Source organism: Rattus norvegicus, chromosome 10, assembly GCF_036323735.1.
Source record: "Rattus norvegicus strain BN/NHsdMcwi chromosome 10, GRCr8, whole genome shotgun sequence".
NCBI lineage: Eukaryota > Metazoa > Chordata > Mammalia > Rodentia > Muridae > Rattus > Rattus norvegicus.
Window position 1 is genome coordinate 29,356,302 of NC_086028.1, and position 72,089 is coordinate 29,428,390.

At 45.0% G+C, this 72,089-nt stretch overlaps 1 protein-coding gene across 1 annotated transcript; it reads left to right on the top strand.

Annotated features, from left to right (window-relative positions):
- The first annotated feature begins 33,998 nt into the window (after positions 1 to 33,998).
- On the top strand, positions 33,999 to 48,893 carry Il12b (interleukin 12B). The gene is made up of 8 exons (NM_022611.2): positions 33,999 to 34,054; positions 38,102 to 38,189; positions 41,748 to 42,014; positions 42,401 to 42,518; positions 44,279 to 44,496; positions 45,087 to 45,265; positions 46,767 to 46,891; positions 47,466 to 48,893. Exons 2-8 carry the CDS (start codon positions 38,102 to 38,104, stop codon positions 47,476 to 47,478), a joined length of 1,008 nt encoding a protein of 335 aa, NP_072133.2. The 5' UTR covers positions 33,999 to 34,054; the 3' UTR covers positions 47,479 to 48,893.
- Positions 48,894 to 72,089: the final 23,196 nt, after the last annotated feature.

Sequence of the window (72,089 nt, forward strand, 5' to 3'; positions counted from 1 at the left end):
ACAGGTAGAGGTTTGCAGAGGCAAAAAAAAAAAAAAAAAAAAAAATCTTATCTGTGGAAATGATCTCACTTGCCTTGGAAAGCAACTCTGGGAGAGTGGAGCAGTAAATCCAGTTTCCCCAGAGCTATCAAGTCCTCATCGTGAGCTTCAAACAGTGCCTTCCTCTCTGCATCAGCTTGTTGCTTCCCTGCTCTGACCTTGGCTTCCACAGCTATCGTAGCCTCCACAGCTCAGAGCTCACCGTGCAGTCTCACAGACCCATGTTACCTCTCTACATCAGGCTGACCCCATCCCTGATGTCCAAACAACTCAGACACCACCAGCCCAGGAAGCTATCCATGCCCGCCCACATCTCACTAAGCCAATTAGACTCTTCTCAGTTTCCATAGCTACAATGAATAATAGTCTGTGTGTCCACAACACAACAAAATCACTTAACCCCTCTACATGGATCATCTCAGTCTGAAAACGACTCAACTGGGCGCCGTCTAAAATCCTTCCCAGTGAGAAAATAAACAGGATCGTAATGTTGCAAAACTTGGGGTCACAGTCTGTACCCCAGGAACCCAAATTTCACCACCAGTCCTCAAAAAGCCAACAAATTGCCCAAATTAATAGCGAAGAACAGAAAAGAAAGATTTGTTCAATGTAGCTTGTGGTGGTTTGAATGAGAATGCCCTCCCTCACCCCCCGTCAAGCTCAGATATATGAAAACTTGGTCTCCAGGTGATGGCCCTGTCTGGAGAGGTTGTGGACCCTTTAAGATGTAGAGCCTTGTTGAAGGAAGTGCGTCACTAAGATATGGGCCTTTGAGTGTTTAACCTCCTTCCATTTTCAATTCACACTCTGTACTTGCTTGCGTCTTGGAGATGTAAGCACTCAGCTTTCTGCCTCTGCCTCCCCTGCCTCTGCCTCCCCTGCCTCTGCCTCCCCTGCCTCTGCCTCCCCTGCCTCTGCCTCCCCTACCTCTGCCTCCAGGCCTTGTTACTATGCCTCTCTCCCACAAAGAACTCTTGTCCCTCTGAAATGATAAACCAAGGAGTTACAAGCTATCATTTCCTCCTTAAGTTGCCTCTGGTCACAGTGTTTTATCACAGCAGGAGAAATGCAACCAAGACATCAGGAAGAGAGACATCAGGAAGAATTCATGTGCCCCTCTCTAATACCTTAGGGCCTCCTTGGGGTCCTAAAGTGAGACTGAAGTTTAAATAAAGAACTAATAATACATACATCTAAGCAATACTGGTCAAAAACATGATGCTCCCTACTTTGACCCATCATTGTCTGGATCCCAGAGTCCAAAGATGCACATCTGACAAGCTGTCAACACTAGGTGGAAACTCTTCCCAAGACACAAGTGCCCACTCTGGCTGACTCTAGGCTCACAGTATTTTCCTTCTCCTAGCATGAGATTCCTGGGGAAATTCCCATTTTGTTGGGATCAGTTTTTCTCAGTAGTCAGATTGAGAGACACAAGTGTCTGTCTAAATATCTTCACGTCTACCAGGGCAGTTTCTAAAAGGGCATGCCAATGACTTAGCATCAAGCGCAGCGGGGTGAGATTCGAACCCAGGCAGCGTGACAAGCAGGAGGCGAACCATCGCAAATCCCCACCATCTGCTGACACTCATTAGGCACTTCCGGTGTACCTCCCCGAAGCTCTCAGTCCTCACCACACGTTCTCACGGAACTTTCATGAGAATGGGGTGCACTATAGAACTACACGGCATTTGCTGCTCCGATCTCCATTTGAGGGGAGGGGAGAGAAGTGTGATTATTCACAGATTGCATCAAGCTTCACAGACACCGCCCGGGTAAACTGAGACTTCTCTTCTCATCCTGACCTCTACCCCTTTTTCCTTTTTTCACTTTTTTAAAGATGCATTTTCTTTTAAGTGATGCATATGGAGAACAGGGGTGTGCATGGGAGTACAGGTGCCTACAGAGACCAGAAGAGGTCATCGGAGCTTCTGGAGCTGGAGTTACAAGCAGCTGTGAGTTCTTCCGTAGGAGCGCCGGCAGTGGAATCCGAGAGCAGTGTGTGCTCCCGAGTGTCGTGCCTTCTCTCCAACCATCCCCAAGCTCCACTTACTCTTCTTCATACGAACAAAAACTGTCGCTGGAGATAATATGCCCACCGTAAAAAATAAAAAGAGGACAAAGTTTAGACAACATGGACATTTCCCTCCCTCGTAGGTAGCTTAGAGGATAAATGTCTGTCAATATGGGTGGGGTGGGGCTTTCCAGGGAAGTGGTCTGAAGAAGGTGTGCTCAACTAACACCACTCTGTTCTTGCTCCTCTTTTTCTTCTGACTCTGGATGCGAAATCTGGATCAGCAGCCACCTTTTAGCCAGGAAGGGAAATTACCGAGCAGAGCAGAAGCAGCAAGATTCCTGGGAACCTATCTCACCAGTCTACCGGCCCAGCTCTGAATTCCAAGGAATGAAGAGCAAAAGAGGTTTCTATCTCTTGGACTCCACTACTTAAAGCCCAACACCATTCTTCACACATTTGCTTTGCTGTAACTGGTGATCATCTCTCCTGTGTAGCTGTGAGTTCTTCATTCGCTCTGTGTCTGCACGGATGTCCCTAATATAGCATCTGGTCACCACACTCAAGAGGTAAACTCTGACTTCTGGCTCTGAGTCATTCACTCTCTAACTCCCCCATGGGTAAAGGAGGTTAACTTAAGAAAGTAAACATCTGCCCTTTAGAGGCTTTAGATGCAAACCCACAAAAGTAATGGGAGGGATGAAGGATATGTGTAGGGGCGTGGATCCAATCTGTGCAGCACTGGGAAGATCCAATGTGCCAAGAGATGCTCTTGGTTCTCTCTTCTCTCTGTCTCTCTGTCTCTCTGTCTCTCTGTCTCTCTCTCTCTCTCTCTCTCTCTCTCTCTCTCTCTCTCTCTCTCTCCCACCCTCACCCCCAGCCCCCAAGACAGGGAGCCTCTGTCTCCAGAAATAGTGGTTTCATCCCAGTGTCTGAGAAACCCAAAGTCAGGAGTCAATTAAGCATGAGGGGTGAAATCAGCAGACTGCTTGAGCCAGAGCTGGCTTAAAACTTCTATGAAGCAACCCGTTTCCTAAGCATTGCCATCTGAGACACTCTGGGAATTGCCTCACACATCATCTCCTGTTCTTTCTCCAAATCTGGATTCGCTCCACAAGGTCACTGAGGCCCCGGAGGTGTGAGGCTTCCCCAGGCCTAGGCTGTTGGATGAATGCATTGGCTACTGAGGAAAGGCGCCTCCTGGAGCCTAAGCTCCCTCATCTGCACAGTAGAATTAACACTGTGGCGTTCTGCCTCCCTCCAGGGGCTGGCAAGAACATCAAGGGTAAAGAGGAATCGGAGAGTCATCTTGTAAACCATCACCCACACCCAAGTCATGTGTGTGTGTTTGTTTTTCTCAGACCTCTGCTTCCACAAATGATAGAAAGCTCCTTCCTAATCCAAATGTGTGTGTTCACAGATATCCTTTCAATGCTTGAGCATCAGTCACTGATAAAAGGCTGGGTTTTTTTGTTTTGTTTTGTTTTGTTTTTTAAAAAAGGCATTTTCTGGCATGAGGTTCTACAGAATCCCAGGGACTATACCCAGAACTTTGGTGGGAAAAACCAGAAGAAGGGGAGCAACATGAGAAAACACTATTGGTGGAAAAGCAGAGAGGAAGTAGCTTTGTCTTTTTTGGTTGCTTGATTGCTTGCTTCAGTTTGATACTTCTGAGGACAAAACTACTCCAGCTGCAGGGGCCTTTGTCTAAGACGGTTACTTAACAATAAACTAACTTAACAATATGTTAGTACGATTTGGGCAGCATTAGGTGGGATTGAGGGTGGACAAGAATCTTTTGCTCTTTATTCTTTTCTAGGATTTTTTTTTGGGGGGGTGGTTCTGTTTTTGTTTTCTGTTATTGTTGCTGTCGTAGTTTTTTTCCGAATGTGTGTCTATATGTTTGTTGAGAGCTCAAAAATTACCTGTGATGAAAGGTCTTGAAGACTGTTCTAGTTTTCACTGCCCTGTTGGTTGATTTTTCATTATCTCAGTGAAATGCCTGAGGCTGGATAGCTTTTAAAGAAAAGAAGTTTGTTCCGGTCTTAGTTTTAGAAGCTGAAGGGTCAAGTGGCGTGGCACAGGCTCTGATGAGGGCCTCATGGCTGGCAGCATCATGACATGGGAGAATAAGAGAGATCGCACGATACAGAAGGAAGGCAGACAGGAGAGGCCAATCTGGCTGCTTTTAACCACGGCAGCAAGAACTTAGCACCTTGAATTTATCAGAACTACCAATAACCTAACTACCTCCTACTAGGCCTCAACTCTTCAAAGTGCCCCTCACCTTCCACACCATCACATTGGAGAGCGAGCTCCCAACAGGTAAATTTGTGATGGACACTCTAAAGTCCTCATCGAACTAATAGCACCCACCAAGCCCCTTGTGAGGCCATCATGAAATTAAGGGATTTGAAGATTTCTGTCCAATAACCAGGCTCTGGCCTTACTATGGATGTCATTCTTAGGAAGGTCAGTTGACAGCTGTCATCCTGCTTTCCCTCGGGCCTTTGGAAGATCAGGAAGCCAGAGCTTGGGTGTGGCTGCAGGAATGCTTAACACAGTGTGAATTCCCACCATTTGTCAATCAGAAGGGAAGCAGTGCTAACCTAATAGCACCATGTGGCAGGAGGAGTTGACCATTAGCCAATTTACCGATTAGCAATTAGCTTAGCTGCTTAGCTCATATCCCCACCCACTCCCACCAACAGAAAGAAGAACCCAAAGAGAAGGGCAAAGAAGCTTTTGTAGTAGTAAAAAGGACGAAGAAAAAAATTTATTTCTTGAACATTAGGCTCAAAGAAGCTAAAGGGCGAGCCAGTCAGGAGGCTGGGCATTAAAATATTCTGACAGTGTTTATTTTTGTTTTCCCTTTGCACTGGCTAGTTTTGATACAAGCTAAAGTCATCTGAGAGAAGGGAACCTCAATTAAGAAAATGTCTCCAGAGGCTGGAGAGATGGCTCAATGGTTGGGAGCACTAACTGCTCTTCCAGAGGTCCCGAGTTCAATTCCCAGCAACCACATGGTGGCTCACAACCTACTGAAGTCAGATCTGATGCCCTCTTCTGGTGTGTCTGAAGACAGCTACAGTGAACTAGTGTACTCATATACATTGAATGACTAAATCGTTTTTTAAAACGCCTCCATAAGACTGGGTTGCAGGCAAACCTGTAAGGCATTTTCTTAATTAGTGATTGATGTGGGAGAGCCCAATCCATTGTGGGTGAGACCACCCCTGAGCTGGTGGTCCTAGGTTCTATCAGAGAGCAGGTTGAGCAAGCTATGAGGAGCATCCCTCCATGGCCTCTGCATCAGCTCCTGCCTCCAGGATCCTGCCTTGTTTGAGTTCCTTTCCTAACCTCCTTCAGTGATGAACCATGATTAGCCAAATAAGTCCTTTCCTTCTCAACCTGATCTTGGTTGGAGTTTTATCACAATAATAGTAACCCTAACTAGGTCATCAGTGTTGTGATGCTTTCAAAGCACAGAATATTTCCACGCAAACATCAATCCTTCCCTTCTCTTTGCTATTATAGATAGCAGTCCACCCGGATTCAATTTCATCTTGTACATCTCTAGATGTCCATAGTTAACAACAGTCCAAAATCAAGCAATTCATAAATTTCAAAGAACTTATAGCATATTTTTTGCAACTGTTCTACTATTTATTCTCATAAATTACATTCTGCCATGGGTGTGTATGCATAGGGAAAGCAAGGTGTGTATAGAGTTTGCTGATACCTGTGTTTTTATTCATCCACTGAGGGTCTTGGAATTTATTCCCTTTGGACTCGAGGGGATCATTTATACCTAACTCCCTCTCATAATCAGGTTAACTCCTGGGCCCTGGAATGGACCATGCCAGAGATCCAGAACTTTGGTCCCTATTCTGATGTCCTTGGGTGAGGGGTAAGCATCTAAATCAATTACCACAAAATGTCCTCAAGAAGGAGGGAACATCTAAAAGAGAGGGTATACAAAATAAATAGATAGATAGATAGATAGATAGATAGATAGATAGATAGATAGAAAGAATAGATAGAGCAAGTAGTCAAAAGGATTATGACAGATACAACTTCTCTTAATCCTGGAAATCTCTGAACATCTGTTATAAAATAAAGTTGATAGTATCCGGCTCAGAGTTGGAGGAACATCTGATAAGAGTGTGTATGTGGTCCAGGATACCTGAGGCCTTTAATGAGTTTCTGCTTTTCCCTTCTCGGAAGACTTGCAGTACAACACACACACACACACACACACATACACACACACACACACACATATACACACACATACACACACACACATACACACACACATACACACACACATACACACACACATACACATACACACATACACACACACACAGACACACACACACACAGACACACACACACACACAGACACACACACACAGACACACACACACAGACACACACATACACACACACATACACACACATACACACACACATACACACACACATACACACACACATACACACACACATACACACACACATACACACACATACACACACACATACACACACACATACACACACACACACATACACACACACACATACACACACACACACACACACACACACACACACATTGTCTTAAACGTCCACATCCCAGTCCTGGCTTGGGAAGTCACAGGCTCCGTGTGTGAAACTACTACTGTTGTCTTGCTAAATGAACTCATCCATCATCTAGCTGCCTCCTATGTGTTTCTATTTGTAGCCTCAGGTTAGCTCTGCTCTCAAAGTTGGCCACAGAGTCTTCTCTCTGAAGTGGCCATCAGTTAATGAAGAAACCGTAGCTGATCAAAATGCTGAAGAGAAATGTCTAGTGAGTGCTTGGCCCTAAGTGGGAACATGGAGTAGGAGGGTGTAGAGAGATCTAGAAGACCTAGGCTTGACACACACATCTATGGTGACTCACAACCTTAACTCCAGCCCTAGGGAACTTGATGAACTCTCCTGGCCTTTGAAGGCACCAGGTATGCATGTTGTACACAGACATTCATGCAGATAAAAATAGAATTATAAAGATAAAAAATGATTAGAACTCATCGGTGGGACTGGGAAGATAGCTCATTGGGTAAAAGCTTGCCGCCCAAGTCTGCTTTTAATCCCCAGAATCCACATAAAAAGCAGGATGTGGCACATGTATATGACTTCAGCATCCCTATGGAGAGACTGGAGGTTAAAAACGATGGAAAGTGCCTAGAAGATCATTGCCCAGCTAGTTTGGAGGAGAAAGTGCAGTAGCAGAAACAAGAGAGACCTTGCTATAAAAAAGCAAGGTAGGAGACAAGAACCAATGTCCAAAAGTTCTCCATGCACACACACATAACACACACATACACACACAACACACACAATGCACACACACAACACACACAATGCACACACACAATACACACACACAACACACACCATGCACACACAACACACACATAACACACACACTGCACACACAGCACACACACACACACACACACACACACACACACACACACACACCAATGTTTCTCTTTCTCTGAAGACATAGAGGACTTAAGCTTCCCTGTCAGACCTTCTCATAAATTAGCTTATTTTCATGGGCCTGACTATCAGATAGTGAAAGACACTCTTTGGGCTCCTGGTTTCATTTCAAGAAAGCTGGTTGCCCATTTTCTTCACCATCTGAGAAATGTGGTTACACTCAGGATTTCACACACTTACTTATAGTGGTGAATTGGACCTGTCAGTGTAGTTTCTGTGTTGAGCCAGGCTATTTCACAATCTGAACACTTGATGTTTGAAAAAAAAAGAAATACTGACCTTATTAGAAACATAACAGAAATAAAGGAAGTTTGTATGACTGGTGGCTCCCCAAGGAGACTTCCAAAAGGGTAGGGATCCTGTAGCTCACAACCGTGTCCGCCCAATTCAGTGGGATTCTACACTCCTGACAGACTAGTTCAGGTGCATCCTGTCACTAGCTGTTTGCTGCACATGCTCCCTGCCGTGCTTTTTGCTGAAGGTGGTTCTTAGGAAGGAAAATACACTGTGACAATCTTTAACTGGGATGGCTTCTTACCCAGTGTACGATAACCTGGAGAAAAGGGCCAAGAAACTTCAGATTCCCAAGACTATAGCTTATTTCAGACTTATATAAAGAATAACTTCCCAGACAACACACAGGGGGTTCGCAGTACTCCAAGGCAAGAAGAAAGGTTTTACACGCTAAGCCATACAAACGGGCCCTTTTAGTCGTTACTTCTCGTAGCTGTGACAAAGCACCTAAGAAAGTCAACCTAAGGGAGAGAGGGTTCATTCCGGCTCACATTTGAGAGCACATTCTGTCATGTGAGGGAGGATGTGGCAACAAGAGTATGATGCAGCTGGTCACGCTGCATCTGCTGCCAAGAAGTAGATAGAGATGAGCTCTGGTCCTCGGCTCCCTTTCAAATTCTTTCTATTCTGTCCTGGATCTCAGCCGTGAGATGGCCCTTCTTCAGTTAATGTTTTCAAGTAACACTGTCATTGAAACACCTAGAGATGTGCTTCAATAATGATTCTAAATACAGTCAAGGTGTCATTTGAGGCTAACCATCACACAAGCTGTGGTTAATGGAATGTGCCTAGGAGATATATATATATATATATATATATATATATATATATATATATATATATATATATATATATATATATTACTATTATTATTATGTCAAAGGTTCATCATTTACAGCCTGGAAGCCAGTGGCTAGCATGAAACACTGAGTTGACTAATTTAACAATTTCATTGTACAGGGTTTAGAAAAAGGACCATTTCCCAATGTGTTCCATAGTTTGGGGCATATTCACATTTAAATTTATTACCTTTTTAATTCTAACAGCTACACTTAGAGGTTCGTCAACTTATGACTGCTACTTTCTAGCTAATTAGTGGAAGAAGTGGGTTATCTTAGTACACTTTCTAATACTACAACAATCGGTGGGGCCTATAACATATAAAGAACAGAATTTAATTATTCTCAGAAGTGAGCCTAACACCTGCATCTCCCCATATTTATTCACGAGAGCCATGTACATTGGGCGTACATCCAGAAAACAACCACCGCCACCCCTCATACTGCTAAGATGTCTCCAACTGGCCTCTTGACCTCAAGTACCACACCCCTTCTGTACCACCCTTTCACATCACCAGAACCTGCCCTGTAGACTTAAGGAAAGAGTCAACCACCTCTTCAATACTCAGGCCTCTATGCCTGAAACTGCCTCTTGCTGTGACATAGCCTCTCAGCTCACAATTTCCCTGGCCATAAAGTAAGGAGAATCATTACATCTGCTGTGTCCATCTTCTACGGTTACTATAAGAAAATGCCATTGACTGGGTGGTCTGTAAGCAATAGAAGTCTATTCTTACAGTTGGCAGTTACCCGGGGCAGGTAAGAAAGATGGCAAGCCTAAGACTGAGGTTCCAAAAATCCTGAGTCTGTTGGCAGCCTGCTTCCTCATACCAAATGTGTTCCTAATGTGCTGTCAACACGGTAGATGAGACAGGACATTTCCTGGACTCTCTTTCACAAAATTCCCAATCATAATCATGAGGTTAGGCTCTCAAGATTTTATCACCCCATAAAGACCTCACTTCCTAATACCATCAGGTTTGGAGCCAAGAATTAAACATATGGATTGTGACAGCACACATTTGGATTATAACATAACATTCAGAGCATTTTAAAGACTTATTCTTGACTTTAATGAGGCTTCAGGGCTAAGGTAAAAGTTATGTTTTCCACCAACATCCAGAGAAACAAGACAGCTTCAAATACCATAATCACAAGCTTCTACCCTGCTCTACTGTGAATAGTAATGTCCAATGGGTAAGTAACCTTAACAGTACCGCATTTCTTTTTTTTTTTTTTTTTTTTGGAGCTAGGGACCGAACCCAGGGCCTTGCGCTTCCTAGGTAAGCGCTCTACCACTGAGCTAAATCCCCAGCCCCAACAGTACCGCATTTCTGATGGTTGGTCATGGCTGTCAACTCAATTGAATTGACAGATACCTAGGGGACTAGCAAAACACACATCTGGATTTGTGTGTGTGTGTGTGTGTGTGTGTGTGTGTGTGTGTGTGTGCAAGTGTGTTTCCAGAAACAATGAGACATGAGAGTCTGACCTAATCAATGGTTTAATCTATTAACAGATACATAATACAATGGTATTTTTGAGAGGCAGAGTTGAGGAACATAGATCATGGGGGTATGCTATAGAAAAACATATCTCATTTCCTGGCTTCTTACTGTCTCTTCTCTGCTTTGTAATTGTCAAACAATGATCAGACTCTGCTACAGGCTCCAAACACAGTGTAATTACTCTGCTTCATCTCAAGCATAAATTAATAAGTCCAGCTTGACTTGGACTGATCCCTCTGAAAATGTGGGCCAAAATAAACCTTTTCCTCACTTACGCTGTTTCTCTCTGGTGTTTGTCACAGGCACGAAACGTCTGGCTCATATATTACCCCCTAATACAATGTTTCTCAACCTGTGAGTCACAACCCCACAGGGGTCACATATCAGATATCCTGCATATCATATATTTACATTACTATTTATAAAAGTAGCAAAATTACAGTTATGAGGTAGCAACAAAATAATTTTATGTATGGCTTGGGGTCAACACAACAAGAGGAACTGTATTAAAGGGTCACAGCATGGGGGAAGGTTGAGAAACACTGTCCTAATATAAAAGGATGAGATTGAGTCTAGCATTAGTCAAAGCCTGGCTTGTTCCCATGAAATGTCTCATTCTGGCTTTGGGAATGTTTCACTTGGTATCCATTTCATAGAAAGGCATTTCCACAACCCCATCCTCATTCTTGGGACACTGAATCGATCCCATCACACAGGTTAGTCCTCCATGGATGCGACAGATAGAAGTTCCTCAAGATAGCAGATGTGGGGTTGGGGATTTAGCTCAGTGGTAGAGCGCTTGCCTAGGAAGCACAAGGCCCTGGGTTCGGTCCCCAGCTCCGAAAAAAAGAAAAAAAAAGATAGCAGATGTATCTTTGGGGGCACATAGCAAGTTGCAGGCCAGCCAGGGCCATGTAGTAAGAAATTGATTGAATGTGAATTATAAATAAATATGAATATTTTTTAATTTGTAGGAAGATAAAAGAATCTTCTTAAGAGATGAATAAAGCAAAAAACATTACTTCTTTTAAAAAGTAGGGGGAGACTTCCATCAAGAACTGGGTCTCATTGGATATGCAGATCAAGACCATGGGTTCATTCACCCAAAGTCACATTTCTGTAAGAGTCAGAAATTTCTTCTCCACACTGAAGTGGCTCAAGGGTTCACTAGAAAGCTGTTGCCAAGGACTCAGGAAGACTCACCCAAGATTAGGAGGATCCTACAACCCTCAAACTCTCTATATCTTTCCAAAAGTGTTCTTGATTAACGATTTTTATTTTTTTGACCAAGAACTACGGTCGAAAATGAAGCCGTTCCAAATCTCATAACTGTAGTGTCCAGGAGTGTAGAAGCCCACCGGAGGACAGTCGTCTTGCCTAGCGAGATACTGGTGAGCCCCAAAAACAATTTCCCTGGGATTTATGGGACACTAGGCAGCAGAGTTGGCCATAGCAGTTGATGAAGCCTCCCTTTTGGGTCCCTCATGTGCCTGACTGTCCTGCCGCCTCTGGTTCTATGGCAGGAGAGCACTGACACAGTCGGACCAGGGCCGGTCAAGGAGTCAGCTGGCCTGACTGAGCAAAACAACCGTCTGTAAACTAATCCAGACGTCAGAACTTGATTTTCAACATAAGACCAGTTTCAATCCTGCTTTGAAAATCCTCTAACTTCAGTTGCCTCATCTCTGGGGGAAAATATCGGCTGTCAAGAGACACTAGCATGCAGTGACATCACGGATAATCAAATGTCAGGGGTTTTTTTTCCCCTTCTTCTCCATACCAGTGTTTTCCAGTGCGGCACACAAAAGTGATACATCAGACCCTTTTCTGTCATAGCGGGCAGGCTTCTTCACTTTAATACTTATAAAAATTTAAAAGGCGACAGAAAATTATAAAGAGGGTGTCTCCCTTTTGAGCTAAAGTAAAAAATAAAGCCAAAATGCTTGTTTAATAATTCTTATAAAGTAGTGAGTGGAGAAATAGTGGGGTACCTTAATAGGATATAAACGTATAAAACAGCAATGGCTTAAGAGAACACTTTAAAATATTAAAAATGAAACATTATTCCAATTTTAATATGTTTTTGCATTTATTTATTTTGTGTCTAGGCTGATTACAGTGTTCATGGCAATGTCAGACTGATTTTTTAATACTTTTTTTCATTTATTTATTTATTTTGTGGATGGGGGGGTGAATCGCATGCCATAGTGTTCGTGTGGAGGTCAGAAGACAGCTTGTGCAATGCCAACCAACCAGAGCTTCCAGGGACTAAGCCACTACCCAAAGACTATACATGGACTGACCCTGGACTCCAACCTCATAGGTAGCAATGAATATCCTAGTAAGAGCACCAATGGAAGGGGAAGCCCTTGGTCCTGCCAAGACTGAACCCCCAGTGAACGTGATTGTTGGGGGGAGGGTGGTAATGGGGGAAGGATGGGGAGGGGAAGCCCATATAGAAGGGGAGGGGGAGGGGTTAGGGGGATGTTGGCCCGGAAACCGGGAAGGGGAATAATAATCAAAATGTAAATAAGAAATACTCAAGTTAATAAAGATTAAAAAAAAAAAAAGATAGCTTGTGGCCGTCAGTTCTCACCTCCTCCAGAATGTGGATCCTAGGGTGGAATGCTTTGCAATTAGTAGCAAGCCCCTTCACTCATAGGGCCATCTCGCCAGCCCCATGATTACCATGTGAGGACTAATGGCCCTGGGGTCTCTAGAAAGGAGGACCTGAGGTCTTACAGTGCTTTCTTTCTAAAAGCCCTGGGGACACATCACTTCTAGCCATAGCACCAAATACAGTTATCCTTCTCCTAAAGGTTGGCTGCTTTGCCTTGCAATCTTGGTAAGTCGTGTAATAGGTCGGGTTTTCCTATTTCTGTTCAGAGGAGAAGCTTGAACACAACATGGCACCCATTGTGCAATGTGTATGAATCTGAGTCATGTTCTTCGTTTACTGGGCTTATCCCGGACTCTATTGCTACTGTTTCCAACTTAATTTCTCTTTTCTTTGAATTTTACCACCTTCCTATATGTTCATAATCTCTCATACTGTCCTAAATTGAGAATACGGGAAAACGTGAATTTTTGTGGTCCTAAGTTTCAGTTCTTTTTTATTATTATTCCCTTTTTATTTTCTTAGTGATGTAATTCTCCTAGGTTAAAAAAATATTCTTAAATTGGAGGGATTTTTTTATTTGCAATCTTCCTATGCCCCTACTCTAGTATTATTTGAGTGTGCTTTAGTAAGAGTGAAACAGCCAGTCCCTTCGTGTCATTTTGAAATAGGTCCTTGTCAAATGCATGCCTTTCAATGTTACATAATTATTTAGGAGATCATTATCACCATTTATCTGGGCAACCCCGTGGATTTTAAAGAACAAGAGGAAGTGAGTACCGTGGTAATATTGAACTTCCTCTTTTTTTTCCTCAAAAGCCTAGGTTTTGCTGACAACAACAATGGAAAAAAAAAAATCCCAACCTAAAATGATACCAAAATGTGGAATCAAAACGTTCAAAATGCACTAATGTCAGGGAAGCGCTTTTGTCCCACAATACACTGAGATGGCTAAGATAGTGGATTTCTCATGACGTAGCTCCTGTACTGTCCAACTTTTTGCCCCAGGAACAAGGCTGTGTGCTTGTTTTGGCTCAACTCCTAATCTTCTTGGTATCTTGGCTTCACTTTTTTCCATAGCGATAATTCTTACTCTATTTATTGTAGCATAAAGTCCCAGATGATTTGAGGATATAGTTACATGTGACAAAAGTCAAACTCAAGGGTCCAGAGAGACAGCCCAGTGGGCAAAGTGCTTTTGTTGCAAGCCCGAAGGCCGAAGGCCGAAGGCCGGATATCAGATCCCTAGCACCCCCCTGTGAGGGCTGCATAAAGAAGGAAGAAAAGGCATCACCAGAGAGAGCTGGCTAGCTAGATTAGCTAAATTAGCAAGCTCTTGGTTGAAGTGAGAGACCCTGACTTAACAATAAAGTGGAGAAAAGCCAAAGAAGACCACCGACACCGACCACTAACCTCCACAGGCCTGCCCACATTCATATGCGCAAGCACGAAAACGCGTGCTCTCACATCGAATCCAGTTCCAACAAGCAAAAGATACAAAGATGGTCCTGGCAGTGGGAGTTATTGGAAACCACTCAGATGGGTCTGGGGGCATAGCCTGAGAAAAGGTCACTAAACCACATCTCATAAACTGAGCATGGTGGTTCACACTTGTAATCCCAGCACATGGGAAGTGGAGAAAGAAAGATCAGAATTTCAGGATCATCTTCAGCTACAAAATAAATTCAAGGCTAGCCTGGGCTACATGAAACCCTGTCTCAAAAGAAAAAACAAACAACAATCAAAAAAAAGCCCAAGTATTCTTCAGATGAAGAGTGAAAAGTGAGAATAGCCTGTGAGTAGACCTGAATGATCCAGAAAAGCGGAAACAGGAGTATGGTCAGTCAGCTTTGTCTCTCTACCTCTTGTATATTCTGCCCCTATCTAGAGTATACAGAAAACTCAAGAAATTACACATCAAATAAATAAATAAATAAATAAATAAATAAATAAATAGCCTAATTAAAAACTGAGGGGTATAGGTGGTTAACATGGCTACCACAAAAGCACAAGGACCTGAGGTGCGTCACCCAGCATTCAACATAGAAAGTCACATGTGGATGCACACATCTACAATCCCGGTGCTGGGAGGTCGAGACAGGAAGGTCTCTAGGGTACATGGACCAGATAATCTGGCCAATCAACAAGTTGAAGATTCGATGGAGACCCTGTCACCAAAACTAAAATGGAGAATGATAGAAAAAGACACCCAAGGTCAACTTCTGATCTTGACTCTGGCTTCCACAACTCCACATGTGCATGTGTGGGGCAGGTACATAAACACACACACACACACACACACACACACGTACACACATGCACACATGCACACATGCGCGCACACACACTTTTTAAGAAGAAAGAAATTGCCCAGTGGCACGGAACTGGACAAACCTTGAAAGAAGAAATGCAAACAACTGATAAATAGTTAAGTGTTCATCCCTTAAAGATTCCATCTCGCTTCAGTCAGAATGTTCATGTTCAAAAGAATAAATGACAGCAAATGCTAGTGAGTGTGTGGGAGAAGGGAAGCCTTTATTCAGTATTAGTGGGATTCTAAACCAGAGTGGAAATAGAATTTCTCTAAAAGCTAATGGTTGAACTACCTAATGGCTATACCATTCCTAGACACCTAAGGAGATCATCTCCCATGACAGGGCTACCTGCACATCTACACTCACTGCTCTTCTTTCCATAATAGCTAGGAAGTAGAACCACCCTAGGTATCAATCAACTGATGGACGTATAGTTAAAATATACTACATACACCTAAATAAAAAAAAAAAAAAACAGACTTACAAAATTTTCAGGAGAATGGTTGAAACTGGGAAATAGACTCGGTGGGGTATACCCAGGTCAGGAAATACAAGCACTGCAAATTCTCAATATGTGAGTGTTGTAAAAATATAAAAATAAAAAAGTATGGTTGTCCTTTATCCACTAGGTCCGCACCACGGTGCCCCAAGATATCTGCTAGATATCTAGGCGGAAACACATCCCAGCCGCACACTTTCCTACACTCAAACCCTTACATAAAAGAACATACAACACAATAATATTAGATCCAATTGGTAAGATATAATTGCCCACTTAAATATACAAAGCCCGGTACCATCCATCCCTTGAGAACATTAATAAGCAGAATCTTAACATCACCTGCCATCTTGTCCTGCCACGGCTTCTCTTCTAGTCTCCCCCTCTTCCTTCAAACTTCTCTCCAGCCCATCCTTCCTTCTCCTCCAATGACAGGCCTCCTTCTATCCTGTATCTGCCCCTCACCTCTACTTTACAAATTCAATGGAGAGGTGGTTCTGGTGAAGTCACCTGAGTCCTGAGTACAGGACTAGGCAACTGTCCTTGGGGCAGTGGAATTAGCATCAAAATACAGTAACTTCCGGGCAAACCACAACTTGTGAGTCCTCACTTAGAATGCTTATGTTTCCGTATGTTTACGTTGGGTGAGTGTCTGTAGAGGCTAGGAAGCCAGAAATGAACTGGGGGGCGTCTTAAAGAGTAAAACACTCAAGACCTGAAAATCCAGTGGTAGATGGGCCAAACCAGCTGGCGATGGGCCGGTTTAAACAGGAATGGGGTGAGTGTACCGGAAATGGGAAAGAGTTAACTAAAACTAAGAGATATGAAAAGGCCATACAGAGACCCTGGCCATATAAGCTAACTGAAAGTATAATTTACAAGAGAAGGAAGAATGTTTTCACGGATGTATCCTGACTGTGTGCCCGATGTTGCTCCCAGAAGCAAGTTGTGAAGTTGAAACCCCAGAGTCAGATGTGGAATATTCCTTGTGAGTGTTTGGCCATTTAAAACCCCTGATGTCCCCAAAATAATACAGGTTATTGTTATTGTTCTTTTTTGTTCTCCACCAGAACCAGACAGTAAAACCATATTACTGAAGACGTCAACCTAGTTTGGTTGCAGGACATTAAGGAATCAAACTGGAGCCAGGCTGGAAGCGGCTTCCCCTACTAGCTGGTTTTCATAGTGTTAGAACGTGCTAGAAAGCTGTGGGGGCAGAAATGACATCAAATGTCTGCAACCCCTAAATGTTAGAGGATGTGTGTCAGCTGGATGCTAGCATAGTTGTAGCTGTTTGTGGAGCAACTGATCACTGGGCTTGAGGCCCAATCCACTGGAGGAACTCATGCGTGGGGTTGCCAAACCTGGCCAAAAGGTCATAGCTGGAGAGGTCATAGGCCCTGATAGTCAAGCTAGTGCCATTGTTATGCTAAATTGACACGCTGTGCCTGGGCAGTTGTCTTAAAAGCATGCCCAGAGATTAGTGCTGCCCCGGGCTTTGCTCAGAGAGGCTTCCTCTTGGTTACTACATAGACTCAGAGCTGGTCAGAGAGCTGAGAATAAGTGACTGTTGAGTGCTCGCTCCTAAACAGGACACCTGTATCACCCTTTCCAAGAAGTTTTTGCGTGGGGATCCCCGCAAATCTACAAATGCCTCAGCCAGCAGAGGAGTGACCCTAGAGAGGCAAGAAGGAAATCCGGTTCATCACTACCTGGTTAGCTAGTGTTGGGTCAAACTCCAGAGTTTATTTCAGACACATCTCAGGGGCGCGGGGGGGGGGGGGGTGGGGTGGGGGGTGGGGAGGAGTTTCCTCTTAAGAATGATTTCAATCCACTCCACAATAAAACTCAAGGAGTGACTGCACTAAAACTCTTTTGCAAAGTGCACATGACCTCTACCATGAAGGTGGATTCTGTAACTTAAGGGCTTAAGATCTGGTGTAGCCTTGCTCATGAAGATAGCGTAGAGGTCTCCAGGCCATAGAGTACCATTTGTGACATCTCCTCTCAGGTTGGGTTCTATTGACTGAGAAACAAAGCTATGGATAAAAGTCTAGGGAGAGAGCAAGAGGGTCTGGGATAAATGTAATGGTCTCGAGGATTAAGGTGAGACTTGGTCCTACAGATAGCACAGATCACCCGACTATTAAAAACGCCCACCCCAGGCTTCGAGTGGAAAACGGGTGTATACATCCCTTCCATTGAAGAGACAAGCCCACGTGCTTAACATTCCTGTTTTCCCTAGCGTGTATCTGTGAGCACAAAGGCCTCATGCCCCTCTACATGTATCTACACACATGTACAGAAATGAGTGCATCATAAGGCTCATGTGATTATGGAAAGTGCCAAGTCCCAAGATGTGCAGCTAGCAGGCTGGGGATCCGGGAGACTAGTCTGACATCTGGTCTGTAAGTCAGTGGATGCACCACCCAGACAAAGCCCATGTTTGGGTTTGAGTCAACAGACAGGACAAAGTTGGTGTTACGACTCTAATGATTGTAACAGCGCTGACATCCTGAGGCTGTGCAAAGATTAAATGAGATAATAGTTTCAAGGCTACAACTTATGAGCATTGGCTCTTTATAAATGTGAGTCTTTATTATCAGAGAGCCTCGGGGTAATATTCCATTCAGTGGGTAGTCAACCTCGGAAAATAATTTCTTTCACTACCATGAAGTTACTCTTAAATTAGTTACAGGGGCTTACACCTCTAGTCCTAGCACATGGGAAGTTTGAAGCAGGAGGATCACCACGTGTCAAGGCCATCCTGAACTTCATAGAGTTCCAGACCAGCATAGGATCCAGAGGTGTTAAGGAGATTCCCGAACTGATCTGTCCCCATGAGCTCTAACATCATGTGGCGCTTGCCCTTTGGAAAACACTACACTAGAAGCCGCAGGAGACCTGCTTCCTTTTTCTGGTGCCTTTCACTCAGGATGCCAGCTTCCCAGCCGAGGATTCCAGCAGGGTAGGTGGAGAGCCCCTATTCACCTCCCTCCTCTCTTGCAGAGGGATTCCAAATGCTTGTATTGACATCACACAAACAAGCCCTTCTTTCTATTTCAAAATGAGTCTCCCCCACAGCTCACAGTTGAAAGTCTTAAGAGAAAACCACATCCGTCTTCTTTCACTTCCTCTCCAGAAGCCCCTCTATTTTTGCCTACCCAAGAGTGTCTGGCCTCGGAGAGAGGTTAGGTCAGCCTTGCCCTTTTAGCTCATAAGTGAAGTATCAGCAGTGGATTCAAAAGAAAGAAGAGAAGGGACAGAAAGGCACATGACTTGCAGGGGGCTTTCTGCCACTCCCTTTCTATCTTTTCTTTCCCTTGGCTGCGTGAGCTCCAAGCCGCAGGCTGTCAATAGGGGGAATCAGGGAGTGAAGACTGAAAGCTGGGGACTCCTGGTCACCCAGATATTGGGTTTCTTTCCCCTCTGTCCTAGCTGCCACCAGCTAAGCTGGGTGCCTGCCCACATGGACTTGGATATGAAGATGTCCCGGAAGAACGTGGCAGCAAGAGCAGACAGACCAACTCCCCAAACAGAGAGCCGAGAAAGGCTCCCAACCCTCACTTTCTGTAGTTAAACCTCAAATGCTGACAGTAGCCATAGGCAGACAGCAGGAATTTTTACCATCTCACCAGCAAGTCTTGTGTCTCCTGCTTCCCAAAAAAGCTTTTCATCCATGTCCAGGTTACCTCACTGCTCCCAAAGAGCATTAGATCTCACTGCACCCCATAGTCTAAAGTGTCCTTCTGCCCTATTCCTTATCTCCAAGTCTACACCCCGAAAGCCAATTGCAAACATAGCCTATGTCCCAGTCAAGTAATGATAATATGATTGATTAAAATGTTCTCAATGCTAGCTGTGATCGAGTGCTTCTCTAAGCAGGCACTGAACTCAAGGCTCACATACATGAGCTCCAACCATGTCACAGACTAGGTGATATCTCACCATCTCTGCCTAGCAACTCTCATCACCGTGATCTCAGTCAACTCACCCGTTCTCTCTACATCTCACCAGTCATCAGTGGGGAATCAAAAAACCACTGTAGTCTGGCTGTCACATGGTATGACAACCCTGAGACACATAGTACCTCAGCACACAGGTTGCGAAAGCATGGAGGTCTATGCTGAGGACATCCCAATTTACACGTGAAGAAATGAAGGCAACAGAGAGATAGAGTAAACAGAGCATTCAGAGCAAAGCAGCCCTTTTACTTCCCTCTTATTTGGACTTTGTTTACACTGCCCAACCACCCTTGTCAATAAATTATACATATGTCTACCTATAGTTTCTCCTTCACCATTCCTTAGGTAGATATCACGCCCCAGGGCACATTATTATCTCCCAGACACTCAACCCTGAATTTTCTTGCCCCATTGTTTCCTGCCCAACCATACCCTCGTCTTAGGATTTTGATGTAGTCCAGCCTTCCAACCCACAATGACTATCTCAACCATGGTATCTGCCTACCCACCCAACCGGGTGTGGTCTCCTTGTCTCTTAAATGCCCCCAGCACATATCTGAAGTCCGAGCCCATCTTGACCTTGCCTGTTTCATGGTCTTAGGAGTATTTGATTTCTTTATCCCGATAAACACTAAAGTTCGGATAGAATTAGTTTTCCTTTCAAGCAAATAGCACAATGGACTGTTTATAAAAATGTTTTGGGTAAACGGATGAATCGATTCATTTGTTTCAATTTTTTTAGATTCCTGGCCTCCCAGTAATTACAGTTCCAGGTGCACAGACATCATTGTCTTCTACATCCCCTCAAGATTATTGTATTTGGACTGAATGTTCTTTTATTCAAATTCTTTTGTTTTTCCAATCAGAACTTTCTGGAACGAATAATTGGAGGAAAGACCCTTTGTCATGATAAATTTACAGGGATGGCAAATCTCCCACCCTTCAGAAGACGGGACCTGTAAGAAGTGTGATGTATCTGACACAGAGTGGCCCTGGAGGAATAGCAGGAAGTCACATCCCACATGAATGTACTCTAATTCAAAAAATTGTTTAAAAAGACAGTGTTCTCACTAAATAAACAAACATGTTTGTGAGTTGACTTAGATGGTGCTGACTGGTGTATCCAAGTTATATTTATATTACACACACACACACACACACACACACACACATACAAATAAACTTTTATAATCACCAAGGACACTGAGAGGTCACAGCTTTCAGAAATGCCTGAGTATCCAAGTGAAATATTCTCTCATGTGTTTTAATCAACAGAGTGTTTCCTTGGTACCAACTATGTGTTCGACATTGCTCCAGACACTGAGGACAAGATAGCAATAAAAAAAAATAAGAAGAAGAAGGTTCAGGCTCAAAGAAATTTACAACCTGTTCATTCTGGGGAACAGGAATACTTATGGCAATAGTGTGTCTGTGGGAGGCAGACTCGCTGCTGAAGTTCTCCCTCTCTTAACCTTAGAAACAGCTCTTTGTTGTGGGGCCACCCCTTTAACACAAAGAAAGAGCAGCATCAAATGATTGGTTAGCCTTACCCAACCTCCTATAACAATACGTGACAGAGTTGATATTTAAGCATCTGGGCTACTGGAAACCTTTCTATTTAAATGTGCTCTACATGTACCCAAAAAGCTGGCACTCATACATAGTCAGGATATGAAATCCAAATGTTATTTGTTTACCCATTTACCACAACACTCTTGATGACAATCTAGTGTACAATTGTATGTGGTTGTGAGCAAACTTCCTCAGACAGGAGTTTTCAGCTCAGCAGAAAAACACTCAGAAGGCATTAAGCCAGACAGGGAAAGAGAGCTGACTCAGGGTTAAAGTAGATAGCTCGATTATATACCACCATTTCACACACACACACACACACACACACACACACACACACACACACTGACACACACTGACACACACACACAATCAAGTGTTCTTTTTCTGCATGGCTTAACCATCACAGCCAATTTCTTCATGGCACAGTGTGGCAAAATTAAGTGGTACCAGATGGCCACACCTTTCAAAGAGAACTCAGATCATCCACTGTGCTAAGTTTCTAACTTGAAGATTTGTTTTTCTCCCTAAAAGAAATGTTTCTCTCTTTGGTCATCCACAAGACAGGAAGGAGGGGTCTTAAGCCAACCTGGTAACTCACCCTCACTCACAGCATCGTCCTTATGCCTGAAATATTGACCAATGAGCACATACCTTACATTTGAGTGACAGACTTCTCCAACCCCATCAGCCAGAGCAAGCAAACGATGGTGTAAGGAAGAATCGCCCTCTGGTTTCACCAGTGACTCCACCAGCCAGGAGGATTTGCATACATTATGTCACACAGAAAGAAAAAGTCGAGTGGACTTAGAGTCAACTAGTTCTACCAGCCATTGTCCTTTGAGAGTGCGGTTGTCACATTGCATCATGACAGTGGGGTATTCCATCAGGCAGAGGTCTGATTGCTAACCCACACTTTCTCTCACCAAGAATGGGAACCAACCGAGGAAGCAGATGAGAAGAGCCAAAGGAATGTGCTGAAGAAGATGGGTGTTAGATTTCTTCTGTGCATTTCTACTCTCCTACTCTTCGATTTCCTCCCGACAGGATGTTCCTAATCACAAGGGCAACGCCTGTACCTTGCCAGCTTAACTGCAGGTCTGACCCAAAGGCTACCCTTAGAATCGCAGTGTGTTTCATATTCATTTCCTCTTGGTTCCACCTCATGTGCTTACATGCTGCTGCTAGAGAGTTGTCAGGGTTCACACCCCTCTTCTTCGTCTCCATCCACGTGAACCACACTCAATCCAGCACTTGCTGTTGATTTTGTGGTAACAGTTTCAAAGGGGGTGATGACTAGGGCTGCTCCAGCCCCTGGCTGACCTGGAAACTTCTCTATATAGACTAGGCTGGCCTTGAACTCAAAGATCCACCTCAAAGATCTACCTCCCGAATGCTGGAATAAAAGGTGTGAGCCACTACCACCTGGCTACCAGATGTGTGTGTGTGTGTGTGTGTGTGTGTGTGTGTGTGTGTGTGTGTGTGTGTGCCTGTGTGTGCCAGCGTCTGTCTATTTGTATATGTGTGTGTCTGTGTGTCTGTGTGTCTGTGTGTGTGTCTGAATATGTGTATGTATCTGAGTGTGTGTGTGTGTCAGTATCTATTTGTGTATGTGTGCCTATGTGTGTGTATCTGTTCCTCTCTGTGTCTGTGTGTATCTGTGTGTGGCTGTATGTGTGTCTGTCTGTCTGTCTGTCTGTCTGTGTTGCCATGGATGTTTGAGTTCTTTGTGTTTCCTATCTTCCCATGCTGTGTGCCTGCTTCATGGGGCCTTGTAGTCTCACATCTCTGCATTGCCCATCTCAGCCTCTCTGAGCATCATTCTCTCTGGTCTGCTCGCACACGCTGGTCTGCTCGCACACGCTGGTCTGCTCGCACACGCTGGTCTGCTGGCACACGCTGGTCTGCTGGCACACGCTGGTCTGCTCGCACACGCTGGCCTTCTCGCACACGCTGGTCTGCTGGCACACGCTGGTCTGCTCGCACACACTGGTCTGCTCGCACACGCTGGTCTGCTGGCACACGCTGGTCTGCTCACAGACACTGGTCTGCTCGCACACGCTGGTCTGTTGGCACACGCTGGTCTGCTCGCACACGCTGGCCTTCTCGCACACACTGGTCTGCTCGCACACGCTGGTCTGCTGGCACACGCTGGTCTGCTGGCACACGCTGGTCTGCTATTACACGCTGTTCTGCTCGCACACGCTGGTCTGCTCGCACAAGCTGGTCTGCTCGCACACGCTGGTCTGCTCACAGACACTGGTCTGCTCGCACAAGCTGGTCTGCTGGCACATGCTGGTCTGCTCACAGACACTGGTCTGCTCGCACACACTGGTCTGCTCGCACACGCTGGTCTGCTGGCACACGCTGGTCTGCTGGCACACGCTGGTCTGCTCACAGACACTGGTCTGCTCGCACACACTGGTCTGCTCGCACACGCTGGTCTGCTGGCACACGCTGGTCTGCTTGCACACGCTGGTCTGCTCGCACACGCTGGTCTGCTGGCACACGCTGGTCTGCTTGCACACGCTGGTCTGCTCGCACACGCTGGTCTGCTGGCACACGCTGGTCTGCTTGCACACGCTGGTCTGCTGGCACACGCTGGTCTGCTGGCACACGCTGGTCTGCTGGCACACGCTGGTCTGCTCGCACACACTGGTCTGCTGGCACACGCTGGCCTGCTCACACACACTGGCCTCATTTCAGATCCTCAAACGCCCCAAGCTCTTTCCCATCCTCAGAGCTTCTTGCTGGTTCTTCTCCTAGTCTACCCTTAGGGCTAACCTTAGATGTCACTTCATCAGAGAGTGACATTCCCTGCCTCTCAAAGGCCGACTGCTCCTGTAGTTCTAACATTCTCTGCATGGTGGAAACTCATTCGTTTCCTTCCTAGGACTGCCTTCTGAGCATGCACCTGACCCTCAGTACGGAGTGAGGCAGATGATTCTAGGTCTCTTCTCCCCAAGGATGCACAGATGTTCCAGTCCTTAATAAATGTTTACATCATGTTTGCATATAATTTACACCCATCTCTTGAACATTAAATCATCATGGGGTGGCATACTATACCGAGTACAATCTAAGTGGTACCCAAATAGCTATAATTTTAGAAATAAATGACCACTCAAAAATGTCCGCACATGGCTAGCCAATATTTGCTTTTTCCCCCTCGGATATAACTCATACCATTCTAATGTAATATAGTTCAACAATCCGATATTGGTTGAATTCGTGAGTGGAGATCTACAGATACAGAGATCTTTTTAAGGGGGGAGGAGAAGAGATCGGGCCGCTCTTCCCAAGGCTGTATTCTCTGTACCTTACTTTGGTGCCTGGTGCACAACCAATGCTTAGTGTCAGGTCCAGAACGAAACTCAGGACAAACGGCTACCTGTGGTTATACCTATTAGCACAGCCAAGCACATGCTGGCCTCCAGCTCTCTCAGGTCACATGTACCTATTACATGCAGGCATCCTGGCCCCTCTCAGCTCTTATCACACCTCTACCTTAAATTTCTTCTCATGGCCTTCCCTTCCCCCCCAGCTTCTCATTCCTGTAAACCCTGCTATTTCTGCCATTCATTCTTTGAGACCTTAGTTCTTTCTCCTCTTTGCTCTCTTCCCTTGCTCTCTTGCTCTCTCCCTATAGCCTGGTTCAATCTACTCGTCATATTCCACAGTACTTTCTCCCCCAGCTCTGACTCTTCAAGATGCCTCTGGCTGTGCTCTCCCTCATCTCTACAATAAAAACCTTCCCCTCAACCATACCTCAGAGAAGTCACGTCCTCACTTTAAACAGTAAGTAACTCTTAGGACCAGAGAACAGAGCAGTGGTAGAGCATTTGCCTAGCATCTGTGAACACTGGATCGGATCGGATCACTAGCGTCAGGGGCAAAGAAAAAAAACCTAAATGGTGGTGCGGGGTGGGGCTTAAAAGGAAGAGTTTCAGTTCTACACTTCTCTCTGTGGGCATGCCACAAGTTACTGCTTCATCTCTAACTTCTCTGTGTGTGTCCTTGCCTGTAAAGGGTAGCTATGGGACCCTCTCAGGCACTGTCTGACAAGATACAAGTATTCCGAATATGTTAGCTGCTGTGATTAGGACAGCCTTCGACGTCTGACCCCTTTGTGCCCACGTGCCACTCTTAGGGGAAGTCTCTGCCTCAGAAACTGACAGAGGCATGTGCCTTTTGCTAACCTCAGAATGCAGGGCTTACTACAAAGAGTAACTGGGTGAGTCCCAGGCCCATCTGTGTAACAGGCTTAAGACTGAGAAGCCTAAAGGCCTCTGCTTTGCCCAGGTAGGACTTTGATTGCCCAGGTGAACTAAAGAAATGTTGGACAGTGTTAGATGGCCACCAATACGTTTAAATCACTTGCCTATGGCCACAGAGGTAGGAGTCCTTTATGGAACCTCTCCCCTTTCAACATTTTGCTCCCTTTCAGTCAGACCTCTCTTGGATTTGGCCTATAAGCAGCCCAGTTCACCCTGGTATCTTTCCACTAGTATCTGGGCAGCCCAGGGACCCCAGTGTCACTCGGAGTTGAAAAAAAGAGAAGAAATGTGGCTCCCCTCTGCTACGGGAGGAAACTCGTCTGTTCACACCAGACTATGTCACACCCTTCCCTGCACCTCATTCTCACAAAGGTCTGAAAGGACATTCTCTCCAACATCTCTTACCACCTCCTGTTGTTTCTAGTTTCCACATCTCAGAAAGCCACTTAGTCCTGAGGTCTTCTGTGTGTGCTTTAGTTGTCTGCACTCCTCTTTCATTAACATGACAAAGGGGGGCCTCTTGTGATAAATGGTGTGGAGGGGCTTAGCCCAGGCTGTGGCACAGTCCAGGCTTCTCTATTGGCTAACTGCATTTTCTGGGGCAAGCTGGCTGATTGATTTTATACTCCCAAGCCTCTGATTCCTCAATGCCTGAAGGGAGCAGGATTGCCCCTAGCTCATGGCTGGATTGTGAGGCTTGGTGAGAAAGTCCACCCAAAGCGCACACACATGCTGTGGGAAGCACACTTTATAAAGCTAGCTGCCGTGTTCTCTCATAAAGGCACCTCATCTCTCATTTCAGCTTAGACATCTCTCCAGCGCTTCCCTGACCACATTCCCCAAAGAAACCTGTGTTTCTTTACAATCCCCAAAGGTCACAGTGCAGGGTCACTGTGTGGTCTCTGTGTGGGGTCCTGGTGCTCTGAGCTCACTACTGACAGAGACTGTATTCCTTCTCTGTCACAGAGCAAGTAATTCCTAAAAATCTTGTCCACTGAGAAAAATTAGTTAGTTAAACAGACAAGTGAATAAAGTCAAACTAATTATCAAAATGTTGCTGTGAGGCCAAGAATGGTGGTCCATGCTGACAAGGCTGAGACAGGAGGATGAGAAGTTTGAGGCTAACCTGAGCTACATAGAAATACCGTGTATCAAAGAAACCAAGCAAAACATGTCACTGTATTGACACCACAGACCCATTGAGTGCAACCAACTGCACACAATTTTATGTTATTTAATCTTAGTAAGCATTAATACATAATTAACCCTTTAAATGGAATAAGTGATTATTCTGTCTATTCCCTGAAGTAGAGATGCTTAGAGTCTCATTATAGGAAACAGATGACAAGAGAACTGAGGTCATTTACCTATGGTAGGTGTTGGATCAGGCAGGGAACCAAGCCGAAGGCAGGTCCAGCCCCAGTGTCTGAACCCACTGCTGACTCCAGATAGAACTTCAGATTCAAACCTTCCTGTTTGCTAAAATTTCTCCAGCCTCCCCGTATTCCCACATATCATTTAACGGTCATCATTGTTGTCCATATACGAACCACAGCGAGCTTCACAGAAAAACCTCATATCCCTGCATCAGAGAAACCGAGCACAAAAAACTATTATCACATTAACACTGTAGACAAACACTGAACTTGTGGGTGATCGATCACACTCTACCTTACCTTGGGCTTCCATAGATCACCCCAGCTCACTGTAACCTCCTGGTGGCTGTATCTAAGCTTCCCGATTTTCCTATCACCCAAGATCGAAGAGGGATACCTTTTTCTTACTGAGCAGTGCAAATAAGGCCGTGCGCTAACTGGCGGTAACATATCCAAGTCAAGGCACGAGCTCCCGATAGAGTACCATCAAGGGTAAATGAGGAGACTGTAGGGACGGCGATCGCCTGTAATCCCATCTATTGCACAGGTGGAGGCAGGAGAAGCTAGAGTTCAAAACCAGCCTGGACTACATGGAGAGCTCATGCCAGCCTAACATACACAGTGAGTCTGTCTCAAAATAAAACTTAAGAGAGCCAGGGATGTAGTAGCAAGGTCGGTGCCTAGCACGCAGGAGATCCAGAACTGGGGACCACAGTGATGATGTTGGGGATGGTGGTGATGCTGATGCTGATGCTGAAGATAATGATGATGCTGATAAACATTTTAAAAAGAGCGAATAATAGTATTACATAGAGATAAATGGGATCTTCAGAACAATATGCCATAAAGTCAAATGGGGAGGGGGGGCTTACTGAATTTCAGAGGAACCGACTCAACTGTGCATACCACGCCATCCGCCAGGGGAGAAGATCCTTAGGTCGCAGGCCCCAATGTGGGGTGAAGCTGCTTCTCCCGCGGAGAATCCTCTGGGCTCCAGGACAGTGAAATACTCTGTCGGATGATGGTTTAATATCCCATTAACACAGGCACACAGCTGTTTATTTAACCAGAGTGTGGTATGTAGATGAGAAGTAAAAGGAGAACTTCAGACAACCCAGGAGAGGTCACCCCCTGGTACCAGCCCCATCCACCTGCTGAGTTAGCATGGTCCTACCCAGACCGGTTGTTCCCACACACCTCCCTTTAGTAACAGCATTTCTACACCTCGGCAGGTAGAGCGCCTAGGACACACCCACTTCCTTCCTGTTCCCACTACACCCATCCCTTTCACTAGGATTAACCTAGAGAGGGAAACACTAAGGTTTCCACATGGTCACAGCGACAGCCGTGTCCATTTGGAGTATCAACTTCACCCTGCAGTCAGTCCAGTTGAGCAGGCCCAGGTGCCCACTGGGATGATGAAAGAGCCCTGGCCCTAATGCCACACCCTCTGCCTTCCTATCATGGGCCAAGGGAGGAAGTAGGACAAGACAGAAATATCCTCAGAATCACTGTCGGGAGGAGGTTGGTTTGAAGACACCTTGGTCCCTTTAAGAATGAATCTAATTCTACATATTAGTCAAAGCATTAAAGGAGCAGGCCTATGTCGGAAGGACACATAAAAACCTAAGTGAGCTCACGTCAGACAGTACGGGCTTCTCCATCCTCACTGTATGTCTGAGTAACAATTTGATGACGTGTGTGGCCAGAAATGTTCTCCCCAGGAGTGTGCTCAATTACATGTGAAGTGGAATCGTGATCTGATTCTGTCTGCTTCTCAAGTCTACGTGACTTGAGAACATTTCTACGTGACTCAGACAATTTTTTTTAAATGAGAAGCAAAATACAAGGGACTGGGGAGACGCCTCCGTGGGTGAAAGGGGTAAGAGGTTGGCACAACAAAATGTGCCAGTAATTGTGGTACAGGGGAGGTGCGGATAGGAGTGTCCCGAGGTTCAGTGGCCAGGTTACAAACACACCCTAACAAAATATGATTTAAATTTTTTTTAAAGCACCAAGGTGAAGAGCAATTAAGGAAGCTACTCCACACCAAACCTGGCCCCCATACACATCCGCACTTGCACACATGTACATACACATGGATGTACATGTGAACATATATAAAACATATAAATATATAAAACATATGAACATATATAAAAAGAAACCCAAAAAAATTTTTAAAGAGTGATAATACATGTTAGTTGTAGGCATTTGAGGGGACATAGAAAGCCAAGCCATTAAAAAAATAATTAAATAAGCAAACAAACAAAGCACAAAAAAATCATCTAGTCACACACCAACACATACACTCCGGGTGTTTTCCCTGTCAAGCATCTACATCTGTAAGGAGGCAGGCAGGAACAACAACCATAGCCCGGGGCAGGCACATCTCTTGTAAATGATGGACTAAGAAGGAAGGTTTACCTCTAATTGTCTGATTACCCAATTTCTTCATTTTATGTCAGCACTAACTACCAGGCTTACCTGACCAATACCCATGATTCCCTTTTGCTCGCCTAACGCCCTCAGTTGGTTTACCCATTCCTCTGTGATCAGGACTCTAGACCTAGCTCAGCTTTAAGTCACTGTAAGCACATTCTCCTCCAGAAGACTGGATTATAGTTGGCCAGATTATGGGAGCTTCTAAGACAACTTCGCTCTTAAGAGAGATGCACAGACCAAAGCTCTCTCCTCTCTCCTCTCTTTTCTTTCTTCTTCCTTCACTCCCTCCCTCCCTTCTCTCCTCTCTCTCTTTCTCTCTCTCTCTCTCTCTCTCTCTCTCTCTCTCTCTCTCTGACACACAGACACACAGACACACACACACACACACACACACACACACACACACACACACACACCCTGAATGTCATCCTGGATTGCCTTTTACCTGGAAATGCAGAGCCATCTGGAGAGAGAAGCTAGTTGGAATACTAGGCCAAGTCTCTAACTGATCCAGATGTGGAATCTATTCAGTTGGAACCAGCAAGAGACTACAAGCCGTGGATGCACTCACCAAGGGCTGCTGAAGGGCTGCAGATCTGAGTGGTAGAGCTATTGACTAACATGTGGGAAACGAGAGCTCAAGAAAACTCTCGTGATGATTTTTGAAACTTGGATTGTGATATAATTCAGGCCTGTCCAGTTCCCAATCACTACATAAAAGGAATTTTCAGAATCATGCATACAAGAAGATCCTACTCAGACAACCAAATACATAAATATTTATGGGGCACGGGAGGCTCTAGAGGAACACGCATCAGAACACTGGCAATGTCTACTGCTAGGGGTCTCTCTAGCAAAGCTTCTGCTTCTTCATCAAGGTGTATTTTGACAACAGCACGGATGCATGTTTTGCTTTGTCATTGTCTAGACACTAATGTTTTAAAGCACACATGATTTATACTGTATTTGAAAAGTATACAAAGCCTCATAGTCACCTTCTGATAAGGGAAGGGGCATTTTGGTGTGTGTGCATGTGCTTGTGCGTGTGCTTGTGTGTGTGTATGTGTATGCGTGCATGTATGTGTGTGTGTGTGAGAGAGAGAGAGAGGCGGGGGAGGGAGGGAGAGGGGGAGAGAGAGCTCAACCACAGCCAAGTGGCTTCATGAGGAAGCCTGGTTTTGAGCCCCACTGGTTTGTTTGTTTGTTTGTTTTTGTATCACTCTCATCTTATTGCTTTACCTATATTTAAGGCACTACTTGGAGTAAGATTGGAGAGAGCAGATGCCTTTTTCACATACAAGGTCCTGGAGGTAAGGCTCTCAGTTTTTTTCCTGTTGATAATGTTGGACATAGATTGGTTGTGTATAGCCTTGATTATCTTGAGGTATATCTTTTCCATTACTAATTTCTTTTTTTAATTGGATATTTTTTATTTACATCTTAAATATTAGCCCCTTTCCGGGTTTCCCCTCCTGAAACCTGCTATCCCATCCCCTCTCCCTCTGTTTATACGAGGGTACTCCGTCACCCTCCCCCCACTCCCTCCCACCTCCCTTCCATGACATTCCCCTACACTGGGGCATCCAGCCTTGACAGGACCAAGGGCCTCTCCTCCCATTGATGCCCAACAAGGCCATCCTCTGCTACATATGGGGATGGAGCCATAGGTCCATCCGTGTGTTCTCTTGGAATGGTAGTTTAGTCCGTGGGAGCTTTGGGGGAGGGAGGGGCAGGTCTGGATGGTTGATATTGTGATCTTCTTCTTTTTTTTAAAGATTAATTTATTTATTTCATGTATGTGGGTACACTGTCGCTGACTTCAGACTCACCAGAAGAGGGCATTGGATCTCATTACAGATGGTTGTGAGCCACCATGTGGTTGCTGGGAATTGAACTCAGAACCTCAGGAAGAACAGTCAGTGCTCTTAACCACTGAGTCATTTCTCCAGCCTGATATTGTGTTCTTCTTATGGGTTCCAAACACCTTCACCTCCTTCAGTCCTTTCTCTTACTCCTCCATTGGAGAACCCATTCACAGTACAATGGTTGTCTGTGAGCATCTGCCTCTGTATTTGTCAGGCTCTGACAGAGTATGTATGCAATCACTGATAAGTGGATATTAGCCCAAAAGCTCGGAATACCCAAGATACAATTCACAAACCACATGAAGCTCAGGAAAAAGGAAGACCAAAGTGTGGATGCTTTAGAACTTCTGAGAAGGGGGAACAAAATACTCACAGGAGGAAATATGGAGACAACATGTGGAGCAGACACTGAAGGAAAGGCCATCCAGAGATGGCCCCACCTGGGGATCCATCCCATATACAGTCACCAAACCCAGACACTATTGCGGATGCCAAGAAGTGCATGCTGACTGGAGCCTGATATCGCTGTCTCCTGAGAGGCTCTGCCAGAGCCTGACAAATACAGAGGTGGAGCCCCACTGTTATTCTGCATATCATCCCCTTGTGTCTTGTATTCCTCTAACTGTCTTTGACCTAGACCCATGATCTACCTCAAGTCCCCCCTCTCCCCCAAATAAGCCCATGGAGCTATTCTTTGGTCCCATATTACTTTGTTTGGTTCTCATCATGAAATCCCTTTCATCGTCACAGCTAGTCTAAGCTCAAGGGACATTTATTGACCCTACACTACAGCCGTGAGGCTAAGAGGAGTTAAATAGCATACCAAGAAGGTGATAGATCCAGGTCTGGGAGAGTCCAGAGATGGTGCTCTCCCTCTGTCCTTGGGAGAGAAGGGCAGAGGTGACCCTGAGCTTTGAATGTAGCATTGGTCTGACCAGAAATCTTAATCATAGATGTTATGGCCTCAGAGTTTCGCCATAACCAGCAAATTATGTTTTACTGAGATTTCATGCTGTCAATCATGTATCTCCAAAAGTCTGAAGATGCTCTTATGAACACATAAATAAAACATCGGTCGTTTACAGAGGGATTGTCTTAGCTCATGGTTGTGTGTATTTTTTTGTAAGGGAGGGATGTGAGGGCTCAGTTATAGTGTTGCAGTCACTCTAAATTGTACCATGTCAATTTCATACCACCTTAGCTGTTCAGTACCCTCTAGTGATTGGATGAGGGGCATTTCAAACTTTATTGCAGAGAGATTCACATACACCCAAATTGCTACATATCTAAATATTTATTGTAACAATCGAATATTGAAAACCGCAGAAAATCCCTCCCATGTCACTGGTGAAACACGGGCGCCCGCGCACGTATACACACACACGCACACACACACACCACACACACACACACACACACACACACACACACACACACACACACACTATACAGCACTACCAGTATGCAACGAAACCTACTTTGTTCACTTAAGAATAATCTTTGTTCACTTAAGACTAATCTTGTATATAAAACCAGTTTTACTCGAAGCCTAGGAGTACAGGGATGCCACTAGCTACCTTACTGTGACTGATGTCTCCACCCTCCATTCGAGGCCGGATCAGGACCAGAGGAATTGCAGCTGGGTTGCAGGAGTGCGGAAGTGTGTGGCTGGGAAGCTCCGCAGTTCTCGCCCGAATTTCCTGCCCCCTCCACCTCCCCGAGCCCCAGGCAGGCTGACACTTTGAAGAAAGTTAGGCCGGAAACTACACCGCCCGAAACCTGACAGGGTCCAGCCTCAGCCCTAGGAACTTCCCAGGCGGCGGGAACCCAGGCCAGGGACAGGAATGGAGAAGCTGCCGGTGCGTCCCAGCCGCGAGGATGTCTTCGCTCAGCGCCCTCTATCGGCGGTTCTGAGAATGACCCTCATCTGTATTTGAACAGGATGTGCAAGAGCTAATGTTTCTGAGCATGGATGAGGCAGGGAGGTAACATCAACTTACAAGATTGCACACCTCTCTGCAATTTTAAATTCCTGAAGAGGAGTAATTACACAGGGTTTCTAGGACCACAGATACGTGATTACTGAAGTGAGAATACAGTACGGGTACCCAAAAGAGTGATCTTTGAGTATGGCGTAGGTCATCTGTTCCCTCGCCTATGGCGAGCTATCCATCCATGAGTAAGGACCTATAAGCATAGGAGATGCCCTCAAAACAGAATGAATTTTATTAGTTGTTCGCCTCCCTAGTGCTGCCTCTGGATACAAACAACATAGTATGGGGCGGGGCAGGTGGTGGGGGAGGAGAGGCACGGAGCCAAACAGGAGGTACTAGCTTCTGAAACTCAGGTGCTAGCAAGAAACATGGGGGAAAGGTGGTCCAGATGCACTAGGCTCTTTATTCTTCGGGCCCCATAGTAGCACCTCCTTGTTTGATTGTGGCATGAACCATCAACTCGGTTTGGGGCAAGACCTTCCTTTTTCCCCAGTCTGTGGAATCCGGGGAGGTTGGCCATTGCGGCCTCTCTTCACCTTAGGCATGATGTAAACAGAAATTAGCATCTCTGCCTCCTTCCTTTTTCCACACCCCGCAGTCATTTCCTCTTAACCTGGGATTTCAATGTCTATATTGCCTCTGTATAATAGATGCACCCAGAGAGGCAAGAAAAGGGGGAGGAACTTCTTAAAATTCCCCCAGAATGTTTTGACACTAGTTTTCAGTGTTGCAATTGAGACTAGTCAGTTTCTAGTTTGGGTTTCCATCAGAAAGTTCTGTAGGAGTAGAGTATATAAACTCCAGAAGCACCCACAGCAGCAGAAGGAACAGTGGGTGTCCAGACACATCAGACCAAGCAGGCAGCAGCAAAGCAAGGTAAGTTCTCTCCTGTTCCCTGTCACTAATCCCCGGAGTCTAGAGGCTGTCTAGACACAGCTTCCGGGGTACAGGCTACCCCTGACCTGGGCAGGACGTGGGGATAAGCGGGTTCGAGAAGCATCCCAAATGGCTTTACCTGCTGGTGGAAACCAGGTGCTTTGAGGACGGGGACTTCAAATACTCATTTAAAAAGTCAGCTAATTACAGATGTGATGGTGCACACCTGTAATACCCACATTTGGGAGGTGGGAAACAGAATGAATAGGAACTTAAGGCAAGCTTCAGCTGTGTAATGAGTTTGAGACCCTGTCTCAAAAAAAAGTGAGCTATTAATACAAACGTTGTGGACAGATATGTATCTGATTGAAAGGTTTGCTTTGCCTGTACAGACACATACACACATGTGCATGTTCTTAAGTATTAATGCATGTGTGTTAAAGAGTGTAGTTAAAGTCTGTTCTTGCCTTAATAGTGAGACTTTTAAAAAGCCTTTCATGCAACCCCTTAAAGTTAAACTCATAACTGAATGTCCTACCTGTGACGGCCTTGAGAATCAGCTATGAAAATCAAAGTGGAGAGCTGAGTTCTGGGCCTCCTTTGGCTTTTTAACTGACTTTGTCACCTCTTCCAAACTGAAAAGCCCTAGGCATGTTCAAAACTACTCCCTAAAGGGTACTAAAATATGTGAGAGAGGGGAAGAAAGATTGTCTTCACAGTTTGGCTCCTGCTGCTTGCCCAGGTGAAATCTTAGGCACTGGAAGGGGCAGGTTTATATCAGCTTCAGCTGATGGCTCCATTTGTTCAAACAAGGCATTTCAAGATGAGATAAGGCCACCCCCAGGAATTCATTTTGCTGAGATCTGAAATACAATGATTATTGCACCAACAGTCCATGGAATCTCTCTAGGCTAGAGTCTGGATATAAGACCAGACAGACATGATGCCTTGCACGCACCTCGGTATAGGGGAAATAGACATTAAAGATGTAATCAAGGGGTTGGGGATTTAGCTCAGTGGTAGAGCGCTTGCCTAGGAAGCGCAAGGCCCTGGGTTCGGTCCCCAGCTCCGAAAAAAAAAAAGAACCAAAAAAAAAAAAAAAAAAAGATGTAATCAAACCGTTGGCATTTGTATTTCAGTAATGCGGAAGGAGAATAGTAGGTATTCGGGGTTCTGTTTTCATTTGGGGATCAAGCTGGCACTTTCTAGGGATCATTTCATCAACTCCTATCCTGACAGGGTTCCTATTTTTAGTCCAGGAGTACAGGTTTGAAGACGTCAACACAACTTGTCAAGGTCACGTAACTAACAAGTGACAGATCGGGGTCTGTTTGGCCGTAGCACCAGGGTCCTTTGCCCATGACATTTTTGCCATCCTTGACAGTCGTGCCATCTGTACTGTGTATTATTGTTTCTGAGCATTTTTATTTTCACCTATCATTTCTCATTTTAATTAAAAAAAAAAAAACAACCTGAATGAAACCTGCAAAAGGGATGTCCACTTAGGCACCTGCTGGCAGCAATGTTAGGAGCATATGCATGCTCTAAGGAGCTAGAGTGTCTAACCCGAGGTTCCTGTGTTCTTTGCCCAAGACTTTCGGGAGTTAAGAAAACTAATGAAATCCCATGAGAACAAAACAAAACAAAAAAAAACAAAAAAAAAAAACCCGAATTGTTAAAAAGTATCTTGTGGAAGTATTGTGGAGTGAGAGGGATACATCTCCCAGCTTCTGCCGATCAGACAGAAAGCCAAAACCTGGCTACATACTGCACACTTTTTGCTTGTGCAGATTTGATTAAGAGGCAACCCCCAACCCCCCTTCTCCATGCCTCGGCTGGTCTTCTATGATCTAAGATGTAGGTGATGAGGAAATGAAGATCGTTCCTTGGACCATTGCCAGGGCTCCCTTCAGCCTGAAATACGGTTCGTGTGCGATGCTCACATGCATCTGAGGCTGACAGAGGAAATGTTTGGCATGTAGCCAAAGGGGAAATCCCTGCGCTGAGAGCATATGAAGAGATCACCAAGAGATGCCAGGAATCTCTGCCTTTTTCCCTTCCCAGAGTCCTCCTACTATCTGGGTGTCACGGCCGTGTATCATTGCACCACCTTCTCTGGGCATTTCTCTCTACGGCCTGGCAGATTTTATTTTCCAATGTACTGTATACAAAACAGAAAGAATTTCAGTGTTTTTTTTTTCCTTAGCTTTTCTACTAGTTCCCAGCAGTTCTTTAAGACCACATTATGTCTTTTTCATAAGACAGTAGGGCTCAGAGGCACTAGACCAATACCACAAAGCTACTGAGTAGGAGGGCCAGAATCCAAGCTCATGTCTGCTTGACTCCAAGCCTATGAATGTAGCAACCAGCACCCTTTCTGCTAAGTACTTGGCTTGGCTATATGATAATTTGGACCTAGACAAGGCCTGGCTCCTAATCCTGTCTCTGTCATTGATAACATATGTAAAGAAAGAGAAATCATAGCAAGATCCTCAGAGGTTAGTAGTAATTCTATTCTCTAAAATGTCATGATCTCTAACCAAGGCCTGTTTATTTTAAGGTATTTGCCCATAACATTTAAGTCTTAATTCATATGGGTTAGACCTGTGGTCTCTCAAACCTTGTTCCTGCCAGACAGTGGCATCCTCCAAGATAGATGGAAGTGTTTCTGAAGAGAATTACTTAGACACTAATGATCGCAACCACGCTTATGAGTGAGGTATAATCTTTACAGGCGAAAGGTTTCTATTGCCCTGGATTAGTTTACAGTATAAGATGTTGGCCAATTAATCTATTTCATGGAGGGTCAATCAATACGTTATGGTCTTCTGCCAAAAAACATCTTGAATTTTAGGAGTTCTGGACCCTGAAACCTGGCCAACACATTTGCCCTCACAATGTGTCAGAGAGTCAGCTTCTAGCACCTTCGAGAGATGTTAAATCAGACACTCTGGGCTGAGACCCAACAGTCTTAGCCCAGTCTTATGCATACACCCAAGCTTGAGAAATGCTGCATTTTGTTGTGAGGCAGAGAATTATCTTAGAATTTGGAGTAATTTCTGCCTAGGTTTAAAAAAAAAAAAAAACCTAATCCACTACAGGACCTTGTCGGAACTTGAAAGTTTGCCCTGTATTACCTTCCGCACACTTAAGCTGTCCCTTTAGCCTGGGGCATCCCAATGTCTGCTGCACAGCAGGGTGGTACAGATGCCCAGTGACACTGTTCTAGTAAGTGTTGGTAGCATGGCAGTATTTTCCCATTCTGTTCAATGCTCTTTAATTATTAATATTGCAGTAGGAACGAAGTATATGACTGATAAAGGTGGACCCAGGAGGTCACGTTCATCTCTAAGCTTATGTTTGTGAGCCTTAAAAAAAAGATATTGAGCCAGGTGTGGTGGCTCTCGCCTTTAATCCCAGCACTCGAGAAGCAGAGGCAGGTGGACCTCTCTGAGTTTGAGGTCCACCTGATCTACATAGTGAGTTCCAGGACAGCCAAGGCCGAGACTCTCAAAGGTCAACAAAAAGAGGGAGAAGGGGGATGACTGTGGGTATCAGTAAGACAGTTCAGCAGATAGCATTACTCGCTGCACAAGCCTGGTGACCTGAGTTTGAACCCCGAACCCATAGTAGAAGGAGAAAGTCAACTCCCAAAAGTTGTCCTCTGACCTCCACGCATGCTAATACACATAAGCACACATAAAATAGTAAATAGGAATCAATATAATAATAGCAATAGTAGTAATAATAGTAATAATAGTAAATTAATATATTTTTACAAACAAAATAGTGCCAGATGGCTGGCCCCTGTGATTATTTCAGCTCCAGGGAGCCTGTAGTTATTTATTTGGAGATGTTTTTACCCAAAGCTAGAACAGAACTCCTATAATCCTAGCCCAACAGTGTGCAGAAAAACAGAAAAAAATCAACAGGCAGGTAAAATGTGGGCGTGGTTAATTGGATAATGATTGACATTCTCCCTCCCGTCTTCCTGCCCCTTTCCTTCTCCTCTGCTCCCTTTCTTCCTCCCGCCCCTCCTCCATACAGATGTGTCATCAGAAGTTAACCTTCTCCTGGTTTGCCATGGTTTTGCTGGTGTCTCCACTCATGGCCATGTGGGAGCTGGAGAAAGATGGTAAGCAACGTTTGGCCTATTTTCTTTGGAGCTCCAGCAGCTGGGCTTGACCTCCAGGCAGCTGCTGGGAAGGGGGATTGAAGCCTGAAGGAGGCAGCCACGCCTGGGTTTTCCTCAGGGAAAAGTCCTCAGGGAAGATGAAGGGCTAGCCTCTCTTCTTCTTCCTCCACCTATCTCTGCCTTGTTTGGTTTTCATGTTGGGTGACAGGAAAAGAGCTTCGGGAGGACTACGATGGCAAGCAGGATATGACCTTTGCCTTAGATCACTGAAAATGACTTTTCTAAACAACTGGAATTCCCTGAGTAGAGAATTTTGGAAGAGAAGTAGCAAGACGGCCTTCTGTTCTCTCCTGTCCTCCACATTAGCACATCTTCTCAGTGGGCACCATGATGGTTGTCCTCTGGTTATTTTAGGATTGACATTCGCACTGGCTTAGTTTCGGGTCATGTTCCTGCCAGGTACTGATTCTGAACCTTTGAGGTTGGGTAGCCTCCGGATGTCACTTTTCTTAGTTGGGTATTCAATATTGCACAGCCCGCATGGGCTATTGAATATGTTAATGAATACAGAGGACAGCATAGGGTAGAGTGAGCATCCATATTAGCAAGTACTATGGTTTAAAACAAAGTCTCTGAGCTTTTCATTACCCCAATGGCAATAAGATTATTAGTAGATAAATAATGAAGACATAGCAAGGGGCACTCTCTGTCCTTGTACCATCTCACAGCTAGTAAATGTCCATCAACTCAGTCCTCAGATGTTCCTGACAGAACCTCAAATGTTTCACAAAATACAAGGTAATCGTGTCAGGAACTTCTGCTCTTACAGCTACACTACAGTAATAATTAGTATTTACTGAGCACAGAACCTCACTTAATGTCACAGCAGCCATGTAAAGGAGGAGCTTTCTGTATTCCATTTTACAGATGGTGAAAACTGAGGCTCGAGAGATTAAGTATCTTTCCCACAAGGCCCACAACAGAACTCGATCCCAGTTTAGTCTCACTTCAGAGCCTGCGTGCTTCTGTGCTAGATTTTTACAAGTAAGGCATGAAGCAACTGTTTCCTGTGGCCACAAAGAGGAAACGGGTATAAATTAAAAATGGAAAGATTTCTCAGCGGCTGATTAGAAATAATCTTCTGAGAACTTCAGAATCTTTCATTCTGAAGAGTTAGAAAGATATTTAGCAGGTAACGGTGCTTGCCACCAAGTCCTGATGACCTAGACTTAAGCACTGGGATCAACTTGACAAATGGAGAAAATCAATTCCTCGAAACTGTCCTCTGCTCTCCAGACATGAGCTGTGACACATGTTCACACACACGCGCGGAAGAATTAAATGCAACTTTAAAAAGAGTAATCCCAAGTCTGGACACCCACCCCAATAGAATTTTGGGCACTTTCCTAATTAAAGCTTCTAACACAGCCAGATCTACAACTTAAGGATTTTTTTTAAAAGACAGACTGCTTATGCAGGAACTAAGGCCCTGGCAGGGTTAACCGCTTAGATACTTCTGACCTGGTAAACCACAGAAATTTCAGAAAAATCAACATGAAAAACACAGAGAGAGCTTATGTTGGAGCCACAATGGTGGCCTGAAGCCCAGCGGATATCTAAGCTCTGATTCCAACATCCCCAAGAAGTCCTTTCCCTGCCATGGGACCAAGGTGTTCTGAGGTTTCTGAATTCAGGTTCTAAAAGGAAAATAAAGGGCAGGTCTGTTTTGTGGCCTAGAAGACAAAAAGAAATTGGAAGCCAAAGGGTCCTATGGGTTAGTGTCAGCTCAAGCTAATGATTTCCAAAGACTTTGGGCCTCAAGTGATTTGCACCTCTTATCTTTCCTCCCCACTCAGCAGCTACAAATCCCACCATGGATGTAAAAGTAAGAACTTAGCATTTCACAAGGCCTTAAACTCCAATGCAAGTCACAAAGCCACCATTCACAGGGCACTTCAGGGAATGGTCTTAAGCTTGCATTCAAATTAGTTTAGCTGTTACCTTCGAAAGAAAGCACTAATATTTCACTTTCATTTTTAAAAAAAGAATGACATCAGACTCAGGCATGGTAGCATTGCCTGCAGTCCCTGAACTTGGTAGGTCAAAACAAGAAGATAGCCCTGATTTTGTGGCCAGCCTGAGCTATAAAGTAAAATTCTAAAGTAGCTCGATGTCCCTTCCCACGCCTGAGCCCATAGCTCTCTTGAGGCCTTCTGCTGGCTTCGATCCATGGCTGTGCCATTCTGAGCCCCAAGCTGTGCCCTCCAGATCCAACCAGGCATCAGATCACTGTGGGCGTCCCAAGATTTCTGACTCAGCGACCAAGAGCAAACAGTATCACTGATGACTTTTCGGGTGATGTTGATAATGGAGGTTGGGAGACAGCCAGGCTTCAAGGGCCACTGAGTTAAGCTCGTCTTTCAATTAATAATTCGTATGTAGGTGACCTTTGAAGCTTTGTCACATGAAGGTTTGATGTGACACGCTCCAGAATACCTTACGGAGGCTCATTTAGGAACTGGCATCAGATATGCATTGTGTAACACAGGAGACAAAAGATCTGAACTACAGCATTTGCTACACTTCATACTTGATGGGACCTTGGCATCAGCACAAACAGTTCCTTCAAAAAACTGAGAATATCACCTACTGCTTCATAAAAGTGTAAAATAGCTTTTCAAAACAAGTAGTTAATGACAATCTCCATTGACAAATTTCATGCAGAAGGGACTAAAAAAAAAAAAAAAAAAAACCTAAGTCTTCCTGGATAATTTTAAGGGTTTTTTTTTTTAGTGCATTTGCCTGCCTCTTCAATCTGTGGACAACAATGATGACAGTGATGATGATGATGATGATGATGATGATGATGATGATGATGATGATGATGATGATGATGAAAGGCTAGCACAGGGTTAAGCTGCAGTAGCTTTGCCAAGGTGCATGCTTTCTACCATCTATCCTCACAGCTAAACCTATTAGCATAGACACTATTGTTCCTATCATTTTGCCAGGACTCTGAGGCTACTGGTGGTGGTTCAGGACCTTGCTCAAAATCCCCTTTGCAATTAGAGAAGACAGGATTTCCTGATCTTTCTTTTTCCATGCCCATGCTTTAAGCCATTGTGCTCCCCTGCTCAATGCTGCACCCTGTGTATTCCCTATGAACTACAACAGGAAACTTATTCCCCCTCATTCCCAACACACTCAACACACACACACACACACACACACACACACACACACACACACACAGGCATGCATGTGTGCACACACGCACAAGGAATCCTGTGCTGTTTGCATCTTTCTTGTTTCAGGGTCTTCCCTTGCTAATCAGAGACTGATTATTACAGGCCACCTGCCAGCTAATGACTTGGTGGCAACTATAAAACTGCTTCTCTGTTCTGTCCCCATTGCCCTGAGATTGTCTCAGCAACACTTGCCAAATTCTTGTGAGCTATGATGTTCCAAGGGCAGTGGGCATGTAAAGACACTGAATAAAACCCAGTTCCAGAGTTCGTGAGGCTCCTGGTCCAGGTCCTCACTACTGGTGCTCTCCAGTTTATGTTGTAGAGGTGGACTGGCGCCCCGATGCCCCTGGAGAAACGGTGACCCTCACCTGTGACAGTCCTGAAGAAGATGACATCACCTGGACCTCAGACCAGAGACGTGGAGTCATAGGCTCTGGAAAGACCCTGACCATCACTGTCAGAGAGTTTCTAGATGCTGGCCAATACACCTGCCACAGAGGAGGCGAGACTCTGAGCCACTCACATCTGCTGCTCCACAAGAAGGAAAATGGAATTTGGTCCACCGAGATTTTAAAAAGTAATTCCATGCCCTGGGATAATATCTTTTCTTCTACCTCTCCTTAAAAATAATAATTATGAGTGAGTGTGTGTGTGTGTGTGTGTGTGTGTGTGTGTGTGTACAGGTCTGTATGTGTGTGTGGAGGTTCAGAATCTTTCTCATATCCTTTGAGACAGGAACTCTCATTGGCCCATAACTCACCAATAAGCTGTTTTGGCTGACCAGTTACACCCAGAGACCTTGTCTCAAAAAAAAAAAAAAAAAAAAAAAAATCTCACCCTGGTACCATTTAATGGCCAGTACTCCATCTACAATCAAAACTCAAACGAAAACAAAAACAAATTTCTTTATTGAAAGAAAACTCCTAAATATTTCTCTTTTTTTTTCCCCCTTTCCAAATGCAGATTTCAAAAATAAGACTTTCCTGAAGTGTGAAGCACCAAACTACTCCGGACGGTTCACCTGCTCATGGCTGGTGCACAGAAACACGGACTTGAAGTTTAACATCAAGAGCAGCAGCAGGTAAGGGAGCCGTCGAGATTCCTCAATGCTTTGCTACTCCATAACGGAAATAAGTACAAACCGCCCGTGGATTATCCGTGACTGGTAATGGAACAGCAAAGTCAATTCTAGATTTTTCTTTTTCGACTCCCCTCTGCTTGCCTAAGGAAATCGTGAGGAGCTTTAAGCCAACCCTCTGAGAACAGTTGTCTGGGGAGTTTGAATTCACTCATCCGAATTGCCTGGCCGGGCTTCATTAAGGCTCACAGCACCGTGGGGAGAAATTACAAAGAACCCACAGCTACAAATAACTTGCCAAAGCTCAACCTTGTGTCCAAAACAGAATCAAGTACTCCAGGGCCTTGCTTGTTGGAAGCCCTGGAACAGATTCCAGAACCCTCTGAGGCCTTTTGAGATTTTCCTAGAGCCTTTTCAAATTCTTTCTGACCCATCAAGACTGTTATTCTGGAGTTCAGTTTCTCCAACACACTTGGGCTTTCTCTGAAAAAAAAAAGGAAAAATTTCCCAGGGCTGCAGACTGGTGTGTCAGACTGCTCTACAGCTGACTTCAGTCAGCAACTAGACCCCTGAGTCGTGTGGAGGGCAGGAGCACCCTAGCACTCCCACTATTTAAATGAATAAACAGGGGTGGGGGGGGGGCTGGAGAGATGGCTCAGTGGTTAAGAGCACTGACTGCTCTTCCAGAGGTCCTGAGTTCAATTCCCAGCAACCACATGGTGGCTCACAACCGTCTGTAACGGGGATCTGATGCCCTCTTCTGGTGTGTCTGAAAACAGCTACAGTGTACTTATATATAAAAATAAATAAATCTTTAAAAAAAATAAATAAATGAATAAACGGGGGCCACGGGGACTCATGTTTTCGTCTTTAGCATGAATTTGCTATGACTTAAACATAGCTAAGGAAAATAATGGCCCGGGGTGACATCAAAGTCCTTGCTGCTTATATGAGAATTTTTTGAACTGGTAAAGGTGGCCCCAAAGGAGACCTGTGTATATGTTGCTTGCACAGAGTCACATGCCAGACTTCTGTGTGCTTTAAAAAAAAAATTAGACAAGCATGAAAAATTTTCTTGCTAGAGACATCTTGCACATGTTCCTGAAGAAACTGGCGCACAGATAAGGGACACTGGAATATTTTGCATAATTAGCAAAAGAATTCTCAAATGGGCTCCAATGTGCATTATTGAAATGAATAACACAACTTTCATGTTCTGCTTAGAGAAGTCCCCACCATACTTTCAGAGAGGAAAAAGATGTTATAAACTCACACCTATATAATGTTCGTCTGTTTTTAAAGTCGTGCTACTATTTGGATAAACTACATACGTACAAATATGCGTGCGTGTGTGTGTGTGTGTGTGTGTGTGTGTGTGTGTGTGTCTATCTTAAATACTCATTTATAAAACTCTAGAAGTAACAAGCTGTGAACAATGTCTCTATGTGGGACTCAGATTTGAGTTAAGAGGGGGATTGCATGCTTTCTTTATAATCATCTTTTTCATTATAATTTTTTATAATTAAGTGGGTCCTCTTGCATTAAAACATTTTTCAGGTTCATTTAGGCCAGAGATAAAAGTTTCAATCTCTTACAGCTAAACTTCCACTCTGGAAAGGGCTGGGGTGTTTTTGTGGTTTTCTTTCTGTTGTTTTATCTCACAGTAGAAATCTAGCCAGCTAGGCAGTCTGTCCTCAGATTGTAGTCACCAGGCAATAGATCTCCGATCTATAACACAGAACTCTTTCTGTCTTTGCCATCAGTTCCCCTGAGTCTCGGGCGGTGACATGTGGAGCAGCATCTCTGTCTGCAGAGAAGGTCACACTGAACCAAAGGGACTACGAGAAGTACTCAGTGGCGTGCCAGGAGGACGTCACCTGCCCAACTGCCGAGGAGACCCTGCCCATTGAACTGGTGGTGGAGGCCCAGCAGCAGAATAAATATGAGAACTACAGCACCAGCTTCTTCATCAGGGACATCAGTGAGTTTCGCATGGGAGCATGCGCTTGGGGAGCAAAGGTGCCGTTTGCCACATGTTGGTGAGCCCCGGGGTATAGGATTGGCCTGCATTCTCTTTCATTCTGCACTTCCTGAAAAGTATGATATGGACCCTACCGTCTGCATCTTACAGATGAGGAAATTAAAGGGTTAAGCTACCTTTCTCCACATCGAAAATCTCACTAGCAGCAGCCCAGACCCAGCTCTGCCCCAGTGGTGGCACCTAATGGTTTATGGGTTACCTACATGCTTAGTATAAAGCAGGACCCAAACACAGGGAGGGTTCCCTAACCGCAGGCCCAGATACGAGGCTTTATTAAGCAGACCGACTCAACCAGCTGGGACTTCCGGTCTGTGCAGTGAAGAAAGGGCTCTAAAATGTAGGGTGTGGCCAATAATGGTGACTTCCTCGAGCGAAGGAGCATGCTCGGTATTTCCCTCACGGGGCGCTGCCATGATGCTCAGAGAAGTGAAGGAGCTATCTTAGAGACTAGAAGGTGGATGTCTCAGTCACTCAAGCTCCGAAGTCTAAACCCTACTAGGATACTAAAGGATGCCTGTCTTTTTCTGCAGTCAAACCGGACCCACCCAAGAACCTGCAGGTGAAACCTTTGAAGAACTCTCAGGTGGAGGTCAGCTGGGAGTACCCTGACTCCTGGAGCACTCCCCATTCCTACTTCTCCCTCAAGTTCTTCGTCCGCATCCAGCGCAAGAAAGAAAAGACGAAGGAGACAGAGGAGGAGTGTAACCAGGTAGGACTTAATGCAGCCCGTGTTGGGGACAATGGGAAGATCCTAACAACCAGGTACTTGCTACAGGAACAGAACTGCGTTCAGGGCTCTCTATGTGTATCACACACAACCCACGCAAAGGCCAGAAGGCAGCCAGTATTGCTGTCACCTCTACACAGAGGACGGAGAAGTTCAGGGAGGCTATGGCTTGCCCAAATTCACCCACCTAGAGCAGTAGCAGAACCAGGACCCAGAGTTAGTTTGATAGAGGCAAAGGAAGTTGGCCCGACCACCTCAGTTCCTCCAATACAATCGACCATAAATCCTCAACTGAAATTGTCCATGATATAGAGACCTGGGATCCAGGAGCCTAAAATGATTGCTTCAACTGAGTAAATATAATAAATGCTAGAACATTGGTGCTGGGTCTCATCAAATGTGGACAATCCCTGCTTCTTTAATATACGATGCAATTATTTCACCTTACAAGATTCCCACACTTACATGGGCTAATATGGTGGCTTTCTCCATTTCTGGTCCTTAACACAGTGATCTCTCACAAGGTTTTGGAGGACAGTTTTACAGAGCATTTAAGTCACAGATCAAAGGCTTTTCCCTACACAGCATTGAGAATGTGTTAGCAATTCAGCTCAGACACTCAATCACTCCCCAGAAACAGGAGCAGAAAATGGGATGATTTTGAAACAGATTTCAACTGTTACCTAAAATCCTGCTAAGTTTCATGCCTGTGTATATATATTTAATATACCTATCTTAAACAGGTAACATCTAGTGCTTTCTACCTGCTAGAAGCTTTCTAAGCATTTTTTTTTCTTTTTTTCGGAGCTGGGGACCGAACCCAGGGCCTTGCACTTGCTAGGCAAGCGCTCTACCACTGAGTTAAATCCCCAACCCCACTTTCTAAGCATTTTACATAAATGTATTTAGCTGCTGCAATTCCTAAAGGCAGGCATTATCATGGGACCTATTCATAAATAAAGAGAGACACAGAGAGGCAAAGACATTTTCCTGAAGCACCACAGCTGTTTAGTAGCATTGCCAGGATTTGAAGTCACTTTCGTAAGCTGACAGGCATGGTATTTCTTGATGTCCAGAGGACAGTTAAGGAAAGCTGGTCTCGGTCCCAACATCAGCCTCATATAGGAGCCGTTGCCCATGGATCTTCGGGCAAGGCTGCTATTCAGAGAGGCAGAAGGTGGAGCAAACTGTTTCTGTTGGAACGTAGTAAATAGAAAAGTGAAAATGGGGAGACAGATGAGTCATGTTGAATAAGTATGAAGACCTGAATTCTAACTCCCAGAAACTGAATAGTAATGCCTGCTACCCCAGCTCTGGGACGAGATGGGACACACACACACACACACACACACACACACACACACACACACACACACACACACACCTCTGTTTACAGCTTCTGCCAGCAGGTGGTGCAAGGGGAGCATCCATGCCAGCCTGCCTTATATTGCCTAAAGCCCTTAAACTTTCCTCTCCTTTGCAGAAAGGTGCGTTCCTCGTAGAGAAGACCTCTGCCGAAGTCCAATGCAAAGGGGCGAATATCTGTGTGCAAGCGCAGGACCGCTACTACAATTCATCATGCAGCAAATGGACATGTGTACCCTGCAGGTAGGTGAGCAGGTCCGTGAGGCCCAGCCACACCCCATTCAGTGACCTTGGTGGAGGCTAAGAGGAGGCTTGTGAGGGAGGTGGGGGGTGGAGTTCCTGGCATGGGGATTCCAGAGTCAAAAGCACATTAATTCGTTAGCAGATATTAATCTGATGTGTGTGTTAGGTCAGGCACTGTCCTGGGCCAAGGGTACTGCATTAAAGAAAACAGGCATAGGTCCTACCCTTGTATTAGGAAAGGCAAGAAAGACTGGATGGGGAGGAAATCAGGAGTCAGAGTATGGAGAACTTGGAAGTGAACAGAACTTGGAACCTTGTCCTAGAGGTTCTGGGGAACCACTGAAATGTTTTTAATAATGAAGTATCCCCGTTAAAGCCCTTTAAAGAAAAATCTCTGAAGAGAGCCCCTAGCAAGCATAAGATCAGCTGAAGTCTGAGCCCTGTAAGGAAGGGCTGGACCTTCTCACACAGAACTCCCCAAGACCCAGTGTCTGGGGATAATGTGTGATGAGAAATAGGAGGATTTTGAGGCTATACCTCCGACCAACATGACCTGACCCATCTTCTTTTACAGGGGCCGATCCTAAGATGTAACTCTGGAAGGAAAGAAAAGTGCAAGTCGTTAGGAAAGAAAAAATTTACACTCATGATGGAAGAGACCCCCAAAAGCTATTTTCTGCTTTTTTTTTGGCTTTTTCCAGTTTTTCTGAGTACATAATGACACCTTTGCTACATTTCTACACTTAAATGTTAAATGCCTGCAGAGACAATGAGCTAATTTATGCATAGAGGTTTTAGCATTCTCCACGGCCTTATGCTATTGAAATATTTAAGTAATTTATGTATTTATTAATTTATTTCTGTATTTAACATTTGTGCACCAAGATGTATTGAATATTTCATGCTCGTGGCCTGATCCACAGGGACCACAGGCCCTATTATGCAAAATGTAAAGTTGTTATCCTCTCCAACAACCCTTCAACCAAGGCTCCCTAGGTACCTTGGCTTTTGTGACAACCAATAAGAACACAGTATTCTGACACAAGCAGTGTTATGTATTTGTGGCCAATAAAGACATAGGTGGTGTTTAGAGAGAGGAAGAAGCTGTAAGGCAGACTATGGAGAGTTTAGCATAGTTTCAACACCAAGAAGTGATATCGATAAGAAATCAGGGCCTTCTTTGGAAAGGAAGCCTTTAAATACCTAAATTTAAAAGAAGTTTAAAGGCCACATATTGGTGGCATGTGCTTTTTAATCCCGGCACTCAGGAGGCCAAGGCAGGTAGATCTCTGTAAGTCTGAGGACAGCCTGGTGTACAGAGCAAGTTCCAGCACAGCCAGGACCACACAGAGAAACCTTGTCTCAAAAACAATTAAAAAAAAAGACTAGAACTTGAAATGCAGGTTTGGGTATATAGCTCAGAGGGCAGTGTGCTTACCTAACATTCGTGAAGAGCTGACATTGGTCCTCAGCACTGCATAAACTAAGCTTGGTCTAATCCTAGCACTGGGGGAAGAGAGGCAGAAAACTCAGAAGTTCAATGTCATCCTTAGCTACCTAACAAGGCCAGGCTAGGCCTCATACTAGCATGCTACAATTTCTCAAAAAGAAGGAAAGGAAATAGGGGTGGGGAGATTCAATCGCTTGCCTCCTTGGCAGTCCCCACCCCCAACACTCTGTAAGACAGGGGAGCAGAGACGCCCTGGGTGTCTGGAAGAATAGAAGCTTTTGGAAGTTGAGGGGCAAGATAGTGAAGCTGTGACGAAAGGACCTAAAAGCCTGGGCACCTTAATAACCACACAAATGGGTGCAAAGAAAACCATCCGGGATCGCCATGTCAACAGCCCGCGTGAACCTAAGGTGCGGATTGGACCATGAAGACCCTAGTGCTACGTAAGGGCACAAGGGCCACGCTTCTAGTAGTGACTTGCATATGCTTTTCACGTGTTTGATTGTCTATTTGTGCTTTCTGAGACCAAATAAATAAAACCTCTTCCTTGCAGTCACTTGCTCAGCTGACTCAGGCATTCAGTTTCAAAGCCTATTTGGCTGTGTCCCCTCCCCCGAGCCCCATCATCTAAGAACTGCTTCTCCTTGAAGTGATTTCACTTCCAGTTGTGCAGAGTTGACCCTTCCCTTTTTAGTATTTCCAGCATCAGCATCTTGCTGAGCTCAGGGACGGTCCCCGCAGGCTTCCCAGAAGGAACTGCACCAGGGCACAAGACTGCACTGTGCCCTCTTGAGGGGTTGGCTGTTCCCTCATCAATCCTGAAACGATTCTCTGCTTTCCCCTCGTCTTAGTTTGCTCTTATTGCTGTGATAAGACATCACGACCAAAAGCAATTCAGGGAGGAAAGGATTTATTTGTAGTTTACAGCTTGTAGTCCCAAGGCAAAGGGAAGTCAGGGTAGGAACTCAAGACAGGAACTGAAGCAGAGACCATAGTGGTCTGGGCCCTTCACATCAACAATTGACCAAGAAAATGCTCTGCAAGCTTGCCTTATAGGCCAGTGTGACAGGGAAATTTTCTTCCTTGAGGTTCCCTCTTCTCAGATGACTTTAGCAAGTTGACAAAAACTAAGCAGCACACCCCTACACCATGAAATAAAACTCTAAGTGTGATGGATGAACTGTGTCTCTCATATACCCATATATGCCATCCATTCAGCTCCGATATTTATTGGGGATCTGTATTGTGTCTGGACGTGCTTTATCCCTTCATGTTTGGGGTTTCTGGTGACTCTCATGTCATTTTCCCCTCAAAGAGTGCTCTCCCTGACATTGCTTATAAAATAAGACTGAACACATTTAACCCCCATGAAGTGCTAAGACGCTCACTGTATATGATGTCCCAGGATCTCAATAGACTGAACAGAAAAGACAAGTCCGCTCTGTTCAAATCATGTGCCTATTGTATTCCCCTACTGGCTCACATGGAAAGACTTAAGTGCAGAACTTAGGGAGAATGAAGATCAACAATCCGCCCTCTGCTACTCTGAAAACCCGATCAGGCACATTCCAGCCTCCTTGCAATGGCAGGATGGTTTTTGGTAGAGTTATTTGCTTAGAGTCCTGGTTGTACTGTCTAGAAGGGTAGGAGGAAGTTGCTATCCTCCTATGCAAACCTTTGGAGCATCCTGTTATGAGCCCACACTTGAGAGCAGGGAATGGCTTCTAACAACTGTCAATCTTCCTAGGAGGTCTTTCATCCAGCAATAGCAAAACATTTATTAGGTACTAAATGAACAGTCCCAGTAAGGAAAAGGATAATCACTTTTTATAAGCACAGGGACCTAGGACTGTTTTCCCAAACTTTCAGCAAGCTTAGGACCAGCTTAGCTGTTCTGGTCCTCACCACATAGCTGCTTTTCAACCATGACCTCTTAACATTCGATTGAACATTCAGCATACATGATGTAGAGTTTAAAGGACAGACTTTCTTGAAAGTCAAGTCACCAGATGAAGTGACGGTGCTGGGTGCCAGCCACTAGGCCCTGGGGCTATTTCTGCCTGCTCAAAGGCCTGAGGTCTGCTACGGGTATCCTGCTGAGGACAAGGTGTGACAGGTGCTTCTGGTAGTGGACACAGCGGGGTTTTTTTTGTGCTGGTGGGGCATTGCCAGCATCGCCAATAGACCATGAAGCACTCTAAGGCTAGAGGTCATTCTTGAGGTACAGAAAATGCAGAAGCCCGAGGCTGCAGTCCTAGTGGCGCACAAGACACAGGGAGAAACCACTGAACATTGGGAGCTGGAAGTCTGGAGTTGAGTGGAGAGTCAGTAGCTACTGAAGCAATGAACGAGAGAGAAGGCAGGCCCACCTGACCAGGAAGAACAGACTAAGACACAACCGAAAGAGAAAGGACCTACAGGAGAAGGTAGAAACCCTTCATTCCCAGAGAAAACATGGAGGTCCCAATAGAAGCATCGGGCTCCTGGAAGAACCACAACTGGACCATCCTCAGAGAGGGCCAGGTGGTCAGATCTCAGTGCAGATGCCCTTAGGAACCCAGAGTCATGCAGGTAATTATATGAGGTCAGTTATGCAATGGCCATTTCTGGAATGGGGCATCTCACAGCACTCCTCCCCATTCTGCAGCTCTTATATACTTTCCACTGTTCCCCCCCCCCCAGGATGTTTGTTTAGCCTCGGGGAGCTTGATACAGATGTCCTGTTTAGAGCCAAGCATTCGACCATCATTCACTCTCAGCACTTGGACCAGTTGTGAATCTCTGCATTGACTTCTGCTCGCTGCAGAAGCTTCTCTGGCTGGGATTGAGAACAGCACTAATCAGTGTGCACTAATCACCATACATATTTACAAGGCAGCTTGACAGCACGTCCATTTGGCAAAACAATAGTGGTAGGTAGTGCCACGGCTTCACAAATCACTGCCTTTTGACCAAGCTTAGACTAGGCCTAAATCCCTCTTATGGATCTCATAGTCAATCAGAAAGTGGTGGTCAGTTCTTTCCATGATATTTGTGCCACGGTTGCACATGGTACAAGGCAGGATGGTATTACAGCTTTCTGGGTTCTCCACTGGGCAATACCTCCGATGACTTCTCTCTTTCAGAGGCCTGTGTGGTTTCTTCCAACACTGTGAGAACTGGCCAGCACAAAGTTTTCAGGTCCGTTTCAGCTTCACGTTTCTATGTCCTGCCCTCAGAGTGGTCTGCTTTTATAAATAAAGTTTTATTAGAGTCCTCCACCCTCAAAATCAAGCTTCTAAAAAAAAGATCTATTGAAGATCTGAACAAAAAAAATCTCAAAGTGGAATCAGAGGGCCAGGCCCTAAGCCAGAGCTGTTATGTGATCACATGACCTTGAGCAGAGCATCCGCCATAGCCTCTTGGCTGTCCAATCAATACTCACTCCAAAGTCCTTGCCATCTGATGCTTCTCTTCAATTCAGAAGATTAGAAAGCTAAGCAACCACTTTCCAGGCACTCTTCATTGCAGGCTTAGATTTTTCAAAACATACTAAGATTTCTCTCTGCACATTTACAGGTTGTTGTGACTATTCTTAAGGGATGGATGTTTACAGGGCTTTGTATGTCTTGATGAGCAAAATATATCTTATGTAGATGGGCAGTTTATATTCTTATCAATTGGTTGTAAGTTAATTGTGTGGATGTATTGTACATTGAACATTTAACATATAATTCTGGTTGTTGGGTTCCGATTTGTTGACTCATGACTTAACTGGGTTGTTGGGAGCATGAGCAGAGTCCATGACAGGAGGCCGTGCTATGCTATAGAATGCTTGGGGCTAGTGTGGTGTGGGGCCTGCGGAAGGCGACGTGTGTGTCAGACGTGGTAACAACCCGCCAAGGGGACAGTGTGTGGAAGTGGCTGACAGAGAAACAAAAAGAGAACACAGATCTGAGTGAAATGGGAAAGTGCCCCGTGCTATTGTCTCGCCAGCAAGAACACGCGGGGACACACGAATCCTTCCGCAGCTAAACGTTTATTGAATCTTAAAGAGAGGGCCCGGGGCACCAGCATGACAAGGCTTATATACACCCTAGCGCGGCGCATCCACACCAGATTGGTCACTTACCCATGATCTCATAGGCATGCCCCGGAGTGGGCAAAGACCTGGCACGAAGGCACTCTTGCACATGTGCACACAGTTAACTTCCTGAAAGGAAGTCGTCTGGCGTGGCGGAGGCCAGCGCCATCTTGTAATGGCGAAAGCTATCCCGGCTTTCCACGTGGGGTGCAGTGGAAGCCAGCGCCATCTTGTGGTGGTGAATGTTATTGTGGCTCTCCATATCTCCCCCTTATTGTTTTACTAATATGAGGCTGGTCTAGGTCCCTGTAGTTACGTCCATCTGCTGTGGCTCCTGTCTTAGGTCGTTCCTCTATGTCACAGCCTTATCCGTCAAAGGGTAACCCTATCGCCACCGGGCCCCGTGTCTTAGATTGGTCTGTGCATGAGGAAAGTTGCCCGTCTCTGGATACCGCGGTGCTGTGTGACAATAACTGTTAAACGACCTAGGGCGAACTCTATAAAAGAGGCCAGCCAGAAAATGAGTTAGTGGGGAAATCATGATCACTCTATCATGTGCAATGAGGAAACCTCAGCGATGTAGAAGGGCTGATCAAAGAATCATTGAGTCTCTCTCATCCCAGTGTAAGAGCAGAGAACTCAGATATCGACTAATTCTTGAGCATAGATAACCAAATTCTAGGGGAGGCCCCTTGTTCAATGGCCACAAGTGCTTGAGTGATAACAACCTTGTCACGTTTCTGTTGAGATCTGAGTTTGCAAACCAACCATAGCATGAACACTAATCCACAGCATAGGGCTGCACCAAACAGAAGTAGTGGGCACCTCATCTGATTTTCCTCAGCTGCTACCACCAAGGGCTGTAGTCAAGCCGCTCCTATAATAAAATTTAGAATTCCCAATTGTTAGCAACTACTCCAGAAAGTTCACCCACTGTGCTTGCCTAACAATAGATTGGGGGAGGGTAACTCTAGACATTGTAGACACAATGGCTGCAGCAGTAATGGCTGCTACAATAGCAGCAAAAATAACAAGGTCTTTCCCAGGACAGTTCAGGATCAGCCATTCTTTTCTGGAACAACCAGCAGGCAATGGAACCATGTCTGAGATCTGCATAACCAGGACAGAGTTCCCCAGTCCACAGCAGCTTTACGCAGGTGGCATTCCTGTGAAGCTATAGACTGCAAAATGACAACACCAATTAAGGCAGCAAGAGTCACCAGGGGAATGAGGGGGGCAGCAACGGCTGGAGTCCAGTCTTCTCCAGCAAGCAGCAGTGCACAGAGGGTCAGAGAGCAGGCCACAGTGGGACGGGACACACACAGTGGTAACACTGACTGCAGCAACGCCAAAATCTCTGTGATGACAAATGATGAGGGGGAATCTTCCATCTTCCTCTCAGGGCAGAGGAATGACTCCAGGGACCCGAACCAGGAGAGCTGAATCTTCATGCAACCAGGATCAGCAAGTCTCACCAGCCACTCAGGCAGCTGGTACACTCTTGTAGCATCCTGTAGAAAAAACACAAACATTCCCTCTTCCCCATATAAAATATCTGGACAGGATCATGTCAATACATGGATCTTTCTATTTCACCTAGGCAGAAGTATGCCTAGTTGTAGGGTGTCATAAACACTCAAGGGTTCCTTGGCATCCAAATTTTAAAATTGAAATAAAAGGAGCATTATTTAGCATACAGGGATAACTCCCCCTTTTTATTTATTAAGATATAGTAAAGATATTATTTATTAAGGTAAATCCTCGAGGATTGAATTGAGGACACTGAGCACTTGTATTTATAAATTGACTTGAATACCAAATTATTGTCTCCAGCATTATTGTTTTGGATATACAAAGAATGAGATTTTTTGACTAATTGTTTCTATGTAAGGCCTATAATCTGTCTGGTATCATTGTCCTCCCTTGTTAAGGAGTCTAGGCAATCTAGTTTGAGTTCTTAAATGTCCTATAAAGGAACAGTACTTAGTGTTCTTAACCACTAAGCCATCTCTCTAGCACCTCACAAACTTTATTTACCTAAACATAAGCATTAATTAGAAATGTCAAAACCTATAAATATTGTCCAATTTCAGTCTTACTAGAAATCTCTGAGCTGGCAGGGTGAGGCTGGGAATTGAAAGTAAGCAAATGGAGTCTTCTTCTTTACATATCAACTCATTACCATTTTCAAAGAGCTGGGTCTATGGTTTTGTTTAGTTGTCTGAGCCAGAGCACTGAAAGGACAGTGAGTTGTCAGACACTGAAATCATCACTCACTGATTTCATGTAGAAAACTTGTCTCTAGTAAAGCATTAAGTAATTGAAATCAATTGTAAACCACAAGCCACACATTGGCTATCAGTATGTGAATTGAAAGCTTGATTTATAAACAGTGGCTAAACCACGGAATTTAATAATCTGTGTTGAAGCAACAGAAACTCAAGAGAATAAACAAGTGATCCAATCATACATGTAGCCTTTTCATTAGATGAACCACCTATAAATACAGTAAGCGCATTTCCTATGGGTTGTATGCACAAATATACAGGAAGTACAAAAGCATGTAAAGAGTAAAATTATCAATTTTGCCTGAAAATTTTGTATATGTAATAGGTCAAATATCAGTATTTTGTAATAACCAATTTACTGTTGTTTGGAATAAGATATGTTTTACCAGGTTTCTTTTTAAAATACTTCCATGACTCTAGCCTACAATTCTGTATTAACACAACTGAAGCTTTATCTCCAATGTGGATAACAAAGACCTAAGTCCTCTGGTAAGGTGAGGTACTTAGCCAATTAACATATCCTTTTTAGCTTAAAATTAGTTTCAAATATTCTTTTCTGGAGTAGTGTAACAGCTGCTCCCCAAATATTAAAGCTCATTTTGAGAGCAAAGGTCTGTAGTAAAAATTTCCATATACACTGAAAGATTTAACTTTTTACATTGAAGAAGCGACAAAATTACATAATACAAGGCTGTTAGCCATTTCTAATGATATCACTTTATGGGCTCTCTAAAATTATAAGCAAGCTCACGAAATGAAAACTCACAATCGCCAGGACGTAAATAAATTGTATAAAAACAATCCTCTAAATCTATCTTGAAATGGCAGTTGAAGTAAGCAAACTGGCTGTAATGTTCTCACAAGTTCCAAAACCTCATCAATCCTTTGTAAATCCTGTAACAATCTCTACCTGTTTGAATTTTTCTCAATTTTAAATAAGTTTGAGTTAGTCAATGTAACACTGGCAATCTTTAATCAAATCCTTAAGTTCTCCTTGTAACACCAGAGCACAACCACAAGGTCACCTGAGTTCTGAGTAGTGTCTAGGCAGCTGTTCTTGGAGCAGTGGAATTAGCATCAAAATACAGATAACTCCAGGGCAAACCACAACTTTGGAAAGCAAAACTCAACCTCCAGCAATGTAGTCTCTAAAATCCAGTCTCCAAGACACCGAGTCTAGCCTTCATGCTACAAAGTTTGACTGCTAATTCCTACATATGAACGCACGATGGTGTAGTCTCCAATACCTCAACAAAGAGACATTGTCCTAAATTCTTTTAGAAGCCTGGTTTCTAGAATAAGAATTCCATTAAAATAGTATCTCAATTTAGACCTGTTTCCCTAGGTTGGCTCATGCCACATGTTGTCTAGAATGACTCCGTCCAAATTACCAGTTTTATGTCAACTTTCTGTTACCAATATTATACCTTTTTAACCATATCCAATAACTTAAAAGCCAATAGTTCATAACCAAGGCATGTATAGCATATTTATACATTTAAAACCGATCAGAAACAAAATTGAAGTGGCTACACATGTCTTTTTTTTTCTTTTAAAATTGTTTATTTTATTTACATTTCAAATGTTATCCCCTTCCCAGTCCCCCCCCGCAAATATCCTATCCCCTTCTCCTGCTTCTATGAGGTGCTCCCATATCTGCCCACCCACTCCTACCTCAGCACCCTAGTGTTCCCCTACACTGGGTCATTGAACCTCTACAGGACTAAGGGGCTCCCCTCCCAGTGGTGCCTGATAAGGCCATCCTCTGCTACATATTCAGCTAGAGCCAAGGGTCCTCCGTACCATATGCACTCTTTTTTTTTAATTTAGAGAATACTTTATTAGTTTTTGTAATCAAACCCACGTAGATAAGACCTTACATATTTAATACAGTGTGTTACTCCTGTACAAATGGAAAAAACTTAAGTTCAACATTTCTAGACCAATATGGCTGTTAATTTCTGTACAGTGCCAACTCAACACAGTAAACGGGGATACTTTTTTCCAAAGTTGACAGCACAGCTAAAGTTTCAAAAAATTCAAATTATATATCTGTATATATATATTTATATTTATATAAAAAGACCAATAATAGCAGTGTGTTATGCAGCAACAGCTTTTCCAGGTTCTGCAGTCATCTGAACAAAACTGTAGAGACATCCAGCACACTCCATTAAAAAAAAAAAGTAAAAAAACAAAACCCGAGAAAACAGCACAGTTCTGTTACTCTTGTGGTACCTGGCACCATTTTTTTTTTAAATTAGCTTCTCAATCATCATCTGGAAAGAAAACATTCTGAGCAACATCATTAAAAACAGCTCTGATAAAGCACGGTCACTACTACGTATCATAAAGCAGGTACAAGCTATTTTACATCCACAGAGGTATGATACAGTACTGTCCTACATCTATAATACTAGAGGATACAATTTAAAAGGCATTATTTGAGACTTGATTCTACTTTTCCAGCAGAGGGCCCAAAGGATGGTGTGACACAGCTTTGTAAAGAAACATACTCTAGACAGGATTTCCTTTCACTAGTGGCACAGTTCTAAGGATTCATTCTCTCCATGAATGTCAGCTAAAACCGTTATTAAAAAAATGAAATATCCCTAAAACAAAACCGTATAACCACCGGATTCACATGAAGATGACCTAGTGGAGACAAGCTGGACCTCACCTTACCAACAAGCTATCAAATCTGTTATACACATGTCTTTAATATTTAGACCAAGCACCATTTTGACCTTTTTAGCTATGATTTTAAGAGAAGCACCTTGTCACCTGTTGAGTCTAATAATCACAGTCAAAGATTTTCTAAGGGAAACAGCCATCAGTTTTATTACCATAGAAGCTGAGAAGCTCCTGGTGCCTTTAAGATCAGCTCATGCAGACGTTCAGCCCCCCGGGCAGCTTCTCCAGCTGACCTAGACTCCTGGCTATAGGTACAGGGCTCTAAAGGCCTGATTGAAACTGCTTTTTATTCATTTGTTCCTTTTTGAAACAAGTTAAAACCAAATCAAGGTGTGAACGACCAGCAGATTTTTTCTTTTGAACATGAAACATAAAACATTTAAGCAACAAGAAACAAAAACCACAGACATAAACTGACATATGTGGACAGCTTGGTGCACCAAGGACAGACAATAGACAAAGAGGGAAAAAGTTAGATGGTGTCCCGCCAAGGGGATCCAGATTCCAATCGGAGTCAGCAGAGAGGTAGGATTTCCCCTTTCCCACCACTTCCACGGTGACCATCCACTCAAGTGGAGTTGATATGGATGATGGATTGTCTCAATTCCTGGACTAGTCCATCAACGTGTTGAAACCAAATTCCTGTAAGATACTGAGATATATTACGGGATATCTGAGCAGCACAACTGACATTCACAAATGGTATGGAAGTGAAACACAGTCCTGAATATTTCCACTCACAACCCATTAACTCCATCAAACTGTGCATGGGCATTGAGATGTCCTTTTGTTTGATTCTCCTGAATAAATTTTCAGGCGGTCTACTTCTATCAAATCTGATCAGTATGACTCTGTGAAGCTCTTCTTCATAGCGAGCTGCCTCATCTTCTAAATCCTCTTCCTCAGAGGAGCCAAGCTCGTCTGTCTCTGAACTATCAAGCTCTAAAGCCTCTAACTCCTTTACCGGATAAAGGCTTCTCCTTTTCAAAACTTTTTTCTCCTTTCTCTGTTTCTCTCCCGGGGTGTTCTTTCCCCAACCTCTCGCTCCCTCAGATCTGAAGTCTTTGGAAGGGTCTTTTTGCTTATATTTATCTTTTCTCTTTGAGCTCTTTAATTTTTTATCCCGCTCTGTTTCTGACATGCTGCCTTGTAACTTCCCTAGCACTCTCTGTCCTGCTACCACAGTTGGGCGGCATTTCCCATCTTCTAGGCATGACCTCTGATGGTGCCTAGCGGCAGCCACGAAATCAAAAACCAAAAGAGAAAGCATGAAGGCTGCTAAAACGATAACAAAAACTTCCGCCGCATCTTCTAGCAGGGGAGAGAAGTGGAACAGATCAAGACCAAACATATCTTTCAGAGCTTACCTTAAAAACACTGCAGTTCTGGATTCCCTCCGCGGACGGAGGACCCCTCTCTCGGCGCCTGGCGATGGTGTGGCATTTCTATCCCGGGTTTCGGCACCAGATGCCCCGCGCTATTGTCTCGCCAGCAAGAACACGCAGGGACACACGAATCCTTCTGCAGCTAAACGTTTATTGAATCTTAAAGAGAGGGCCCGGGGTGCCAGCATGGCGAGACTTATATACACCCTAGCGCGGCACATCCACACCTGATTGGTCGCTTACCCATGATCTCATAGGCATGCCCCGGAGTGGGCAAAGACCTGGCACGAAGGCACTCTTGCACATGCGCACACAGTTAACTTCCTGAAAGGAAGTCAGCTGGCGCGGTGGAGGCCAGCACCATCTTGTAATGGCGAAAGCTATCCCGGCTTTCCACGTGGGGCGCAGTGGAAGCCAGCGCCATCTTGTGGTGGCGAATGTTATTGCGGCTCTCCACAGGAAAGTGCTGAAACAAGTCGTGTGCCGTTTTTAATTTTACCGCAACGCACAGGTAGGGGAGAAAGAAGGTTAATAGGAAAGGGGGGTTGTGAACCTGTTTAGTAGTAGTTCTTTTGGCGTGATTCCACTCTTTATTGTCAAGATACCAGTAGTCCAACTCAATCAATAGCAAACACCAAATATGAATCAGTAGCAAGGCCACAATCCAGCAGAAACCGCAAGGCTCCACTGAATCTGCACAAGTCAGCAGAAGGGGCCAGAATCAGCTGGAATACCACAAAAAGATCTTTGGCATAATTCTCACTATGAAGACCAGTGCTTCATGCTCAGCAAAACCAAGGAGGCCAGTTCTGGCTAACAAGAAGTAAGAAAATCCCACTGGAGAAATGCTGAAACGCCTTGGGTTTCCTGACAAAAGATAAAGCTATGATCATAGTTGCTTAATATCTCCAAGACCCAGCTTTCTCATCCTTCAATGGGATCGTTGTAATGCCTGCCTCATGGGGAAATTGTAAGGATTAACGAGGTATGGGATCAGAAAAGTGGATAACTCCTGTACCTAACGCAGGAGTCACGCCAACTTCCCCATAGCCAAGGCAAGTTAACATGAGAAAAATAGCACCAACTTTATCGAATTAAACCGTTTCAGAAATGAACGCAGGCTCAAAGCTCCAGAGGAAAACGTTCTGTGCTTTGATTTAATAAAGGGCTGACAGCAGATAGACATATGATCAGGTGAAAGGCTCTGATCTAATGGTGAGAGACTGGGGACGGGACCCCAGCAAAGCCTGTGTGTTCGTATTCTTCTTGGTCTCTTTGTGCAGCGGCCCTTGTGCCCAGCAGTGGAGCAGGACACTTCCGGTATGTGGGTTTTCGAAAAGGGAAGGAAGGAGGAGCGAGAGTGAGCTCATTCTCCAGGCTTTGTAGCTTGCTTGGGTGTGAGAGGCTCTAACTTCTATAATCTATCATGGAGAAAGCAATTTTAATCTATGTGAGTTGCTTTGGCGACAGAAGGAAAGAGGTAGGACACGAAGAGAGCAGAGAGAGTGATGGAACTAAGTGGCAGGTTTCCACAAAGTCACAGCATGTTACAGGTCTCACCTGAGAGGTTTATTAAGAGGGAAAGGCCAGGGGCACAGAGGATGTTTCTGGGAGGAGGAAGGGAGAAGAAGGAAAGGGAGAAGGAAAACTGCGGCTTTTTCATTCAGGCCTGGGCGCATGCGCAGGAGGACATGTGACAGAGCCCACAATGGGAATGGGTCACCTCTGGTCCCCTGGTGAGGATACATCATGTTGTGCTGAGTCCCTCAGGACTCAGGAAGGTGCCTGATCGCTAACACTGTTGCAGGGTCCCTTTTGGGCTTCCTGGGGAAGTGCCTAATTGCTAGTCTTCCTCCTTTTCTTAACAGAAAGAGGAGAATCATAAAAGTGGGTGACAGTGCAGGAGGGATAGAAACATCGGATCTCTTAAACTGCTTCCCGCTGTCCAGGGGTGTCATCAATCCTCACCATCCGGACACATTTGATAGTTGTTGACTTCAGGCTCCTCCGTGGCCAGCGGTTGGAAATCTTGTAAGAGGAACTGATTAATCCTTTGGTTGATTTTTCTTTCTTTCTTCCTTTCTTTCTTTCCTTCTTTCTTTCTTTCTTTCTTTCTTTCTTTTTTTTTCTTTTTTTGATTTGTCGTTGGAGGAATGTGGAGAAGAGGTTGATGAAGCAGGGTGCAAATAGTAAACTCAGAAAAAAAGAGAAGAGGAGGGGTCAGGAAGGGAAGTATCCATTTCCATATGGGGTTTTCAAAGGCCCAGGATCAGAGGCATCCTTACCTTTTTGGAGGTCTGTTTGGAGTTGTTGGTTTTTGTTTTGTTTACTAATCGGTCAGGTGACTGATTGACTGTAGAAGCAGCATTTTTCTTGGATAAAAAGGGGTTTTCAGGGTCTAGATTAGTATATTGTAAGAGAGCTTTTGTAACACACTCCTAAACTTGAGATGAATTTTCATGTTTGTCTTGGGTGACTTCTTGGAGTTTTTCATAATTTACTGAGTTAAGGGCAACCTTATAGAGAGGAGACAAGTTGTAAATTGGTCCCTAGCTAAAATGCCCCCTCGGGTATTATGATTCCACTGGGGACCCTGGTTGGGCACTGCCTCAGATCCAAATCCAACAGGGTGTGCTGTGTTAGCTTGGGGTATTTTTTTTCTTTTTTTCAGAGCTGGGGACCGAACCCAGGGCCTTGCGCTCGCTAGGCAAGCGCTCTACCGCTGAGCTAAATCCCCAACCCTAGCTTGGGGTATTTTATCTACATGTGGTCTAGCCTGCTCCCAAACTCAGGGAGTAAACTGTTAGGGAGGTATATATGTATATATGGAAAGCCAGACTATAATATTGAGTGATGTACTGAAAATCTTTAATATTCTTTAATGAAGGTGGAGGAATTAAAAGTATAGGGTGTCAGTCTTGTTTTCTACTTGAGAAAGTTCACTTAAGGAAAAGGGGACATGTACCCTAATTAGACCATCTACCCCAGTGACTTCACACAAAGGAAGAGTCACGGCTTGGTTAGGGGGGTAGGGGAAGAAGGAGGGGTTTGGCTCCCAAGTGAGAGCTGGCAGTGGGAAGGCTAAAAGCCATAGGTGGGGTGCTAGAGTGGCTTGTGACTGGCCAAGGGAGGTAAGAGTGGAGAAGACAGGCCTGGAGAGGGATGAAGAGGACTGGCTGAAGACGCCAGGAGGGTGGAGGAATTTGAAGAAGCTAGGGGAGCAGAGCAGGCTGAAGAAGCCAGCGGAGAACTGTAAAGAGAAGACTCATCAGTCAGAAGTAGGATAGTGGAAGTTTCATCTGGCTGAGATTTCATAGCCAGGAGTCGGGGAACAGGAAGAACAGAAAGAAGGTTTGGAGTGAAGGTAAGAAAAAGCCTGAACATAAGAAACCTCCTTCCATTTTCAGCAAGTTCTGACAAAATTTCACACAGGTCTCATGTGGAAGGTTTATTAAGAGGGAAGGGCGAGGGGGACACAGAGGCTGCCCCTGGGAGGAGGAAGGGAAGAAGGGAGGGGAAAGAGGAAAACACAGCTTTTTATAGGGGCTGTGGTGTGTGCTCAGGACACGTTACAGGGAATATGTCTCCTCTGGGCAGCTAGTGATGATGCATCTTCTTGTCGCACTGCATTCCCAGGGGCTGGCCAGGAAGGTGCCTGATTGGTAACATTGTTGCAGGGTAATTGCTAAGAGGAAGATTTTGCATTGGAAGCCCTTCCAGCGCCCTTTTGCTTAAACAACTATGTCAAAGTGTCACTCTGGACTTCCCTATCCCAAGTCCCAGTGATGCTTTGGAAGCTAATTTTTACTAAGATTTATGTGTTGGCTACGTTTGCACTGCAGTAATAAAATACCTGACAGAAACCATTTCTGGAGAGAGGGTGTAAGTCACGTCTGAGACTGATATTGTAACAGGGAAGACACCAGGGGGTGTCCTTTTGACCACAGGAGAATGTTGTGAGATGTTTCACCTGGTTGTGGTTCAGGAAGAAGACTGAAAGCAGAATCCATAAGTCTGACTTCTCCAGGGAGATCTCTACTGATTTATCTCCACCAGCCAACCCCCACCTCTTAAAGGCTCTACAGCCTTCAAAATAGTGCCACAAGCTGGGGGCCAAGTATTCAAAACATGAGGCCATGGGTATGCCTCAGATTCAAACCATAATCAACTTACACTCCTTCAGAAAAAAAAAAAAAAATCCTGATTCTGGACCTGAGCTCCGTGTAGGGGTGAGGGTGAAAGGCTGAAGTGTCTGAGAACTAGGTTGGGACCGAGGGATCGTTCATCAATGGGGGAGTGGGAAAAAGATAATTTGGCACAGAATCTTTTTTCCACAAATAAATTTGCAAACCCTCCTCCATGTGGAGCTATTAAGACACAGCGATCCCAGCCCCTGACTTCAGGGATCACGCAATCTGTTAAGAGAGTATTTAACACACCGCTAAAGCGAGTGAATTAAAACAAGCCAGCTGAGATAAAGGTATTTGCGCCATAAATGTTTCCTTTACAGAGATTTCTAGCTCCTGGGAGGAGCCCTTTTTTGTCATCTTCCCAGAATATAGTAATTTAGCGTCAACCTACCAATTCACCTTGCCTATAAATCAGACTCGAAGCAAATCCTTCTATCTCAGTACAGCCCTTCTTCGGGAGAGCATTTGTGAGGAAAATGTCTTTGGACAAGACTTTCTCCAGAGGGTTGTATTATACCAAGGAAATTAATTCCCTCTTTCAGGCTCATAAAATGCAAAACTAAAATCAGCATTCGAGCTGAAGGCTGAGGGAACCAGGGGCGCATACTGAGAAGCCTCCTTCTGCGGGAAGCATGCTGCAGGGGAGTCGTTTGCATTCATCTTCACGAGGGCCTAGGTTCTGCAGAGCCCCCCCCCGCACTCTGGCTGCCCTCCCGCTTCTCCATGGTAAGGCTTCTCCACGCCAGGGCAGGATGGGCTTTCGAGCTTCACAGCTGCTCACTGAGCTCCTCCCACAAAGAGCACAGACCGCCTCCAAACTCCCCTTTGCCCAGCCCTCCTGGCACCCCCCTCAGTTGCTGGTAGAAGGCATTAACTGAAGAATGAGAGCCGACAGGGTCATGAGAGAAATGCGTCTCAGGACACCAGGTGTCCTCCAGCGGCCTTGGGTTTGAGGGGGAGGGAAACACAAGGGATGTCTACTGTGGTTGCTGGTCTTCTCGGGTCAGACACAGGAGAGGCCATCCTAAATCCTCTCCTCTTCCCTCCTCATGGTGTGGACCATGTGCTGATCCAAAGCTACGTTCTGCCACTTCCCAGGCCCATGGCAATGGGAGGGCTTCCAAATCACAGAACCCAAAGCAATGGCCTGTTCCAAAAGCCCATGTAAATTTGTTCTGCAGAACCTTCTAAAACATCCTCCTTTCTTCAGTTGTGGCCAATTCCCTTCACTGAAATTCATGCACCCAGACACACACACACACACACACACACACACACACACACTAAGGTTCCCGACCAAAAGTTGCCCCGTTGGTTACAGTCAGGGTCACTCTGTTCAGCTGGGCCTCTTAGACAAAGTGCCACCACACTGTGCTTTAGCGGGACGATGATAACAGAGTATCAGCTGCACCCACAATGCTCTGGTTTCTTTCAAGCAGAACGTGTTAGTTTATTTCCTGAGTAGTTAAACTTGAAACCTTGTGTGTCCTCCCATGAGCAGACAAAAGCAGACTTGTCCCACCCCAGGCCCCGGACTCTTGTTCACCACAGAGAGCCCTGGGGCTCTCCATACTCCCACAGCTTTGTGGGACACGGTTGAAGAATTTCTGGCCCTGTAAAAGGAGAAAAATGAAGGCGGTCTGGTGCCTTGCCCAAGGACTAGAGCCTGATTGATGTCAAGGCTCACACTTGAACTTAGATCTCCTGACTCCTACTTTGTCCAGCCCTTGTAATGAGTCATAATTCCCAGGAGATTGGCATTAATATGACCAGTCTGTTGCCAGAGTGAGACAGCGCGTTAAAATTTACTATCTCCCACAAGGGCTTCAGGGCTAATTACCTTCTCAAAATAGTGTCTGTCTCCTTGGATCGTGGTATTAAGAACCTGGGGAGCAGCTTCCATTCCACTCCATGAGAGGCTGGAAAAACACCAGCGACTGGGTGACTCTGGATGGTGGCTTTTCTTCATCTCCTGGAATCATCATGGAGACAAAGTCCTGAGCGTGTCTGGGCTTCTGAATTGGGTTTCCTGAGTCAGGAAGACCTGCCTTGTGTAAATGATGCACTCTCATGGACGGAGATTGCAGATGGGATCAAAATGTGCAAAGAAGCAGAGGACTAGTGTTCATCTCTCTCTGCTCCCTGACTGCAGACGCAATGTGTCTTTCACCACCAGACCTTCCCTTCCATGAGAGACTGCACTATCCAACTGTCAATCAGAACAAACCGTGCTTTGTCCTTAAGTCACCTTTGTCAGATATTTTGTCAAAGCAACAAGATGAGTAACTGGTGTGGTTTATCAGCATGGAGAGGTCATGGCTGGGCTTGTCCCACACTGCCTGCTGCAAGCCTTCGGTAACCCTGTGCTAATTAGGTCATGTGCCTGCTTCAGGCACCCAGCATCAAGTCGGCCCATGTATTTGGTAGCAGAGAGCTAGATTAAAGTCCTCACTTGATTCATTAGTCATCTAAACTCAATTAAAAAAAAAGTTGGTGCTGGGAGAAATTGAAGAAGGAGTTTCGTCCATTGTTTATTTCTTCTTTCATTTAGCAAATAGTTACTCTGCCTGCCTCTGTACGAGGTGCAAAAGAGACCACATGAACAAGGTGGCCAGAATGACTGCCCTTTAAGATCCTCCACCCTGGACAGGGCAGAGGACAGTGTGGTAAGAGCTTGCACAGGTGAGAAAGGGAGTTATAAGTTGGGATATTTTCAGCTACAAGTATTAAAGCTGGCTTGACCAACAAAAGGCCTGAAGGGTAAAAATGTTAGGAATTCTGGAAGGAAGATGTAGCAATTAATTAACCCAGCAATTCAATGACATCATTTACAAGCTAGGGTCATCAGCCTTAGTGTTTTGTTTTTCCTCCTACAAGATGGCTACTACATCATCAACCAACACACTGCCTCCTGTTATCAAGTATCAAAACCGGAAGGGCAGTTCTCTTCTAAAAGAGGGTTTTTGTTGATGTTATTGTTGTTGTTTTTGTTACTTTTGGTTTTGATTGTTTGTTTGTTTTTTTTCTTCAACTGGAAAAGACAACCCCCCCAGTCCCCTGACACATGCCCTCATTTCAACTGTAACAGGAGCTTAGAAAAACAAGTCTTTCCACCCCCTGAGAGCCAGAAGGAGTTGAGAATGGGAAGGCGCAGTGTGTTAGACTGTGGACAGTGCCTGCTACCAGAGCATAGAGGAGGAACATGAAACCCACAGGTGGAGGTTGGGAACACGTGGCAAAGAAACATTGGTCCTATAGGGTGACCACCCTAGGTCCATTTCTGATGCTGTGGTAAAATGTTCTGACAAAAAGAAGCAACTGAGGGGAGAAAGAAAAGGGTTTGTTTTAGCTCACAATCCCAAGTTACGGCCCATTGAGAAATCAAGATGAACTCTGAACACTAGATACACACACCAATGGATATGAAGAGAGAGAAAAGAGCCCATGCCACCTGCATGCTCGGGGCAAGGTAAAACTGACAGGATCTATTGAGGGCACATGAGGGTGGAAGGGGAAAAAGCGAGAATGAGGTGAATTCATTCAACCCTTGATTGTTAGCATTCTTCAAAGACAGACATCACTTCAAAGACAGACACTCGGGCAAAACTGACATCATCTCTATTCACAAAGAACTTAGAGGTGTTTCACTGCCCAGCTTGGTCACTGGAGTCAGCCTTTGCTGCAGGAAAGAGAGCAGGTTTGATCTGAGGAAAGAGCAAAGAGTGAACCACTGCCATTTCATATCTGTGGCTGTTCATCGCTCAATCAATGGCAGTATCCTCCAAGGCTGGAATAATGGGTCCAGGACTATATGTGAGAGCTGGCCTGGATGATCAGGGCTAGAGATCATGAGAATGTACAAGGCAATGACCTTGACTCATTCCATAGGTGGGCATATAGTACAATGATCAAATAAATGTATGCTTAATGTGCAGAAGGACCCATCCTGAGTGAGTGGCCAAGTGAAGACTAGGACCGCCTTCTTGAAGCCATGCTGGCTGAACTGGTGACAGGAAGCATCAGGGGTGGTCAGTACAGACAACTGAATGAGGGAGTGACTGAGAAGGGCAAATGAATAAAACCCAATGGACAATCCTGTCTTATACTGCTTTAGATAACAGCGAGGAAAGCCTTGCTCTCTGCTTCACGGCCCCAGATTGTGCCCTCTTGTGGTTTAGATGTGGGTGCTCTCAGAATGGATCCTCTCCCTGGATGACTCCTGCATTCCCTTGGGAGGACTCATAAGCCTGACTTTCAATGTTTACAGAAAAGCAGATATTTCATTTCACAAGGCTGAGGTGGTTGAAGCAGGGGTGGGCAGTAATCAAACTGGCTATGGTATCCATGTGTGCAGTTCACTGATTCCCATCCTTGGACATTATGTACGGTATATGCCAAGAAATTCATAGGCAACTGTGGTGGTTTGAATAAGAGAAAACCCCCATAATCTTGGGAATTTAAGCCCTCAATCCCCCATTAGTGGCGTGTGGGGATTAAGTTTGTCTGGCCTTGTAGGAGGAAGTGTATCACTGGGGCCTGGGTTTGAAAGTAAGAATCTGTGTGTGTTCTATGTCCTCTATTCCATGGTTCTGCCCAACATGTGAGCTCCCAGCTTCCTGCCTATGCTTTCTCTGCCATTATAAACTCACATTCTAGAATGATAAACCCAAAGAAACTCTTTCTTCCCTCGGTTATCTTAGGCACGGTGTTTTATCACAACAGAAAAGTAATTAATCCAGCAACCATCTCCAATCCAGTAAGAAGTCTTTGGAATTAGAATCCAGGAGGGAAAAAAAAGTTCCACGGGGGGGGGGGGGGTGTAGGAAACCTGTTCTTCCACATACCAACTGTGCAACTACAAGATGGTTGTCTTACCTACTCTGCACATCAGTTTCCTCAGCCGTAGGGAGCACAGATAATGCCTATCAAGAACCAGAGGGAAAGAGCTCACCCTGGGTCCTTAACGTTAGGGTCGAAATTCATGTCACCCAGGGTATTAGTTTCCCAAGGCTCTTGTTATGACTTAGACAACAGGCTGGTGCGGCTGGTGAGGGCTATGAGGGATGGAGCTACACTGTGCCTCTCCTTAGTTCTTGCTGTTTTGCTGACTGTCCTACTGTCCCTCAGCTTTCTTGTTCGACACTTTTGTCTGCCTATACCTTTTTTTTTTTTTTCCGGAGCTGGGGACCGAACCCAGGGCCTTGCCCTCGCTAGGCAAGCGCTCTACCGCTGAGCTAAATCCCCAACCCCACTGCCTATACCTTCTTAAGATGCCTCTTTGTGTTCCCATGTATATCCAAAGTTCTACAGAATCAAGGAACATTGGATTAGGGAAGCATCTTACTGCCATAGAACCCCATCTTAATAATTACATCTTTGAAGGCCTGTGGGACTGTGAAAGGTAGCCTGGTTCCCAGTTGAGCTAAGTCTCAAAACTCCAAAGATTCTGAAGGGGCGGTAGGCACTTCACCTGTTCCTGGGTACCAGGCCCTGTCATTAGCCACATTCCTCCATAGATGTAGGGCCATCAGTCATATAAGGGCAATGCCCCAAACGCCTCTGCATGTAGAGGACGTGACCTGTGGTCATGTAGGCTCAAGACAGATCTCTATTTTAATGAGATACCTAAAGGCCTAGAGGGCTTAGCCCATAAGCTCTCCTTCCCAAACACTCCTCCCTGCAAAAGTATTTAATCTCAGGCCCACCCTGAGAAGTGGAGTATGGTTCTACACATCCACTTTCCACCACGACAATAAATGGCTGTCTCTTTTCATCAGGATCTGCCTTGGGGAGCCACGGAGAAGTCCTTTGCTTGTAGAGCTGCGTCTAATCCCCGGTAGAAGGACTCTCTGTGCTCGCAACTATGGCCACCACCCAGCCCAAGCTCAAGCCAACCAACCACGGTAAAGCCGAGGACTCTCCCGGAAGGACCACCCAACCCCCCCCCGCCCCCAGGCTTGATCCAGCCCTCGGGGTTTGGGGGTCACTCCCTTCTCAGCTCTTCCGAGGCTCCCAGCAGTGCCTGGGTATCCAAGAGCCTGAGAACAGATACCCCCAGCCTCATCGCAGGCCCAGGGACCCTCAGGACAGCTCCAGCTGTCCCGTGATGATGCAGACTGTGTTTCCCCACCCCTGGAGCGGTGTCCTGGGATTTCCCTAGGGCCCAACACCTGCCCTGCAACAGTTTGGGGTAAGCATGGGGTAACTTCCCATGCCCTGCCTCCCCGAGTGGCCGAGCCCTGTGGTGGAGCAGATTCAGGACCCTACAACCCTACAAAAGCCTACTTCTAGCACATGTGAAAACACCAAGTTGCAACGCCTACATATGAATTTTACAGAATCATGTCCCAACCTCAACAGCCAAGCATTCTGGCTTCAAACATTATTGCCATACTCACACCAGATTGCCAAGTAAAGATATGTAATTTTTTCTTTTTACCCATTCAGGTTTTGTTTATTTGAGGATTTAAATTTTCATTAGCATTTCCTATTACTGTCACCAGATTTTCCCTAATGTTAACATAATTGCACTCTAATTACCTAAACCCGGAATTAATATTTGCACAGTATTATTACCTTACCCCTACTTCTTAATTCAGATCTGTCCCATTAATGTCCTCATGGTGATGTAGTAATCAACTCCAGAAGCCAATGCATTTGGTTTCCTACCATCACACCAACTCTAGGAAAGTTCCCTGTCTTCCTTACTCATACATTGCCCTGACACTTTTGAAGAACAGTAGCCAGTTTGTTGGTAATTATCTCTCATATTTGTCTATTTCCTCATGGTTAAGTCCAGTTCTTGTTCTTCTTGATCTTGTTCTTGTCCTCCTCCTCCTCCTCCTTCTCACTTCCTCCTCCTCCTTCTTCCTCTTTTTCTTCTTCATCCTCCTCTCCACCTCTCCTCTTCCTTCTCTGTCTCATCCTCTTCCTCTTCTTCATTAAAGCCACACTGGTAAGCTTATTTTTTACTTCTTTTTTTTCTGTATAGTGGGGGAGCGAGCTGAGCATGCTCCAGCAGGATGTGGAGGTCTAATGGCGGAGCGAGCTGAGCATGCTCCAGCAGGATGTGAGGTCTAATGGGGGAGCGAGCTGAGCATGCTCCAGCAGGATGTGGAGGTCTAATGGGGGAGCGAGCTGAGCATGCTCCAGCAGGATGTGAGGTTAGAGAATAATTTCCAGTCCAAGACGGTTTGGTTCTTTCACCACGTGAATCCTGGGAACTGAACTTGGGTCATTTTTTATTCCACAGAGCCATTGCCCAGGTCCTCACACTAGCCATCCTGTGCCTGTCTCAGTGAATCCTGTCAGGAGGTTGACAATGTCAGGGTTGGTGATGTTAGCTTCGGCCCTGTGTTTTGAATGGTGCCTTCAGGGGTTCCCTACTGTGCTACTCTTTTCCCTGTGGGATGATCGTACCTCTGGAGGTGCCCTGTGAGACCCTGCTTATGATCACACTTATACACAATAACTTTGTGACATATCGCTAATACTTGGTTACAAGAATTATTCTTTAATGATGATTTTCCTATTTTCAGCCATTATCAACCTGCATTTCATTGTAATTTATGTAATGATATGTAAGACACACAGACACACACACACACACACACACACACACACACTCTTCCCATTAGTGTTATTTTTGTTTTTACTAAAGCCTCCCTCTAACTTTATATACTATCAGAAACCATTCTGTGGACTCCCTAAGACTTGCTTCTTGAGTCTTCCCCCTTCTGAACTATCCTCCACAGACTATACAAAGGAAAAAAAATCCTTTGTTTTGCATTTAAACCTCATGACTTCCCATTAATAGAATCTTTGAAGGCCCAGTGTGGCACATACTTCTTGGGGCGAAGAGGATGTTTAAATTATTCAAGAGAACTGTTTTTACACAACTGGATGTACACATAAAAATTAATGCTAATTACATACAATTTCCAACTATTCATTAAAACCAACCCCCAAGGCATTCCAGAAGGCCTTAGTTAGCCTAATGTTATTCTGGGTGCTTAAAACAAATCAGCCTTTCTTCAGAGAGGAAAATCCTGAGTCATGCTTCATAAAAACATGTATCCTCACTAGCTGTGAGCACGCCCTGTTCCCATTGGCTAGGTCTCCTTATTTCTTTCTCCCAGGCATCCATTCCACAACCATGTTTGAAAAACCTACTGTGCGCCAGCCAGCTCTCCACATGCTAGGTTGAAAGCAGTGAGCAAAATCAATCACAAAACCTGTGACTCCAGGTTCCAGTCTCATGGGAACCGATCCTGTCTGTAGCAGCTGCTTAGCGGAAAACCTTAACCACAGAGGCCCAGCAAGGTGACACGGGACAGAGAAGACTGTCGATTTGGACAACCTGACCATGCCTCAGATGAGGTAGAAGAGGTCAGGTGGCACAGAAGCCTGGAAAAGGGGGTCAGGAAGTGCTATGGCTTTAGGGGGAGGACAATCCAGGAAAAGGGAGCCCAGGGCAGAGCAGTGATGGACAGCACTGGCTAACGGGCAAGGCGGGGGCGGGATTGCCCTCCGACCACCCACCTACCTTCTTCTGGCTAAGTTTTAAGCTTCCCTCCTCCGCTTGATATTTCTGAATAGTCTTGAATATATTTCCGTCTCTAGAAGGTAAGTATCTTACATAGCTGGAGATAAGTGGAGAGAGATTAATGTAATACTGCTTCATCCATCTGTATTCCTTCCACGTTGCTGTTTCAATGGTTTTATTATGTGTATTATGTGTATGTATTTTTGCACGAGCAGAGACTCAGGGACAACTTTCAGGAGTCAGTCACTCACCACATGGAGTGAGGGATCAAACACAGGTCATTAGGTTCAGGAACAGCTTCCTTTACCCGCTGAGCCATCTCACCGGGCCCTCGTTCTGTCATAGTTACTGTGTTTGCTGTCAGGTCCCACCACCCTCTTACCCTTCTGCTTCCATATTCAGACCTAGACGAGCTGCTAGGAAAACCAGGAGTATTTCTCTGTAAATATCTCAATCTTGGGAAAGAAAACCACAGCCACCTCTACTGGCCTGTGCAGACAGGCACCAGCACGTAAACCCAGGACAAGCTATGCCAGTAAAAGACACTGGGTTAGTGTAAGAGAGTGTAAAATGACTCGCTAAT

What these genes read in the sequence shown, in the direction of transcription:
- Il12b (NM_022611.2), top strand. Translation starts at nt 38,102, where the DNA reads ATGTGTCATCAGAAGTTAACCTTCTCCTGGTTTGCCATGGTTTTGCTG. An exon ending in GTGGGAGCTGGAGAAAGATG is followed by an intron (nt 38,190 to 41,747) that starts GTAAGCAACGTT and finishes GGTGCTCTCCAG; the next exon opens with TTTATGTTGTAGAGGTGGAC. An exon ending in AACATCAAGAGCAGCAGCAG is followed by an intron (nt 42,519 to 44,278) that starts GTAAGGGAGCCG and finishes CTTTGCCATCAG; the next exon opens with TTCCCCTGAGTCTCGGGCGG.